General features: G+C 35.8%; 3 protein-coding genes and 1 long non-coding RNA gene across 5 annotated transcripts; 3 read left to right on the top strand and 1 right to left on the bottom strand.

The window, feature by feature from the left end:
- The first annotated feature begins 36,465 nt into the window (after positions 1 to 36,465).
- LOC128132727 (protein FAR1-RELATED SEQUENCE 5-like) lies at positions 36,466 to 37,786 on the top strand. The gene is made up of 3 exons (XM_052769646.1): positions 36,466 to 36,595; positions 36,650 to 36,775; positions 37,038 to 37,786. The coding sequence occupies exons 1-3, from the start codon at positions 36,466 to 36,468 to the stop codon at positions 37,784 to 37,786; spliced, it is 1,005 nt and encodes a 334-aa protein (XP_052625606.1).
- An 821-nt stretch (positions 37,787 to 38,607) lies between these two features.
- Positions 38,608 to 39,642, top strand: LOC128132728 (protein FAR1-RELATED SEQUENCE 4-like). Its single transcript, XM_052769647.1, has 3 exons — positions 38,608 to 38,931; positions 39,037 to 39,260; positions 39,306 to 39,642. The coding sequence occupies exons 1-3, from the start codon at positions 38,608 to 38,610 to the stop codon at positions 39,640 to 39,642; spliced, it is 885 nt and encodes a 294-aa protein (XP_052625607.1).
- A 1,778-nt stretch (positions 39,643 to 41,420) lies between these two features.
- LOC122196964 (uncharacterized) lies at positions 41,421 to 45,164 on the bottom strand. 2 transcript variants are annotated; one of them, XR_008231182.1, is made up of 9 exons: positions 45,098 to 45,164; positions 44,958 to 44,987; positions 44,534 to 44,597; positions 44,394 to 44,423; positions 43,850 to 43,981; positions 43,635 to 43,772; positions 42,296 to 43,093; positions 42,012 to 42,227; positions 41,421 to 41,777 (listed from the first exon to the last, which is right to left on the bottom strand). It is a non-coding gene; the product is annotated as an uncharacterized LOC122196964 (long non-coding RNA). The 2 variants fall into 2 exon arrangements; XR_008231181.1 differs by having other exon boundaries at positions 43,635 to 43,981.
- Positions 45,165 to 46,366: 1,202 nt separating this feature from the next.
- Positions 46,367 to 51,632, top strand: LOC111919094 (ubiquitin carboxyl-terminal hydrolase 9). The gene is made up of 14 exons (XM_023914710.3): positions 46,367 to 46,594; positions 46,705 to 46,870; positions 47,546 to 47,794; positions 47,940 to 48,081; positions 48,150 to 48,209; positions 48,310 to 48,405; positions 48,497 to 48,886; positions 48,991 to 49,131; positions 49,219 to 49,389; positions 49,460 to 49,717; positions 49,856 to 50,001; positions 50,095 to 50,622; positions 50,703 to 50,985; positions 51,066 to 51,632. Exons 2-14 carry the CDS (start codon positions 46,719 to 46,721, stop codon positions 51,285 to 51,287), a joined length of 2,838 nt encoding a protein of 945 aa, XP_023770478.1. The 5' UTR covers positions 46,367 to 46,594; positions 46,705 to 46,718; the 3' UTR covers positions 51,288 to 51,632.
- The last annotated feature ends 20,457 nt before the right edge of the window (positions 51,633 to 72,089 follow it).

A 72,089-nucleotide genomic window follows, 5' to 3' on the forward strand; every position in this document is an offset into this window, starting at 1 on the left:
AAGAAAGACAATGTTAAGGAAAAATGTGGGCATCCACAAAGATTTCACACACATGAAACATCTTACTACACTGAGGCTAGATTTCCTACAACCACATTACTATCTAACATCGGAGTCAATAGACACTAAGGTACATCAAAACGATCACATAAAGAGAACAATGACACATAAAGGTCTACCAAACATACATCCATTCCAACTATAAGTATTGATCACCAGGTCCTCGAATTTCTTTGTGGTTCCTCCAGCCCCAAATATATATCATGTGCTTATGATAGCACGGGCCCAATACTAACATTCACACACACACACACACACACACATATATATATATATATATATATATATATATATATATATATATATATATATATATATATATATATATATTTGCTTTTGGCATTACCACAAAGTTATCTGTGTCACTGGTTTAGGTTAAATATCGGTACACCTATTTTGCTTTATGGATTCCATAACCTATAAGAGTCCATAGACTACAATAAAACATCTCTTCCTATTCTTCCATCGACCAACAATAAACAAACAACTTGCAAGGCTTGTCGAATGCATGCAGTCCAATCATCGCTGCAAGAAGATCTTCCATTTCCTTGATACGCAATACACTATTCAAAATATGAACGCTCTGGGATAACTAATCTTGTGGGTATGAGTAATTCCCCCAATGTCAAGAGATATTAACGATTATAGGATCTGCAAGAAAGAAGAGAGGATGCTTCGTTATCGAAAAGAAATAAATGTCCTAAAGGCATATGGAAAATAACATATAACTCTCAACACCCCCCCCCCCTTTTAAGATTCTAAAGCAACATAATTGAGCCAATCTACACTGTGAGTCTGAACATCGGCCTCTATATTCAGTTCACTCACAACATGGCTCTTATACCAACTAGTAACGTCGTGATTTTTACCAAAAAAAATTCTTTCATTTAAAACACCTTTTACCGAAATACATTAACGGAAGACTTAGTTATTTAGTTTAAAACACTTTCAAATCACAACGTTACCTCCAAAATCATGATTCTAACTCATTTAAAAGTAAACAAAGTACTTTAAAGTAAAAAATCAAAACATGTCCAAGAGTGGTATCATTAATATAAATCTACTACCTATAAGTGACCCCTCTCACCAAGGCCAATCTTCTAAACCGCATGCACCAATCATAAGGCACAAAAGAGAAATGATACAAGTGTCAGCCCCTACTGAGTGAGTTCATAAAGGTTGCACATAAAACATACAAACCCTAAATGGGTCAGTCATTCATTTTATGATGAAGCATAAAAATGAGAAACACCAATTAGCAAACAACAGCATATCATAATCATTCAATAGCGTGTTCAAACGCATACATGCATAAATGTTTAACCAAAATTTTAACCAATAAAATATATGATCAACCATAATCCATATAAACAATTGCATGACATGTAAACAATCACATTTCATATAAACAGAATTTTATTATTTATTCAACCTTTATTTAAATAACTAGCATTTTGTTATATAATCAACCAAATAGCAAACCATGTTCAACCATTTACAATACAACGTTTCACCATACCATCTTAATTTTAATTCAACCAAATATAGTTATCAACTTAATTCAACCGAATATTACATATAGATCGATTCACCATTTTATTATAGGCAATGTAATACCGTGAATTTCAAAATAATTTTTCACAAATTATAAAAACATTTCTCATTTAATTTTCATAAAAACATAAAGTTTAAAAATCCCATTTCACATCATACAAAATCCCAAGATCATATATATATCAAAAATCCCATGCGTGTGTACAGATCAAGTCGGCGCCTTCCCACGGTCATCGCTAGTTCCTGAAACAACAACACTAACACTGTAAACACAAAGCTTAGTGAGTTCCCCAAACTACCACACACATAACACATATTAGCCACTCGAGGCTATAACTCTATGGGTCCGTGCACCCAAACTCTGTGAACCCTCAGGTTCTAACTCTGTGAACCTTCCGGTTCCAACTCTAAAACATGCACAGCATAAATCACATAGAAATCATGTAGTACAACACATCACATACATATAGCATACAAATACTCTGATCACATAACTCTAGTTACCTACTCAAGGCAAAGTATAGTGAGAAGACTCACCTCGTGTATCTCGATAACTCGCGAATCCTGGAAATCACTCGTGCTCGATCCTCCGAGCTATAATCCTCCTATAACATCAAATATCTCTAATTAACACTTTTACCACTAAGGTTGACTACCCCTATCAAGTCAACACTGGTCAACACTGGTCAACGGTCAACGGTCAACTTTGACCGGACTCGGCGAGTGCAGTAGGGCGACTCGGCGAGTCTAAGCGTTTTCACCAACTCTCTAGGATTCCCTTTTTGACACATCGAGTACTCCCCTGACTCGACGAGTTCCACTTGGTATGAATCGCGGGGCCACCCCGACTCAACTCGCCGAGTCTCAAGAACAACTCGGCGAGTTCTAGTTCGACTCAGTCCACCTGTCAACCCTCTCTAACTCTCCCTGACTCACTGAGTCAACTTATAACTCGGCTGGACCACTCACTAAGTGGTCAAGGACAATCTTCACGCTACTCGCCGAGTCTGTTCTTCAGACTCGGCGAGTCCATGCCATGCATCAACTCAAACTTGCTTCTGAGGTCAGATCCGCTCCAACAACTCATAGATCTAGCCCTCCTAAGCTTATTCATCACGTAAAGTCCATATCTTGGTGCTCATAACACACCCCATGACCCATAAATGGTGTTTTGACCTTAAGCACAAAGACCCCAATCCAAAATCCCCATGGATTCATAAAAAGCTTGGGCAAAGGGACACTCTGGACCTCCAAAGGTCCAGATCTATAACCTAACTCACTTAAGGGACCAAGGAAGCACTAGATCTAGCCACAAAAGGGCTCAATAAGCCCTAAACCAATATAAACATCAACATAACAGAGAATAGCTCGAAGGTAGTACCTCAAATGTGATGTTCTGGACCTCAAATCTTCAGGAAGTGGCTCCTCTTGATTCCCCTTAGCTATTGCTTCCTTTCCCTTGCAATATAACACCTCCAAGGTCAATAATGGCTCCTTGCTTTGCTCCAAACGCTCAAACTCGCTAGGGTTTCACTCAGGGGTCTGGTGAGCACAAATGACGACCTTAAGGCCCTTTAAATAGGTCCCAAACCCGAGAAATTAGGGTTTCATTAAACAGCGCGGACACGCCGAGTCCATACCTTGGACTCGCCGAGTCCAGGCGCGAACCCGCGTCCAGAACCGCGATCCTACCCGGCGAGTCTGAGCTCCAACTCGTCGAGTCCCCTCACAAAACATCAAAAACATAAGCATAAAAGATACCTGGAAATCCGGGCTGTTACAAGCAATTCCTTTCAATCGATCATCATATACAAATTCAACCGATTTTTGTATATAGTCACCTTTCAACCGATTATCTAGTTTGGGGTTTCTTAGTGACAGCCTACCTAACAATTTGACCCCGTTCACTACTCGTGTGCTCAGCCAGTTTAGTGCTCTAAGTGGCTCATGACTTCCACCCGAGTTCACCAACCTCAGGACTTCCACTTTCGCTACTCCAACCTGTAAAGTACGAGTACTTATGGTGTCATTCAGGATCGGTACAAACGGTGTTAATTCTACCGATACACCTCTCGATTCCCACGTGATGCTTGATTTGGCCACACCATAAAGCCAACACCACTCTAGTTCTCGTACACAGGGTGCACGCAAACCATGTGTCACACGACCATCTAGAAAGACCATGCAACTAACAACCGATATGGCTTAAGCTCTTTCAACCTATTAGACTTGCAAGGTTCTACCCATACCACCATTATACCCCGCAAAACAAACATACACCAGGATAGTCATCTTACTCATATAACTTTAACGAGCAATAAAACATGTAATAAATTCATCATATTATCACCATACTATAACCTATGACTACCAATTCATTAAGCATCATAACTGCATACAATTATAACTAACACATAACAAGCATATCACCATATCAATCGATTCCAAAGCATAACCATACACAAGATGCAAACATCATATTTTCAAACAATTATCGTAAGCATTTTTAATTCTATCATGATTCCCAATTTGCATCGACAATCCACTTATGAGTTGTAGTTTCCGGTTATGCCCTAAAGTCAAGAAAATTATCGACTCGCATCAAAAACTAATTTTTTTTCATGTGCATCAAATTCATCAAAGTTAAAGTGTCGTAGCAAATAACTCATAGAATGGTAATAGCACAAATCATACGGTAGTATCAAAAATATCATATCATCATCATGCACAAGTAATGACTAGGTCACCCTAATGTGAATCAAATCATCATTTAGCAGCTCTAGCTCCCGCAAGATGGGACAAAGTTGTTGTGCAAAATTCCAACATTCGCCAAAAAATCACCATATGCTTTAAGACTTTAGGTAAAGGATTAAAGTCACTCAATTTTACACATAAAAGGGCTGAATGATATTATTAAGACATCAATTGTGTACTTTATGATCATATCAAACATATGACACAAAAATGTTGAGAGTAGAATGCATAAACATATAGACGAACGTTTAGAACAAGGTTTCAAATTTTGACCCGCAACAGCCACCTGTTCAGAGTCATTTAAACACCAACAAGTCCTGGAAAATATACAATATTTTCGTATATTCGAATATTTTAGACCCTTAGATTTTCATAAAGTACTTTTAAATGTCCGAACTATTTTTCTACAATTTTATATGATTTTTACAAAACTGCCTATCAATGCAGCTAAATTCTGACCAGCTAGTGGAAAAGGAGATTTTCACCTAAGTCGGAGACAACAACAGGTCCTGGAAAAATTCATGGACAAACTAGACTCCAAATTCAAACTTTGAGAGTTTACAAATCACTGATACAACTTCTGATGATTTTTCTATATTTTTTTCAAAACAGGGGCATATTGGGGAATTTTTAGAATTTTCCAGCAATGCATTTTAAGGGTTATTTGACAACTTAACCCATTAAGACATGACCAAAATCAACTATAAAGATTGAAATTGAGTTATTAACAGTAGAAACATGCCAAGAAGTTAAAATAACAATTCCAACCTCAAGCCATGAATCGAAGTACATTGCTTATATGGTAAAAAACAAAGTACTTTGCTAAAAGTGATAACACCACTACGGCTTCAGTTTCCTTCAAAATTAAGCCTCAAATTAAGAGCTTTAGGGACTATTTTGAAGACCTTTTGGATAGCTCAAAACATGGTCTTTTTACATAAACTTATCCTCTTGAATCATGATAGCAATAACATGAGTTTTATCAATCACCAAGGAATACGATCTTCTCAAAAACTTGGAGTATTTTAAGGACATGAAACATAATATTCTTGGGAGAGTTCATACTTGAAATTGACAGAAACAAAACATCAAGTTGCCCCCAATGAAACTAGAATTCAACCATATGAACACTCAAAGATTGTAAGGAGAAGTTACATGAACAATAACACCAAAGCAAGCAATTTGACTCCACAATTGCAACCAACTCTTGAGCACCAACTACAACACATGAAAGAGTGTTTTTAGAATAAAATTGACATCAAGAACATGCAAAGAGTACATCTAATGTGGCTGGGATTCGGCCATACAAGAATCCACAATAAGTCATACCTGTTGAAGATGGAATAGAGATTACTTGAACAAGACACACACACAAAGCCTCATATTTTTGGCCTAACCACTAGCATTAGGAATTTAATCACAAAAGGAAGTAATCAATGAATAACTAGATTGTAGTGATTGAATTCGCAGCTTCCAATTATCTCCATAAATCATGTCGATCCCCCTCTATGGACTCGCTAACTCTCCCTTTGTTTTGATCGTTTTCATTTTCGCCCGCCTATTTCTTTCTTTTTCTGTCGTCGTCGCTCCTCTGGTAGTTCAATAGTGGATTGGAGTCGATTTGGTGTGCATGTAACAAGCCTAAGAGAAATAGAAACGAACGATTTGGCTCAAACCCGTCGATCATTTTTTCCTTTCTTCCTCCTAATCGATCGCTAATTTTTTTTTCTCCTTGTGACTTGCAATATGACTCAAGGAACCACCAGGATATCGGTTTTAATCAGCTCCTAAACCATACATGAAGACTAGAAAACGGACGTAAGGTGAACCGATCCAAAGTCTCATAGGTTATAATCTTAATTTCACTAATTGATCCCTTAAATTTTGGCTTTAAACCCCTTCCAACCTAACCCTAAACACCTTAAACACCTTGACAATTTAAGTTTCTTTTGATGCCAATTTATCCCCTCGACTCCATTTATACTCTTTTAATGTTTGTTTTTTGTTTATCACAAATTCCATTAATCAGTTTAATTGGTTTTAAACCCCTATTATTTATTGTTTAATTGTTTTAGATATTAAATAATATTATTTTTATTCAATTTATTTCATTTTAACCTCATGAAGCTAAAATCATTCATGTAAATATCTCTTCAGGTGACGGAAAGCTAATGTCATTTACGGTAGGATTTTTGGGTCGTTACAGTTGGTTTATGTGGACAAGTTTGACAAAGTTAGGTTCAATATGGAGCTTGAGAAAGGCATGATTGTGATCACTAGGGGCAGAAGATATGATGGGAGGTCAAACAATTGTACACGGATGTATCATTTGGGCCTTAATGATAAGGGTAGTGTAAGTGGGTCTAGTGTTGATAGTAATGGTGCAAGTGTTGTAAGTGTGTCTAGTGTTTCTAGTAATGATGTAATTGGTGGATTGGTTGTTAATGTGAATGAAGTGAACTTTTCTGGTTATTTTGTTTGTTCAATTTATTTATGGCATAAAACTTTTAGCACACACTAATGTTAAAAATATTGAAAAAATGCAAACTAAAGGAATGTTAAAATATGACTCAAAAGATTTTGAAAAATGTGAAACTTGTGTGAAATCAAAGTTTACAAAGAAACCATTTCCATCAGTTAAGAGAAATACATCATTACTTGAGTTGATTCATTTTGATATATGTGAATTAAACGGAATACTTGAGGAGGAAAAAGGCATTTCATCACACTTTGTGATGACTCCAGTCGATATCTACATGTTTATTTATTGAGATCAAAAGATGAAGATTTTGATGCATTTAAACGGTATAAGGTTGAGTCGAAAATCAACTTGAAAGACACATCAAAATTCTTCGCTCGGACAGAGGCGGAGAATATTTCAACCAAGAGTTTGACACATTATGTGAAGAGAATGGAATCATACATGAGAGAACTTCATTGTATACTCCCCAAAAGAATGGTTTGGCTGAAAGAAAGAATCGAACCCTCTGTGAGATGGTCAATTGTATATTGAACCAATCGGGTCAACTAAACAATCTGTGGGGGGAAGCACTATTGACTGCTTGTTATGTTCATAATAGGATCACTAGTCGTGTGATTCCTACAAGCCCTTATGAGTTGTGGAAAGGTAGAAAGCCTAAACTAGACTATTTGAAAGTGTGGGGGTATGTTGCTTATTATCGAACTCCCGATCCTAAGCGAACCAAATTGGGAGCACTTGCTAATAAGAGTATATTTATTAGATATGCTAACAATAGCATAGATTACCGATTATTAGATATTGAATTAGGTGTTTTATGGAATCCAGAGATGTGGATTTTTTTTAGGACAAGTTTTCTAGGGATGATGAAAACTCCAGTCATACAGCACCTACAAGTACTTCTCGAGAAATACACTCACCTCCTTTTATTGTGGAGGAACCAAGGAGAAGTACTAGGGATAGAATAGAGAAAAATTTTGGAGATGATTTTTATTCTTATTTGGTTAAAGGAAAACAAAAGAAAGTGATAAGATAGGACATCTTCGCCATTAACTTGGATGATGATCCTAAGACCTTTACTGAAGCCATGACGTCTAGAGATGCTCCTTTGTGGAAGGAAGCCATCAATGATGAAATGAACTCAATTATAGGTAATAGAACTAGGGAGTTAGCTGATCTATCCAAGGGGAGGAGACCCATTGGATCCAAATGGATATTCAAGAGAAAATATCATCCAGACGGATCTATATCTACCTATAAATCAAGATTAGTTGCTAAAGGCTACATGCAGCGAGAAAGGATCGATTATTTTGATACCTATGCCCAAATTTCTAGTATTAGTTCTATTAGAACTCTCAAAGCAATATCAACTTTGAAAGGATTGTACATTCATCAAATGGATGTGAAGACAGCCTTTATAAATGGGTATCTCATGGAGGAGATTTACTTGGAGCAACCTGAAGGTTTCGTGATACCTAGATAAGAAAATAAAGTGTGTAGACTTGTTAAATCCTTGTACGGGTTGAAGTAAGCTCCCAAACGGTGGCATGGTAGATTTGACACCACTACGACTGCTTTTGGTTTTCAGCACAACAGTGTTGACAGGTGTATTTATTCCAAATATACATCCGATTACGTAGTTGTTATATGTCTTTATGTTGATGATATGTTGATCATTAGCATTCACCTAGAAGGTATTCTTAAGACAAATAAATACCTATCCTAGAACTTTAAGATGAAAGATCTTGGTGAATTTGATACAATTCTTGGTATCAAGGTGAAGAGGACAGGCGGTCAGATTGCTCTGAGTCAATCTCATTACATAGAGAAAATTCTGACAAAGTTTCAACAGTTGAATATTAAGGAATTCAACACTCCTTTTGATTCAAGTGTGAAATGAAACGTGAATTCTAGAAAAGCAATGGCTCAACTAGAATATGCAAGTGCAATTGGAAGGATGATGTATGTGTTAGACCGATTGTCGCACCCGATTTAAACAAGTAAATTTATCACGGCCGGTTGCATTAAAAATATAGCATAGGGAAGCAGGGTCGAATCCTCAGGGACACAGCCTAATTGTCAATGCCTTTTTGCATCAGGCACATTCTAGTCAAAACATAAATTATAAAAAGGAGATTTTAAATTAAACTAAAAACTAAAATTGTAGTGATATTCAATTAAATGAAAATCAATAATAAAAACGATTTCAGTTCTGTTGCGACTTTCCTAATCATGCAATTAGTTCGGATCTAGTTATTCCGTATGCGTTCTATCTAAGCTGGTATTGAGAAAAACTAACAAACTCTAGTATAATCTCTTTTACCTAAATTAGTTAACCAAAACAAGCTCTTTGAATTAACCCTAACTTTTTACTGTTCAATTAAACAAGCTCTTAATTAAATCAGAAAAATTGCATTAATTTTTGTGTAAAATTCCCAACAATACCCAATACTTCTCATAAGTTTGGAAGCGTAAATATATGATTTTTCAGTTTATATCAGAGTTAAGTCCCTAACACGGAACCAATTTGATACTTGTTACTTATTACCAATTGACAAGAACAATTGCGGATTCTATTAACTGATTAACTTGAATGATGAAACCCTAGCTAGGTGATCAGACTAACAAGAATTTAAAATCAAACATTCATTATGCTCAAAACTGAAAAATCTAAATAGAAACACAAAAAGAAAATCATATTTGATAACTAATCACATGAAAAGTAATAGTCTAATGCATAACTGAAAACTAGGGTTTTAGCCAGACATGGCTAAAATCTGATCTAGAATAATAAAAAGAAACATTAAACTACTAAATCTTACTAAACTAAATGTGAGAGATGATCCACAGCCTTCAAATCTCCAAAAAGTGATGAAAAGTACAGAAAATCGCCTTCAGAAGGGTTTTTCGTTGTCTGGAATTGACTCTAGCATCGAATTTGAGGGTATCTGGTATTTTATAGCAGTTTGGGCATAAAGTAAGGGTTCTGGCAGTAAGCACGGCCCGTGCTTAGGGGGCACGCCCGTGCCAGCTCATCGTAACTTGACAATCCAAAATAATTAGAAAAACTCAAAATATGGGGAAGCACGGCCCGTGCTTGGGTAGCACAGCCCGTTGTCATGGACCAAGTTTCTAGAAAATTCCACGATCGTCTAGATAACTCTGGAACGATCAAGTATACTCGAGAAGTCTCCGAAGAGATCAAGAATGCTCTACAGGACCCTGGAAGATACTAGAATATTATAGATGTCCGTGGAACAAAGGAGAACGATCCAGAATAATCAAGAAGGCACTAGACAAAGCTAGAACAACCCGGAAGACTTTGGAACGATCTAGAACATGCTAGATCACACAAGAACGATTTGGATAATGTCAGGACGACCTAGAGATTTCTAGAGCATCGTAGAAAAGTGTACCATATTCTAGAGTCTTGTAAAATCCATGTATATAATAGGAAGAGTCTAGATTAGTAAAGAATAATCGGGACCAAGAAAATTCCATTTGAGGAGGTGTAAGGTTCCTATAAATAGGGAGGACTCATTTTCCCAAACCATCAAGAAGTTGCCTTGTAAAGAAGTTGAGTTACATAATAGAAGATTTCTTTTGTACTTCATAGCATTCCTTATCGCATCTCTTGCTTCTTAAGTTCGTTAGTACATCTAGATCGATGAAGTTAGCCTGACTTAGTCGGAGAAGCACTAAGTGGCACACGGTTTTGACTATCCTAAAAGAGTCATCTCGTGACACGTGGTATCATAGCCAGAGTTCATACGAGCAGGAGATCGTAGCAATGGAAGGAGGAAGTGATGCAGCTAACATTCCCCTTATCATCGAGGAGAAAGGAAGGAAGTCCAGGAGGAGGGACCAATTCATTGACCCTTTGGAAAGCTTAGAAAACAAGCTTACAAAGGTGGAGATTAGCGTCGTGAGATCCTTGAGTGGAAGTATTGAAGGTTTTTGAGCATCCTAACAACCTTAAGGTGCATATACAACCCTAAATGATTTAGATATATGTTTTCTCTAATTATACATGCAATTTGATTTTCCAAAGCATTTCCCTAACTAGCATACAAACATGGGTACTTGCATAACAAAAAACTAGTTAGATGACATACCTTTTCTTGTAGCTTAATTATTTGGACCTTTAAGAGCCTAGCACCCCAAATGTGATGCCTCAAATGTTTCATACAACACCACCAACAATGGAGGACTTGAGAGAGAATGTCATGCACTCAAAATCGGCTATAGCTCTTCCAAGACTACTTAGGTGCCGATTTTAGGAGCCAAGTGGTTTCTTATAGAGTGTGGCAAAACTAAGGTTACACCATGTAAACCCTAATGTGCATGACCTTCCATATTCCTTAGGCTCCATGGGTTTAAACCCCCATGGATCATCCATGGATTATCACATTGGTTTAGCCCAACCTAAACAATGATGGATCATTGGCCCACACCATAAGAATGAATGATTTACCAAATCAACCCCTTATATTTAATTAGTCTCTTTTGATCAAAAAATTAATTCCAAATTAACTCTTGATCAATAGTAATTAAATAATATGATTTCAGATTAATATTTTATAACTTATAATATATTAATAAATCATAAATATCCTCTTCTCAAAAGTTCATCCTTAAAAATTGTTCTGGTGCCATGCAACCCAAATGGATCATGCTACTCCCGGGAAAAGTACATACTAATTATAGTTATGGGCTTAGACACTAAATCCAACAAGGATATCGTCGATCAGTTCGTTGCAGAGATAAGTGACACGAGCAATGGATTAGAGGAGACCATTGGTGTCATCAAGGAAGAAGTCCGTGGACTTATCAACACCTTGCGGAATGAGTTCCGTGAGAAGGTAGCTACGCTGGAAGCCAAAGTAAACTTGTTCAAAGCAGCAATCGTCGGAGGAGCCGTTGCGAGTAAGTTGGCACACACAGAAGCCCCCAAACCATTGAAGTATGGAGGAAAACACGACCCTAAAGAACTTGACGAATTCTTTTGGTCGATGGAATGTTACTTTAATGTTAGTCAAGTAAAGGAAGAAAAGATGAAGGTCAATACGACAGTCCTTTACCTATGTGAAAGTGCAGCTCTATGGTGGAGAAGAAAGCACAGAGACATTGAAAAGGCCTTATACACCATAGACACCTAGGAAGAGTTCAAGAGGCAACTTAAGAGACAATTCTACCCACACAATGATGAAGACATAACGATGAAGAAACCGACGGGTTTTATGTATAAGAACATTCCTATGTGCTCATACAAACCCTAATGCTTGGATCTAGGTTTCTCTATTGAACATGCTTTGATTCCAAGACTTACAAACCCTAATCTAGCATAAAAATAACAAAACTAACATATAGAATCAGATCTAGATGTTTACCTCTTCAAATGTTGGCTTAGATCTTCTTCTCTTCTTCTCTTGAGCTTAGAGTCACAAATGCAACTCCTCTAATGGTTCACAAACCCCACAAGCAAGAAGGTAATATGAGAGAGGGTGAGAGAAGCTAGAAATCGGCCTAGGGTTCTCTTAGAATCAAGTGGTAGCCAATTTCAATGCCCTAGGGGTCTTATTTATAGTTACAGGCTACTAGGGTTTCAGTCTAAACCCTAATGGACAGCTTAGCCATCAAGCAACCCAAGGAACCTTCTGGAATAAGGCCTTGGACGAAAATATGATGGATACCCATCATAATTTCGGTCCCCCTTAAGTCCATTAGGTTTACTTAACCCAAAACTCAACTATCATACATTTGACAGTTTATACCCCTTTATTCAATTAATCTCTTTTGGTCACCAAATTAATTCCTAATTAATTTATGACCAATACTAATTAAATAAATATGATTTCTTCTTTAATATATTATTCTTATAATATATTAATAAACCATAATATTCTCTCTTTCTCCTTAAATTACCTTGTCAAGTTGCTTTGGAGAAGGCAACCCAAAAGGACCATGCACAACCGGGTCAAGTACATACCAAATACAGTTACGGGCTTAGACACTATTCCAACAGTCTCCCACTTGGATAAGTCTAGTAACTATATCTCACATACGACTTCAGAATCCGATTAGCAATCGTAGCTCTTATACTTCGCTGTCAACTCTGATCAACTTGTCCTTTAGATAAGGGATCGTACAATCCTCTGTTCTGGATATCATGCTGACAATGTTTGTTGTCCAACATTTGTTCCTTGATTTTCGATTTGTTCGACATAGAATTTAGTTGAACACATCAACTTTATTCTGACCGGGCCCGACACATAAGTCAAACCAAATCATAAAGTGGCCAAAGATATCACTCTTATTCTCATAGAATAAAAGGAACAGATCAACTTCGACTCATATGCATCTATTATTCACTAATTGAATCATGCACAACAATGTGTTTTATAACATCAAGTTACTGATGCGTTTACATATCATCAATGCATAACCAACCAGCAAACAACAATCATATCTCTAAGTTTTAAGACTATATGATATTATCGCTTTGCGATCACTTAAGGCAAAACACCACGAAGTGATACCAGCAAACTCGGGTTTATTCCAATGCTCAAATCATATTCATAAGCACTCATGAACTTTGCAGCAAACCTTTGCTATGTCCAAAACCTTTTAGACAATCTACAAACAATTCATGACAGTCTTCACTCATATCTACTTCCAAAATATGGCTGACTGTGGACTGTTTGAATAATCCTATCATTCAGGAAGTCAAAACATGCAAAAATGGAAACAATAGATAAATAACCAACACAAGATAGTAACTTTACTCATAAATAACACAATTTTATTTATTCATCAAATGTCAAGTACAAACTATCTATTACACGTTTCCTATCTAATCCAAACTTATATCATCCTTCAGCCCAATGCTCCTAGCGTGCTGCAAGTGTTTGACCCTACTCAGTCCCTTCGTAAGGGGGTCTGCTGGGTTTTCTTCTGATGATACCCTCTTCATAACAAGGATTCCCTCTTCTACCCGATGTCTGATAAAGTGATATTTTATGTCGATATGTCGAGACCTACCATGATCTCTCGGTTCCTTGGTTAAGGCAGCCGCTCCTTCATTATCACAGAAAATTTCCATCGGCTCCTTTATGGATGGCACAACTCCAAGGTCTCCAATGAAGTTCTTCATCCATATAGCCTCCTTCGACGCTTCGCTCGCCGCAATGTACTCTGATTCGCATGTTGAATCAGCTACGGTTTCCTGCTTGGAACTTTTCCAAGTCACTGCTCCTCCATTCAGGGTAAAAACCAAGCCTGACCGTGATCGGAAATTATCCCGATCCGTCTGAAAACTGGCGTCACTATACCCTCGTACCCTTAAGTCATCACTCCCACCGAGGACTAGAAACCATTCCTTGGTCCTCCGAAGGTATTTAAGAATATTCTTGACTGCAATCCAATGAGCTCTACCAGGGTTCCCTTGATATCTGCTGACCATGCTCAAAGCAAAGGCCACATCAGGGCGAGTACAAGTCATAGCATACATGATAGAGCCTACTGCGGAAGCGTAAGGTACTCGGCTCATATCAGCTATCTCTGACTTTGTACTTGGGCTCTGAGTCTTGCTCAGCTTGGTATTACTTTGGATTGGCAACTCCCCTTTCTTGGAATTCTCCATACTAAAACGCTTCAGTACCTTATCCAAGTATGTATCCTGGCTGAGTCCTATCAGTCTCTTTTCTCTGTTTCTTACTATCCTTATTCCCAGAATATAAGCAGCCTCTCCGAGGTCCTTCATAGCGAAACATTTCCCAAGCCAGGCCTTGACCTCCTGCAAGGTTGGGACATCGTTTCCTATGAGCAGTATGTCGTCGACATACAATACGAGGAAGCTTACTATACTCCCACTAGCTTTGACATAAACACAAGATTCATCTTCGTTTCGCAGAAAGCCAAACTCTTTAACCTTCTCGTCAAAACAAAGATTCCATCTGCGAGACGCTTGTTTCAATCCATAAATGGATTTCTCAAGCTTGCATACTCTATTTGGATGCTTTGCATCGACAAAAACCTCTGGCTGATTCATGTAAACATCCTCAGCCAACTTTCCATTAAGGAAAGCGGTTTTCACGTCCATCTGCCATATTTCATAATCATGAAACGCAGCTATCGCAAGCATCACCCTAATAGACTTTATCTTCGCAACTGGTGAGAAGGTCTCATCATAGTCAACTCCGGGAGTTTGATTAAAGCCCTTTGCAACCAATCGCGCTTTATAAGTATGCACTTTCCCATCCATGTCCGTCTTCTTCTTGAAGATCCACTTGCACCCGACTGTCTTGCGACCCGGTACATTATCAACCAAATTCCAAACTTGGTTGTCGTACATGGACTGAATCTCGCTGTCCATCGCCTCTTTCCATTTAGCAGACTCCGGGTCTGCCATGGCTTCCTTATAGTTGCTAGGTTCATCCAAATTTACTAGTGTACTATCACTAATAAATGTATCCCCTTCAGTAGTAATATGAAATCCATACAACTGGGGTGGAACACTAGCCCTAGTGGAACGTCGAAGAGGTAAGGACTCGTCAACAGGTTCAACAGGAGTTTTCTCCTCAAGTTGAGTGCCAGTGTTAGAGGCTCCTTCATCGCTTTGATCTTGAATCTCTTCAAGTTCAATTTGCCTCCCACTGTCTTCTTGGCTTATCAATTCCCTTTCTCGGAAAACTCCTCTTCTAGCAACGAAGACAACATTGTCACTCGGTCTATAGAAAATGTAGCCAAAAGACTTCTGTGGATAGCCGATGAAATAACACTTCTCACTATGAGGTTCTAGCTTGTCGTGAGTTACTCGTCTTACGAAAGCCTCGCAACCCCAAACCTTGATATGTGCCAACGAGGGATCCTTCCCTGTCCACATCTCGTGAGGAGTCTTGGAAACCTTCTTGCTGGGAACTAAGTTAAGTATATGGGCGGCAGTCTCTAAGGCATACCCCCAGAAAGCTATTGGTAACAAAGTCCGACTCATCATAGAATGAACCATGTCCAACAAGTTTCGATTACGTCTCTCAGCCACACCATTCAATTGTGGCGTCCTCGGGAGGCGTTAATTGCGAGACAATTCCGCATTCCTTTAGATAGTCGTGAAACTCAAGACTTAGGTACTCTCCTCCTTGGTCTGACCGAAGCATCTTGATTTTCCTGCCCAGTTGATTCTCCACTTCATTCCTAAACTCTTTGAACTTTTCAAAGGTTTCTGACTTTTGCTTGATTAAGTAGATATATCCATATCTGCTATAATCATCTGTAAAAGTCACGTAGAAGCGACAAGCATCCCTTGTGGTGGATCTAAAGGGCCCACACACATCAGTGTGTATGAGATCCAATAAACCCTCACCCCTTTCACAAGTGCCAGTAAAGGGTGACTTGGTCATCTTCCCAAGTAAACAAGATTCACACATGTCATCATCCCTAAGGTCGAATGACTCCAACACTCCATCCTTTTGGAGTTGGGCTATGCGTTTCCTATTGACATGGCCAAGGCGACAATGCCACAAGCATGCTTTGTCTAGACTAGTAGACGAATCAATATTCAGAACATTATTTCCTAAATTATCAACAATCATCACATATTCATAAATCCCATTACATGGTAATGCATTGAAATAAAAGACACCATTCAAATAAACGTTAATAGAACCATTACTATTATCAAATGAACATCTGAAACCTTGTCTAAACAACCCGTGAAATGAAATAATGTTTCTTGTCATATCTGGCGAATAACAGCAATTGTCTAAATCTATCCCTAACCCATTACTCAACACTAAAGAATAAACACTGACTTTGGTCACAGGCGACGATCTTCTGTTTCCCATAATCAGGTTCATCTTCCCATGTTCCACTTCCCTACTTCTTTTTAGGCCCTGCATATCAGAACAAATGTGGTAACCACACCCTGTATCAAGAACCCATGAAGTAGCAAACGATGAGTTATTAGATTTAATAGAATACATACCTGCAAATGTGGGCTTAATCTTCCCATCTCTTATATCTTGCAGATACTGAGGGCAGCTTCGCTTCCAGTGGCCCTTTTGGTGGCAATAGAAGCACTCTGCTTCTTTGGGATCGGAAGAGGGTTTAGCAGGGCCAGCTTTGGTCCCACTTGAGGACGAACCATCTCGGGGCTTTCCCTTATGGTGGATCTTACATGGAGCCTTCCTCTTTTTACCCTTTCCTTGACCTATTGCCATCACAGGAGCGGCCACAGCAGAGGACGGTGCAACGGATTTGTCCTTGAGGTTGCTCTCAGCAGTCCTCAAGAGTCCTTGGAGCTTGCTCAAGGATACCTACTCTTTGTTCATGTGGTAGGTCATCCTAAACTGGTTGTAGCAGGAGGGCAAGGAGTGGAGGATTATGTCGATAGCCAAATCCTCATCAAACTTAACATTAAGTTTGAGAAGACGATCAACATACCTCTGCATTTTCTGCAAATGAGAGGTTAGGGATTCTCCACTCCCCATCTTAGCAGTGATCATGTTAGTAATGATCTCATAGCGCTCTTGCCTCGCGCTCTGGTGATACATGTCCAGCAAATCCTAATGCATTTCATACGGATACATGTCCTCATAGGACTTTTGGAGTTCGAGGTTCATGGTGGCCAACATGATGCAATGAACTTTCGTAGCATCACGCTCGTGGGCCTCAAAGGCGGCCAACTCTTCAAGAGTACCAACATCTGGGATGATCTTCTCAAGCTTTTCATCGAGGACATATTCTTTGTCCTCGTAGCGTGTGATCATGCGAATATACCTCATCCACTCGTTGAAGTTTGAACCATCAAATGTCACTTTCTGACACAAGTTCATCAACGAGAATGACCCAGAAGCGTTGTTGTTGTTGTTGCAGACATCTGAAAAAGAAAAGGGACAAGGTTTGATTAGAAATGAATCCCTAAGTAAACACCCAAATGAGAAATTAGGGCTAGGATCCAACAACGTTATTTACAACTTAGAAAGGGATGTCGTACTCTAAAAGTAAATAACTTGAAGGGAAGTGAATGACGATTCACTAATTCTCACCATGAAAAATGAAAAGGCAATTTAGGTTTTAAACGCATTGAAAACTCCTAGATCTTTGAGATTCATTGAACTCTTCAATGGCATGTTTAAATCTCGATATGCATTTCAAATTTGCGACTAAGATACCGAGGATCGCAAACAAATTGTGAATAACCATGCGAATCAACATGGTGCACTCAATGTCTCTATCACCTAATCAATGTGCCGGTAAACCACACACGCTCCATTGATCTATGACAAACATCGAGTCACCCTTCGCTACCAATGTCATCCCCAAATTGACGTGTCGGTTAACCACACGCGCTCCATCAACGTTTGACAAGGGTACGAAGTGTAATTCCATGTATTAGCATCATTTTCACATTTTACCCTAAAGTAACTAAGATTGGGAATTTGAAAAACATGTAGTTACTTTGTATCTTACATTATACTTTTAATGAGGAGAGGGTTGCCCTATCCTACCCGTTTGGCTAACGACCCCCCACCAGTCAAGCAAGCGGTAGGTGTGAGTGTACACCCATTAAGCGCCATTTTATAGGCAGCAACCTTATACCCACCTTATAGACTGGCTTCGTGAATGAGGCCTACTAACGGTAAGACTAGCATTTTAAGTTATATATATATATATATATATATATATATATATATATATATATATATATATATATATATATATATATATATATATTAAGCTTGTAATTATATATAATAGTATAGGGTTGCATTTTAAACTTGTAAAATTCTAAGGGTTTGAAATTTAAATTATTCAAAATTAAACTTTTAATCACAAAATTCAAATTTCAAAACTTGAGGGCACGTTTTGAACTTTTCAAAACATAAGGGATCAAATAACAAATAATTCAATTAAACAATTAATTTCATAATGATCTATATTTGACCTAATCTTATTTTACTCATTAGATAATTACCAAATAATTTAAAATAATCCATATTTATCATGTAAATAACCAATATTCAAAAGATTTGAAATTATCTATTGTTTTGGCAAGGATAATCATTAATTTAAGATAAAAATCGGATTTTAACTTCAAAAAATGAATTAGGCATTAAATCCAAGTCAAAACAGTAGCTAAATCCCGAAATACCCTCTGTCTGACGCTCGAACTCGCCGAGTCAGCTCTGAACTCGCCGAGTAGGGGCCAACTCGCCGAGTCCAGATACTGACTCGCCGAGTTGAGTCGGGCAGAGGCCAAAACCTCGATTTTTAGCAAACAAAACAGTTAAGCATCACATACAACTGAAACCAATCAAGTCTCTGATACCACTGATGGGTTTTATGCATAAGAACATTCCCATGTGCTCCTACAAACCCTAATGCCTGGATCTAGGTTTCTCTATTGAACATGCTTTGATTCCAAGACTTACAAACCCTAATCTAGCATACAAATAACAAAACTAACATATAGAATCAGATCTAGATGTTTACCTCTTCAAATGTTGGCTTAGATCTTCTTCTCTTCTTCTCTTGAGCTTAGAGTCACAAATGCAACTCCTCTAATGGTTCACAAACCCCACAAGCAAGAAGGTAATATGAGAGAGGGTGAGAGAAGCTAGAAATCGGCCTAGGGTTCTCTTAGAATCAAGTGGTAGCCAATTTCAATTCCCTATGGGTCTTATTTATAGTTACAGGCTACTAGGGTTTCAGTCTAAACCCTAATGGACAGCTTAGCCACCAAGCAGCCCAAGGAACCTTCTGGAATAAGGCCTTGGACGAAAATATGATGGATACCCATCATAATTTCGGTCCCCCTTAACCCATTAGGTTTCCTTAACCCAAAACTCAACTATCATACATTTGACAGTTTATATCCCTTTATTCAATTAATCTCTTTTGGTCACCAAATTAATTCCTAATTAATTTATGACCAATACTAATTAAATAAATATGATGTCTCGTTTAATATATTATTCTTATAATATATTAATAAACCGTAATATTCTCTCTTTCTCCTTAAATTACCTTGTCAAGTTGCTTTGGAGAAGGCAACCCAAAAGGACCATGCACAACCGGGTCAAGTACATACCAAATACAGTTACGGGCTTAGATACTATTCCAACAGAAACTTCGTGGGCTAAAGCATAGTGGATCCATCCGAGACTTCATAATCGAGTTCACAAGCTTGATGCTAGAGTTACCTGACAACCTAACATGCAAGAGAAAGACAAAATATTTTATTTCATGGATGGACTACAATCCTGGGCTTATAATGATCTCAATAGGAGAAATGTTAGAGACATCGACGAAGCTATTGTCGTGGCTGAATATCTAATGGAATTTTGAAGAGAAAGCACGGTTAAGAAGAATGGTAGGGGAGAACAAACCATGTCAGAATCGGAACCAAAGCAAGACACACCCCGACCTTTGAATATGAAAGGAAAAGCAATCGAAGGAAGATATCAAAGAGAAGAACGGAAGGAAATCAAGTGCTACTTGTGTGATGGTCCTCACTTGATCCGAGATTGTCCGAAGAAAAAGACCTTTTATGCGATGGTGTTGCAAGAAGAAGAAGACGAAGCACAAATAAGCTCAATGCGTTTTTTGAACTCAATATCGAAAGATGAGATAAAATCAACCAAGGGGAAGGAAATAAAGGAGGGAGTCTCATGTTCGTCAAAGCCAAAGTGAATGCAAGGAACACTAAGGCGCTAGTAGATTCTGGAGCAACACATAGTTTCATCGCAGAGGAAGAAGCCAAGAAGTTGGGTCTTCACTATACAAAGGAGTTAGGTCGGTTGAAAGTTGTCAACTCTCCATCCAATCCGATCCTCGGAGTTTCTCGTGGAATACCCATGAAGATTGCAGAATGGGAAGGGACCATCGACTTGATAGTGGTTCCGATGGACGACTATCGCATGGTACTAGGAATGGACTTCCTAGATATGGTATGTCCTTGGTCGTTCGAAAGAGACAACACCATGCGTATAACCAAGGGATCAATTATCCATATAATTCCCTTGGAAAGATGCAAGACAAAAGCTCGAACCCTTTCAACTATGAAGTTTCATAAAGGCCCCGAGAGAAAAGGAAGTATGCACATGTGTTATTGCCTGAGTAATATGATCAAGAAGAATATGAAGCCAAAAAGGGAAATCCGAGTAAACAAGGCATACATGAAGGAACAGGGATCCATATCCCCCTTTGTCACACCCCCGAACCAGACGGCGGAAACGTCCGGGGGCTGTCGTGACTCAATTGCATACCATAACATTGAATATATATGAAACATAACAACATTCATCACCATTCATTATCGTAGTACAACCAGTAGTGTTTACATGTCATACATTGTTTAAAGCATTACATTCCCAAAAATTACTTTGTTCCATTCATACAAAAATAAACTGCAACCGTCACTGAATATAGTTTCCCTTGATTCACTGGTTCCCTGAGAATACAAGTATTTTGAAAAACGTCAACATATGAAATGTTGGTGAGTTCATAAGTAGTGTTTGAAATCGAATGTTTGTCTTGTTTGAAAAACCACCAGAAAATCCGATATTTTCTGAAAAGATAAACTTTTGAAAACGTTTGTGAAGATCCATAAGTATGCTTGTTTGTTTCTATACTTGTGAAAAAAAAATGTTCATTGAAGATGTATGCATTTCAAATCTGTATGTAATAAAAACCCTAGGAAAACCCGATGTTCCCCTAGTTCCTTTGGAATCCATTAAGTTGCGTTGAAACCATTACGAAGATAGAAGTGTCAGTCCCAGGCGACGTTGGAAGGTTCTCGAGCAGGATTATTTACTACAAACCCGCGTTACACAAACACCCAGTTTATAGTTATACCAACGATTCCCGAAGGCGTCGTCAGTACTAATCGCGTTATCCAATCGCCCTGACTAGGTATCGTCCCGCATCCGAAGAGTAAGAGGACACGAAGGCCTCGATAACTCCATTAATCGGTTGGGGATAATATGCGTGCGAGGGGTCCCCGACCCGCCTCGTAAAATATGCAGACTCTTCTAGCAATACCAAGGACCCTTGGGGACCAGTGGTATACAAGCCATTGAAAGTCACTCTACGTTGTGCCAAGTCGGTGAAACTCAACACCTCGTAGAAAAATATGCGTCTTCGGGCCTTAAGATCAGGTCATTGGGCTAGCTAGGCCCAACAAGCAAGATTTTACACTTTTGGGGCCCGAAGATGGTGCGTAGACGTCTGTGCACACTCGTATGTAAGCTAAGTTCCCAAACGTATGTATATGAACCGTAGTGTCGTAGAGTTAGTAGTTGTAGATTTCTATTGGCTCGAGACCGAGCCAATTCGTTTAACAACGACTTTTGGTATTGTAATGAGTTGTATTTCGTCGATAGTCGCGATGCTATTATTTAATCAAATTATGTATATTGAATTAGCCTTGAAATATTTCTGTTTTCAGCCCCTCATTATTTATAAAATTTACATTTTCAACCCTTTTTATTAAATACTTCCCGGTTTGGTCCTTAAATTATTTTTCTTGACATTTTAACACCAAAAATTATTGAAATTAATATTTTTCAGCATATTTCTCATAGAAAACTGTTTAAGTCCCTGAAAATGCAGTTTTCTCGGTTTTAATCCCTTCTTTTCGCAATTTTGACAATTTTGGCCCAAATTGGAAAATTTTTGCAACTTTGGTCCTTTTTAAATTTAAAAAGCATTTTAAACCTTTGAAAAGGATTTGGAACACTTATAGTCCACTGTTTTACAGAAAATTACAGTTTTGGTCCTCCAAAACAGAAAAATTCGCATAATGGGCCTCATTGGGCCGAAATTTTCATTTTTAGCCCATTAAGCTTGGAATTTATGTTTTTAATCCCCTAAATGAGTATATTTCCAGAAATTGATTTATGGAAACTGTTTTGGCACACTTCATCCATCAGAATCTGTGAAATGTCAATTTGGGCCCTTAATTTTGTATTTTTCACATTTTAGGCCCAAAATTTGTGTTTTTAACCCAAAGAAAATTATTACTAAACCACTTAGCCATTTTTCTTGAAACACTTTGTGTGTAGAAATATATTTGAAGCTAAGATCATAAAACATAAGTTATATCTCGGTTTTGAGGGGTTTTATGGCTAGATCCAACATTAAAACACATAAAAGCATACATATAAGCATGGAAATCATACAAAGCATACAAACACATATAGATCTACACTTTCACTTGTATTCCCCCCCCCTCCCACAAAACTCATAAAAACAGAAAATAGGGGGTATGAAGCTCACCTTGGGTGTAGTTTCGGTTTTTGGAAGAAAAGATGGAAGAAAAATGAAGTGTTTTTGGCCTTAGCTCCCTTTGATGAAGATCTCGAGTTTTGAGATGGTTCTAGGATGCAAGATCACGATTTTTGCATAGATTAGGAAAGGATTTTGATAACAAAAGAATTTAAACCATAGATCTATGCATAATCTTACCTTAGATGAAGAATTTTGTGGAGATTTCCTCTTGAATGCTTCCTAGAACTCGAGATTTTTGAGTGGAGAGGGAGAGTTGTTCTTGAGTGATCTAGAGAGGATTTGAGAGATTTTTGTGTGTGTGTGTGGGTGTATGGCCGAGAGTGAGAGAGAGGAAGGAGTGAGATGATTTTTGAAGTGATACTTGCATGGGAAAAGGAAATATCTTGCATGGAGATCCTATGGACAATAATGAGGTGGCACACTTAAGTCAACTCTTCCTTATCTTCTTGGATTTGGGCCTTTGGGCCGAGAATGGTGGGGAAAAAAAGATTTTTGGGCCTTTTGGCCCTTAAGCCCAATATTTGAGGTAGTTTGGGTGATCATTGGCCTTATAAAATAAAATTGTGATTTTTATGCTTTATTAGGCTAGGTTAGGTTAAATTATGGATCAAAGCTTGTGATTTATTTCATTCTAGGTCCAACATGGTCCAAAATGTTGAAATAAATAAGTGTGGGTCCAATTAGAGCCCAATTAGGGTTCTAAGCCCTTGATAGTCCAATTGGAAGCTTATTGGTCCACTTGGATCCAATAAGGAAGTTCTAGTCCAAAATAGACTTAACAAGAACTTCTAGGGTTTTCCAATTGTTTGATGACTACTTGTGGTACTTGCATAATGTATTTGATTGAAGTTTTTGATTCACATTAACTTGAATGTTTAGATTACACGACACAAAATTTCCAGTTGTGACACCCTTGAAGATTTACTAAAGAAGTTATGAGGCTGAGAGAAGAAGTATGATTCAAGGTACGTTGAGAAATAAAAGCACACCTTACTCGAAGCAATACTTTGGATAAAAAGAAAAGACACGAAGTACCTCCGTGACAAGATCGAGACATGTGTATAGAAGACTTGATGAGGACGTCAAGGGTTTAAGTGGGGGAGGGTGTCACGGACCAAGTTTCTGGAAAATTCCACGATCATCTAGAGAACTATGGAATGATAAAGTATACTCGAGAAGTCTCCGAAGAGATCAAGAATGCTCTACGGTACCCTGGAAGATACTAGAATATTATAAATGTTCGTGGAACAAAGGAGAACGATCCGGAATAATCAAGAAGGCACTAGACAAAGCTAGAACGGCCCGGAAGACTTTGGAACGATATAGAACACGCTAGATCATACAAGAACGATTTGGATAATATCAGGACGACCTAGAGATTTCTAGAGCATCGTAGACAAGTGTATCATATTCTAGAGTCTTGTAAAATCCATGTATGTAATAGGAAGGCTCTAGATTAGTCAAGAATAATCGGGACCTAGAAACTTCCATTTGAGGAGGTGTAAGGTTCCTATAAATAGGGAGAAGGGCTCATTTTCCCAAACAATCAAGAAGTTGCCTTGTAAAGAAGTTAAGTTACATAATAGAAGATTTCTTTCGTACTTCAGAGCATTCCTTATCGCATCTCTTACTTCCTAATTTCGTTAGTACATCCGGATCAACGAAGTTAGCCTGACTTAGTCGGAGAAGCACTAAGTGGCATACGATATTGACTAGCCTAAAAGAGTCATCTCGTGACATCGTGCTTGGGCTTCACATGTTAAAATACCCAAAATAAAGGCAGCATGAGGTAGGCACGGCCCGTGCTTCAGGGCCAAAATTTTAAAATCCCCTAAAAATCAAAAATCCTCCGTTTATGTTTCATAACGGACGAACGACTCGTTTTTGGTGAGATATAGCTTGTATTTGGTATTTTTTTTATTGTTTTGGATCCAGATAAGCTCCATATGTGCTCCAAATACTTTCAAACTCTCGCTCCACTTCAAATTACAATAAAATAAACACCAAAACATGAGCAGTACGAGAATTCTTACGAAATACATGAGTTAAACATTATTTAAAAAAAAAGATTCAAAATGATAAAAAAAAAAAAAAAAAAAAAAAAAACTAACCTAAAAGATGCATAAAATGACATCTATCAGTATGCTACTCATTGCACTCGACCTGACATCACATTCACTGTAAGTAAACTAAGTCAGTATAATGTCAATCCAGGGACCGAGCACTGGAAGCCAGTGGGTAGAGTATTGGGATACCTAAAAAGGGCAAGTACTTTTGAGTTGACGTATTTGTTATCTAACGGAATACTAGAAGGTTATTCTGATGCTAGCTGGATAGATCACACCATTGATTCAAAATCCACAAAGTGGTTGGATTTATACTCTATCTGGTGGTGTTATTACTTGGGCGAGCAAGAAACAGACATGCATAGCTCATTCAATGATGGAAGTAGAGCAAATTGCCTTAGCAGCAGCAGACAAAGAGGCAAAGTGGATTTGAGATCTACTTATGGATATTTGTTTGTGGGATATTCCTATGGCTTCAATACCCATGTATTTTGATAGTGAGGCCAAATTGTCTAAAGTATATAATGCGGTATGTAATGGGAAGTTGAGACATATAGGTCTGCAACACAATTTTGTGAGACAACTAATTGAAAGTGGTACCATTAAAGTTGTCTATGTCAAGACAAGTAGGAACTTGGCAGATCCGCTTACCCAACCTCTGACGAGAGATTTGGTTACATCTACCACAAGAGTCATGTGTCTAAAACCACAATAGAATCGCTTAGTGATGGAAACCCGACTTGGTAATAGTGCTCCTAATTCTCAAGTTTAAAAGGTAAAAACGAAGTCACTAACGATAGAAGGTATTATCTTTAATTATAGATCCATGTGAGGTAAGATAGTACGTCGTTGCCATGAACGAGGTTGAGTTACGACTCTTAACAAAGTTTTGGAGACATCTATGCAACAAATATGTTGTAAAACTTTGCCTATATGATCTAAAGGTAGTATCACCTCAAGTAGAGATTAGTGTTTTATCTTGTAAAGGTTCATGAAAAGGATTTATAGCACATGGCCATATAAGTGCTCATGGAGAACGCAAAGACGGTAGGTGATGTGTGGGGGTAAACCGTAGAGGTCACAAGGTTCATGGTTTAAACCTACAAGGATACCATTGAATTGGTATCTTCTTGTTTGTTCTCATTAAACTAGGGTTTAATCTTCATGACACCCAAGTGACATCATGTGTCTAAGTGAAAGGAAACTTTCCAACTTGGTGGGGGTTGTTGGAAATTATAGAAGTAATCTTGCAAGTTGGAAAGTTTCCTCTATCCCACATTGGTGGGGGAAGAAAACGTTAGTGGGTTTATATATCATTTCTATTTATAGGCCTTTAAAGGCTTTAGTGGATTAAAGGAATAGGCCAAGCCCACACACGCGCCTAGCTTAGCCTAGCACTAGCCGATGTCGCAAGTGCGCAAAATGACACGATTTAGGCGCACTTCGCACAACGCATCGGTCGCTGGGAGCTGAAGAGCTTTTATTTTGGCAAGTTTCGGTCAAGTCGGTTTGATCGATCTGGTCAAATGGTTGACTTCGTAGATATGACAACAGAATATTCTGGCACTTCGTAGATATGGCAACATAATATTCTACCACTTCGTAGATATGGCAACAAAATATTCTTTAAGGGTTACGTCGCCCTAGGGTTTCCAATGATCAGCCCATGTGGGTCCCTTTTCTGCCTTATAGGGTTTCGATGCCTATAAATACAGTTCCCAAGGAGCCGTATTTGATACTCACAGAAATTGAAAGTTCTCTCATTCTCTCTGCAATTTCTTCCCTGTTTCTTAGTATTCACTTTGCGTTTATCGTTTTCCATTGCCGTTGGAAACTCGGTAAATCTGCATTAAATCATGGGGTTTTACTTTGTTGCTTATAGTCGATAGAAGCGAAGTAAAAACTTTTAAAGACAGGAGTTCGATCCGTGAAGTTATTCCACAATCAAGATCCAAGATCAGCCGTCAATAGGTTGGTTTTACATTATTGTATTGTTTTTTTAATTTCGTCCAATAACATGACACTATCCTTCTATCTTTCTTATAATCAGATCTAATCGAGAATGATTAATCTGGTTTATGGACGAAACTTGATAATTATATTAATAATAATTGGATTTATTATTCGCAAATAATCAACATATAATTCTCAATATTATTTGTCGGTTTCATTATGTGTTCTGGTTTTCAACAACATTTAGAACCATTTTGGGTTTTTACAACCCAAAATGATTAAATAAAAAAAATCCAATAGAATGGGGAATCACGATGTTGATTTAACCCTCCAAATTGTAATTACATGGATAATTTTTCATGTAAAGTTGTCCTTAAATGTATCATATATTTACGTGTGAGTGTTAAACCCATTGAATTAATGCTTATTATACAAAGTTTTAAAGTATTTGAATGTAAAGTGTAAAGAAAATTAAAGGATTGTAACACCCCAAAATACTTACAAAATACATCCAATCGCCCTAATCGACCACTAAATTAGCCTTCAGTTTTGTGAGGGGGGAGTTACACATGAAAAATATGTCAGCCAAAATACATGGCTGCTAAAAGTTTTTGTTTTTATTTCAAATTATTATAATTTTTGAGTTATGATAAAACATATATATATATATATATATATATATATATATATATATATATATATATATATATATATATATTACTTTTTTAGCACGTAATCAGAGTAAGAATGATTTTAACGTTAAAATAAATCATAATTTAAATGTTTTTAATGTTTTATGGTTAGAGTTGACCTAAGTTTTAATAGACATCTGACATCTCCTCATCTTTTAATTGTTTGCTTGCGAAAAGGCAAGAGAGATTCTGGGAACTCAAATGAATAGACTTGTGATAGAAAATGAAATAGTTCAAGAACATCAAAGACTTGTATAACTCCTAATTATCTAAAAAGACCAATGATGATCATGAACAAAGAGGGTACCAAAAACGACAGAATGGTTTATCCTAGACCGGTTTATTGATGGTTAAATAATTTTCAATTTTACTTTTAATGTCTATTGGCCTAATGGCCTATATGATTTTGGAAATGTCAAATATGAGATCGACTTATGCTTGTGATAATGGAAAATGCGCTGGGAAGTGGGAAGTCACACCACTTGTCCAGGTGGATTGGGTTAGGGTGACCCAAAAGTAAAGAAAAGCCCATTGCCCACGTCAAGTGTTTCTTCAATTACCAACTAAATCTACTTCTAATTGCATTACGTCAAGAAGGGTAGTTACTTAACCAACATATTATATTCGAAATCAAATGTATTATATTCGAAATCAAATGTTATTATATTCGAAATCAAATGTTATTAACTTATTATAGAAACAGAGCGTTTAATTTACTAGTTAATAATATATAAAGATTCTCGACTATTTAGTTTAAATGTATATGATATATCATCTATTGAACAAGGACGAGGAAAGAGAATATGTGGATTAATATTTAAACATTATTGATATCAAATAAAAAACTATCAGTTTAGAAATGATTATATCGTCTTGTCGTATAACTTCTACATAATTATTAATAATATATATAATTTTTACTATTTGATTTAAATAATTCTAATTTCGATTATTTGATTTTTTGAGGTTAGATATCTTTTTGGTAATCAAATTTGAATCAACTGCAACGAAAAAAAAGCATTCTTCTCATTTTAATAATATCAGATATTTTTATAAAAATGATATATGATTTTTTTTGGGTGTTGAAATTATAAAGAATATTTTTTAAAGATTCATTGATCCAATATATGAATAACACTAATGGATAAAAAAGTAAATTTTCATTTGATAATCTAAAATTGATTATTTAATTATTATAAATTTAAAACATAAAAGACATCGAAAATAATATTACTATAGAGTTTCCATGTGAAATTAGAGATCAAGGATCCACAACTTGATTTATTATAACTTAATATGGCGTTGAGGCATGACTCTATCGTCCCGAAAATATCATTAGTGTCGTTGTTAGGTGTGATATCTGTTTTTGGCTATTCTAGGGGTGCAATATTGTCTTATGGTGCTATTTTTTCAATGCATTTTTCTAATTAAACATAAAACAATTGTATTTTTTACACATTTTTGTTATTAGGTATTGATAAAATATTGAAAACACTCTTTGACTCCTAGACAAACGACTAAAACATATCCATGGTCAGAGATGGATGAAAGGCGGCCGAATTTGTTCTTAAACTTTCAGAAAAATGAGTTTTTTAGACAACAATGAGTGAGTCAGATGCATATTTACAAATGTTGAAACAAAAGATGAACTTGTGGTAGTGCGAGTTGTAGAACAAACATTTTACATAGATTAAAGACTAAGTACGCAATAAAATAAAACTACAAATACCATTTTTGTCGATGTAAGAACTAAATTTATAGCTTTTTATAAAACTAAAGTGTGCTCATAGGGTGTTCAACATGTCTCAATGAACAGGTCCCATCAAATAAAAACACCCAAAATTTCATTAACATATATTTTAGAGTAGGTTCAATTTAAGCCCAAATCTATTACGTTAAACAAGTTGTAGCCTTGTAGAGGAAGTTGGACGTTGCCTACACACTCAACATTCTGAGTGGGAAATCAGAAAAATCTAAGGAAAAAAACACTTCAGTTTCTATATTCTCATATTTCGGTTCACGCATGGGGCAACAGTGAATGATATTGATGGATAGTAATGTTAATCGTCTACATTCAAGCAACAGTCTCATTCTCAACTTTTTGTTTAAAATCAAACGGACGATGAAGCAAATCAGAAGCTTGCCTTTGATTTCTTTTACGGTCTTACTTTTTCTTCTCCAAGAAAAATCACTTAATCATAACTTTAGAAACATATCTTCCTTACTTCCTGATTCTTGAAATCAAAAACACTCAATCGACAAGCATATTTTGAATTTCTGATATTTGAAAATCATAAGCAAAAAACTCAGATGCAGATTCTGATATCCTCGAAAATAATGAGGTATAAATAAACGTCTTGCAATTTCTGAATATATTTGTCTGCTGTGGTATAAGAAGATATTACAATTTTTGATGTTTTTTTTGTATTTTAAAAATAAGAAGGTCTTACTATTTCTATGTTCGGAAGGAATCAATCCAACAATCATATTCTCAGTCTCACTCGTGGTTTCAAAAATTAGAAGACAAAAGGTACATGAAAGTCTTATAATTTTTGTTTTTTTATATTCCTAATGTGATATCATTGTTTTGCAATATCTCATGTTTTGATTTTTGAAAAACATAAGGTTTTACAAATTAGAAATGTCATTTTTACAAGTTTTAGAATTTTTGAAGGTCTCTTTTCTGATTTGTGATTTTAAAGCCTATTTCTAAAAAAAATTTGATTTATTATAGATTTATAGAGGACAAAGGTGTGATAGGGTATAAATGTCTTTCCTTAGTTTCTATATAAGTTTTGGAGTTGAGAGCCAAAAAGGAAATTTGGTTATAATTGTTTTGCTTTTTAGATATTTCAAGTTTTAAAACCTAATTTTTGTTAAATTGTGCATGACCATCCAAATCTCTCCGCCGGCTCTGTGTAAAACACAAAAACCATTTATATAATTTTGTCATATAATTATTTTAGCAAGTGGTACAAGGTTATAACTTGTTTGACAAAATTCGTTTTTTTTTTTTTTTTTGTTTCCAATATGTCTATTGCCTATGTCCATCGAAATATGCGTTTGAGCTATGTTTCTTATAACGTAAAATATGGTTGGAAGTGGGAACTCTCACCACATGTCACCACATGTCTAAATGAATATAGGTTAGGGTGGCCCATAAGTAAAAACAAAACCATTGCCCAAGTCAAGAATTTCTTGCATTACTTACTAAAAATCTATTTCTAATTGCATTACGTTAAGAAGGAAGTTATTTAACTAATATCCTTTTTAATAAATTTTAGTATAAAAGTACAATGTTTGACTTGATTATGACATCATAAAATAGTTCGACTAGTTGTTCAAAGGTCACAATGTTTTTTACACAAGGATAATAGTTGACAAAAAAATTCTGAGTTATGGCTGTTTTTTTATGCATAATTTTTATTTGATTATTTATCTTTGGGAGAATTTTTATGTCCGTAGTATCATATTTGTCCAATTTCAAATCAAAATATCATTTATTTTTTTTTAACTTTAAAAATATTGTTTTTGTCCAAAAAAATTTAGAAAAATTTTAAACATTGCTGAATTAGTTTTAATATTTTATAATAATTTTAATTTATAAAAAAAAACAAATTGACCAAATTTCCTTTGAAGATTAAAAGTATTTTTGACATAAATTGGATTGACCATATTTACCTCAAGTGGACCGGACCTAGACCGGTCTCAACAGGTCTGGTCTAAGGTCCACCAATTTCTCTAAAACTGGTATGGTTCAAGAGCTGGTCCGATCTGTTCCAAATACTTACCCCTACAATCGTAATAGATAAGCTAACTTTCGGTAGGCTTCAACAAGCTGTACCATATGTACCTAAAGTTTTATCGGTCCAAAAGTACAAGAACGGAAAACACGGACGATGACCGACCTCAACCAGTCTGGTCCAAGGTCCACCAACTTTTATCAAATCAGCCCCATCCAAGAACCGATCTAGTCCAGTTCAGTCTAAATAATCACCCTTACTTCTGATCACCTAACATTCAACATTTGCTAGTAATTGTTTCTATAAAGACATGATTAAAAACCATCTAGTTCTTCCTTCCATCAGGTTTTTGAGCTACTACAAGCAATATCCTTTCAAAAAAATCTTAAACTCTAGAAGCAGTCCTTTGTACAGTACTTTGTGACATCCCCAAAATCATGGTCAGAAAAGACCGATTTCATTTATGCTTTTAAAATAATTTCAAAGTAAATCCTTTTGATTTAAAAGAGTTGCGGAATTTGTTCCCAAAAAACAAAATATGATAAAATAATATTTACCAAAGCATTTCGTAAAGAAATGTATTTTCATTATAAAATCAAAAATCGGGATGTCATGTTCCGATACAGACACAAAAGCATAAACAACAAAAGATAGACCATACAACAGTTATATATAACAATTGGTCTAATAAACAAAATAACTTGATGATTCATCCATCTTATGCCCTCGCGCCACTACCTGTAATACAAATAAACTTAGTATGTCAGACTTAGGAGCCTGGTGAGCATATAGGGTTTTCAACCCACAATAAATAATTATATTTAATTTCACCAACCAACAATAACCCGTTTACCCATTCCCGTTATCCTCACTTTACGTCCCTAAAACAACATCTATCTCAAGGGACCTAATCTAGGATTTTTCATCGGGACGGACATTGCTGCAAAGGAGTTTCCTCAACAGTAAATGTCATAAAGGCAACCATGAGGGGGATAGAGTACACCGGTGAACACATCGTTCACAACACCTACAGGGTATGAGCCTGCTAGCGTTCCACATGACTGTCTATAAAGAGTCTGTGGTCGTTATCCATACTCCGCTGAATAACTAGATCAACAACAACAACAACATCGAGGCCTCTCATCTGTTTATCACACATCAACTATCTACCCATGTTCTACCCAACATATTAGTAGATAAAAATATATATTTTTATACATAGTTTAAAATATGTATAGCATTCTCATTCAATACATATTCCGAAGAACATATGAGATACATACACAGAACACATATTTCATAGAGAATAAATCATATCTATGAGATAGAAGAAAGTGAATATACATTCACATATATAACAACAAAATATACACATAACACGTATTTCGTATAAAATACTTCATAATTATGCGTTAGAAGAAAGTGACTACACGCTTACTTGATCAGAAGATGATCGGACAACACTACGACTTGTAGAAGTAGTATTCTTCGGTAGATCTGGAAGATCTTCACAAAAACCGGGCTCCTCGCGAGCAGAGCTTCGGCTCGGGAATCTCACTTCTCGGGATCTTCAGGGCTTCGGGACTTACTTCGGGGCTCAGGAATGATACCGGGGCTTCGGGATATAAGTTGCACGCAAAACGATGCAAAACTAGAAAAAGAGAAGAGAATTTGGGCAAAAGAATCGGCTGCCCTCGACTTCCTTTTATAGGGGCTGGAAACCTCGATTACGCTGGGCGTAATCTTGGTTACACTGGGTGTACTTCGACGTCATGGCGTGCGTATGGCTCGAGTGACGTCACTGCATGCGTAGCTGAGGCGGTTCCGGCCTGCCGGATACGCTGGGCGTACTCCATTACGCTTAGCGTAACCCGATTAATCAAACTTCAAAATTGCGTAACTTTCGCATACGAGCTTCGTTTTGACGTTCTTTATATCCACGTGAAGGTGAGACTACGCTCTACAACTTTCGTTTAGACTCCGTCGGCTAATTTTGACTTTATTTTTATTATTTATTTTTTAGTAGGCCTTGACAGGAAAACTCCGTTATAAATTCATAACTTCTTCATCTGACGTCCGTTTTTGTCTGTCTTTTCACCATTGCACTACTATCAACGAGATCTTTGATTCTCGTTTAAATTGTTTCGACCAACAATCACTCGGTCTCGAATTCTAGTTTCGGGTTGCATATTGCTAAGTTGAAACTTAGAAAAATCATAACTTCCTCATACGAAGTCAGATTTGGGCATTCTTTTTGTGCACGCTCTCGGTTTAACAAACTCTACGACTTTTGTTTAGATCACTAAGGTTAAATATCGCTCTAACGTAAATTCACTTTTTACGTCATTCAACGTCGTGCCGGTTCTGTCGCGAAATTTCGACAGGTCATAACTTCTTCGTTATAACTTGGATTTCAGCATTCTTTATATATTCGGAAACCTCGTTTCAACTACTACAACATTATCCATAGATATCGGCTTTATCTAATATTTCATTTTGACGCTTATTTTTATTCTTAATTAAATTAAGACACACAATTAAGCACAAAACACATAATACTCAAATAATACACTTCTATTATTTCAAAACGGGTTACAAATGTTAACCTAGACTATTACATTAATATTAATGACAAGCCCAGAAACACAGACGTTACATACTTCCTTCCACAATTAATATGACAGAACAAATATAGGTTGTGAGAAGGAAAATATAAAATGTTGTTAATTATAAGAGAAAAGGAGTACTTCCCTCCACAATTGATATGACAAAACAAATATATGTTTTGAGAAGGAAAATAGAAAATGTCATTAATTATAAGAGAAAAGGAGTACATATATAAGATATACAGTAACGTTTTACAAGACATGGCTATATTGCCATAACAAAACAAACTCAATTGAAGATAAATTGAATTTCATAATGATACAAGAGAGGTTACATCATTTAATTTGATTCTAATTATAAATTTTTTACCTTTAAATCTAAACCATTAAATAATCGTGTTGTCAAGATTTGGTTCTCACGTTCTTAGAAAAAATATAGATTTTCTATCTCTCTCTCTCTCTCTCTCTCTCTCTCTCTCTCTCTATATATATATATATATATATATATATATATATATATATATATATAGAGAGAGAGAGAGAGAGAGAGGGGGGGGGGAGAAAAAGAGAGAAAAGAAGAGAATAATATGCATAGAAAAAAAGTATAAAAAAAATATAAGAATAAATCTTAGTTTCTAATTTTTGACATTTTATTTTCCAAAAAAAAGTCAAATATATTAAAATTCATAAATGTTTATTTACTATAAATGAGCATCTACACTCGTATAAATTTTTAATATAAAAAGGAATTTTTAATTTTATTTATCTTAGCTTTTGTAATATGTTTTATTCATTAGACCATATATAAACTATATATTAAAACTTATTATTTATTCATATGTAAATAAAACATAAATATACATAGTTTATTCATATGTGAATAAAAAAAGTTTTAACGTAAATATAATACATGATCTATTCACATGTGAATAAAACATATAATGACAGTCTGTATGATGAGAACTGATATGAAAAGAATTTAATATATATATATATATATATATATATATATATATATATATATATATATATATATATACTATCAAAAGCATATATCAATATGAATGTCAGTTAATATATAATAAATCATTATAAATTTTGAAATGTTCATATATTTTTTTTCAATAAACATAACATTTTACAACAAATGACCAACATTTATTTTCTCATTTGCAACTTTTTCTCATTATCGTTGAACTTATATATATATATATATATATATATATATATATATATATATATATATATATATATATATGCATTTGAGACCACCTATATTTTGTGAGACATCGGGACCAAATCTTAGCTTTTGATCAAATTTGAAATTGTGGCTCATAAAAAAGGGGGATTAACATTAATTAATTTAGCTGATTAGTTGATTAGGGGTAGATTAGTCACTAGGTTAAATTTAAGATGATCAGATTAGCTTAATTTTCACGTCATCCAAAAATCATCTCACATGTTCCTGTTTTCTACCAATTTATTCGATGAAACAACGTTCCTTGTTCTTCAATTCAATTTGATCGATATTCTATCTCCAATCTTATATTCTTTCAACCAATAATCGATTTGATTTGGACATTGATCGAACGATGCTAAATCATAGCTTTTAAATTCACGATTTTTGTGTTCTTCGAGTTCATGTTCTTGATTCTTCTTCATCTACAATTGATAAGCTGAGTGATTTTGATCAATTTTAACTTTGTGATCATCGATTTCGGTAGAGGTTCAAGTGTTCAACGATTTCTGCTAATCTTCATCTTCAACAATTGTTTACGATCTTTCAAGCCGTGAATTTTACTCAACATCATGAAATCGTCAATTGATCAAGGTTTGAGTTTTCATCGATTTCACTGTTAGTTGCATATAACGTATTCAATTTTTAACCTAGTTCATGAATTGAATCATCAAGCTATTATCGATTTCTCCAATTTTATATTTGTATGATTTGTGATTTCAGCAATCAAACATCATCTGTTGTTGAGACATCCAATTCAGCAATCAAAGATCATTTGTTGTTGAATTTGTTTGAGCTAGAAAACAATTTAATCTATAATATGTTATTTGACAATGCATCATCTATTTCATTGTTTGTTTTTTAACTTTCATTCAATCATTATGTTTTTCAGCAATATGTCATATGTTTTCTTTTGATTAACATCATCTATTTGCTTTTCATTAACATCATCTTAGTGATAAGTTCATGATAAGTTCATGAGACTCCATGTTATTCTTATAGAATATTGTACATACATTGATATATCAATAATGATAACAGTTATGGATGATTTGGATATGCATGACATCGGAAACAATCATCTCGATGAAGAAAATCATCAGTTCGACTCTACTGATTTAGAGATTCTTCATAACGAGGAAAATCAATCGGAAACCCAAGGTAATCATTGCTTTCATTGTTAGTTACATATAACATATTCAATTTTTAATGTAGTAACAGTTATGTATGATTTAGATATGAATGACATCGGAAATGATCATTACGATGAAGAAAATCATCAATTCAGCTCTGGTGATTCAGAGATTCTGCATAATGATGGAAATCAATCGGAAATCCAAGGTAATTCTGTTACTGATATCGGTTATTCTTTATAGAATGATGTTGGTGATAAGTTCATGTTACTACATATTATGCTTATAGAATAATGCACATATAACATTGTGGTTTTTTATGATTACAGTCATATGAATGCAAATTATTCTGATTATATGTTAACATGGTGGTATATTCTTTTTTGTAGTTCAAAGTGACAATGTTGCAGCATAATATGGCTCTTGCAAACAATTCATTGGAGCTGATGGTTCTTTATTTTGGATTCCAGAGGCTGAAGCTAGTTGGATACCTACTTTGGGTTCAATTTTTAAAGATATCAAAGATGCTATTAAGTGGTATAAAGGATATGCATTAAGATCTGGTTTTGATATTAGAAAATCAACAGAGAGGAAAAAGAGTGGAATCACAACTTCGAAATATTTTATATGCAATAGAGGGGGATTGCCAAACACTTCTACCTTAGACACAATTAGTGAAGATCATAACAAGCAATTGAGAAATAGTAATTGTAAACACACAAATTGCAAAGCTTTTGTTGCATTCAAAGTTATACCGCATTCTTCAGAAGTTTACCTGTGGCGCTTTGAACAACAACACAACCACAAATTGATCAATCAAGATTGTATGCATCTTTCAAGAGCTAAATGTCAGTTGGATGTTGTTGATCAAGCTTTTATACATAAGCTTTCGAGTGCAAAGGTGGGGGCAACTACAACATATAGGCTAATGTGCGTTATAAAAGGTGGATGTGAATTTGTTGATGGACTAGAGATAGATTGGAAAATTTTTACAAGGGATATAAATTGTCACATCGGGGGCACTGATGCAAATTTGTTGATTACAAAGCTTCAGAATCGTAAAGAGAATGTTACAAATTTTACATACGAATACAGATGTGACAAGAAGCAGTTAAATGCTCTCTTTTGGGCTGATGACACTTCAAAACAAAACTTTGAGTTATTTGGGGACGTTGTTTCATTTGACGCAACATATCGTACAAACAGGTATTTATTCTAGAATTATAAACATTTTTAGTTATATATTCTAATGGTATTTTTTTGTGTTTTTTTAGGTATTGTATGGTATTTGTACCTTTTACTGACATTGATAATCACAAAAGGTGCGTCACTTTTGGAGCTGGTTTGTTGTGTAGAGAAGATACAAATTCCTATATTTGGTTACTTCGGTCATTCTTGAAGTGTTTTGGAAAAGCACCAATCATGGTCGTGACCGATCAAGATCCAGCAATGAAAAAAGCTATTGAGATAGTATTGCCATACACAAAACATAGATTTTGTATGTGACATATCACAAGTAAACTTCCATTGAAGGTACTAACATTATTGTTATATTCTTATCAGTATAAATATGACATTATTTTCAATATAAATATGACATTATTGTTCTTTTCTTATCAGAATATTAAATGAAATATTTTTTGTAATTAGGATAATAGATTAAATGAAATACCTTTTTATACTATATTATATTCTAGCAGAATAATATATGAATTGTTTTTGAAGGTAAGCTGGGAAACAATGAATGAATCGGATTTTAAGGCGGACTTCAATAGTATAATATGAGACTCCAAAATTGCTGTCAATGATTTTGAAATGAGATGGGATGCATTAATGGTAAAATATAAGTTGCAAGACAATAAATGGATGAAAGATATGTTTGATTTGAGAAGCAGTTGGATTCCAGCCTATTTTAAAGATGTACCGATGCCAGGTCTAATGAGAACAACTTCTCGGTCGGAAAGTGAGAATTCAGCATTCAATAGGGTATCGCATCATGGTTATACGTTAAACAATTTCATGAATGCTTTTAAGTCTGTTATGGAAAGGCAAAGGAATAATCAGATCAAATTTGATTTTGATACATCTACTATAATTCCAATCATCAAAACACCTCTTGAAGATATGGAGAAACATGCATCTATGGTATACACCAGGACTATTTTTCTCATGGTGCAGAGGGAGATTCTTCATTCACTTGTTTCTTGTTCACAGAAGAGTGTTACATCAGGCGTTGTTTCTGACATATGCATTGTCAAACATAAAAGGACAAATATATCAAAGAAGAAGGTAGTAGTTGAGAAAAAAGAAAAACTTGACATCGATTCTGAATGGAATTTTAACACAAGTGAAGGTGATTTTGAGGTAATGTTGACATTTTAGAATATACTTAATATTCTAATAATTTTGAAAAAATATTCTAATTTTTCTTTTTTGAATATACTTATTATCCTAATACTTTTGAAACAGGTTGAATTCAACAGAGAAGATCTAACGGTGAATTGTTCATGCATGCTTTTTGAGCGGTTTGGAATTTTTTGTAGACACATCTTATGTATTCTAAAGATTTATGACATACAAGAGATTCCGTCAAGATACATTCTTAAGAGATGGAGAAGAGATATTATCCCCACCACAGTTTTGAAAAGGACGTTTAGATATGGTGATTCGTCTGGAAATGTTGAGAAGGTTGCGTATAAAGCTTTTTCCATGTTTGATCAATGATTGTCTTCATTAAGTAATGATGACAAGAAGTTAGAAGAGTTCATGAAGAAGCTTGAAGTTTTTATGACTGATATTGGTGAACAAGGTTCAGACAAATTACCGGTTACAAAAGAAGCTCATATTGATAAACTTTACGGAGCTACTATGAATCCTGAAGTTGTTGATGTTGAAAATCCACCTATGGTGAAGAATAAAGGTTTTGGTACAGGAAAACGTTTAAAAAGTGCTTTGGAGAAGGCTACTATTCAAGGTAACAAGCAATCAAGATCATGCAAAACATGTGGGGTTAAAGGGAATAATTCAAGGAAATGTTTGACATTGTTGAATAACTCCAAGGTACAAAGTGCATAGTTGTGTCTAGAAATATATTTCGATTTTTTTCGTATTTCAATAAAGTTCAATAATACCATATAGATAAAAGTTTGAATTTTTTAGTTTGGAGATTTTTCTATTGTTTTGGTTTGTGATGATGTATGAGACATTTGGGTTGTGATGATGTGTTATACATTTGAGAACATATTGATTCTTCTAATATTTTCAATCTTTAATTTTTTGAAGTATATACGAATGATTGCAGTATAATGCTTTGTTATCAAAATATTATAATACAAGATTATGCATGTAAGAATGTTATATAGGTATATGCAACATATAATATTATTCTAATAGAATACTGATGCCATTATACATTATTCTATTAGAATATTCTACCATGGTCATTAAGAAGTGATCATAATACCTACTATACATTAAGCATTAATCACCTAATAAACCATATCAAGTTTCTTACATAATACTAGGCATCATTTTTTTGTCTAATTTGTTCAAAATAATATAGATATTAGAAAATGAATTGTTGTTAAGTCACCATAACCACATTTATAAAATTCCAAACTTCTATCAAATTCTATTTACTACCCATTTCCAATTCATCCATTCTTTGTATACCTTCCTCTAACATCTTTTTTCTAGTCGCATGATCAAATTTTCCAAATTCGATTGCCTCTTTGATAACTCTCTCCTTGTGGTTGTTAATTTCATGTGTAGCAATCTTAACAGAATATAAGGCACGTAATTTTACAAATTGAACATCTTGCACATCACTGCCTTTTTCCATTTCCACATTCCACTTTCCTTGCTTTTCTCCACAATATTTTTCCATATGTCTCATTAAAAGTGCTCCATTCTCTGTTGTCAACTTCTTTGTGTTCCAGTCAATTTTCATCATCTTCATTGTTGTTGATCACAAACCTTCGATTTTATTGACGATAAATGTAGTTTTCTCTAGATATCGTATAAAGTACAATTCTTGCAATGTATATTAACAAAATTACATTATTCAATCTATTATATTGTAACTTTAATACATTTAATAAAAGTAAATGAAAACTTACTAATGATGTAGGTGTCAGTCCATAAGTTTCTTCTAACGATTTTGTTTGTATGTTGTCTATAATATGAACTTGTGGATATGTTAGGTTGAAAACAACAGGATACATCTGATCACCATTATGTATTGGGAAAACCACCTGCAATTCCAACAAATTCATCAAAAAGTTAACATAATTCCTATCCTTTAATAATGTAATATTTTAATTAATAAAATATTCTTACGAGTTTAAGATCATTGAAATCTACATTTGCCTTGAAATTAGATAGAAACTTATCAACACGAGTCTCAAAAGTTAAAAAACGCTCGTCAAAAGATTTAGTTTCATCTAACAACTCAGAACTCTGTAAACATAGAAAAACAGAAAAATTAGAATATCTTGTTAGAATTTACAACTAAAATATAGAAGTTCCCATTGTAAAAGAATTTACCATAATTTTGGTATTGAAGAACAGGCGGTATGGTTTACTTTTTGATTTTTGTTCCTCATAATTTAGAACAACAGCCCAAGAATCAATCACACGATGATGTATAACATGTTCAGGCCGCATGCTCTCAAAATCCTGTCTATGCATAATCTCTCCCGTATTTGTTTCAAAAAGTACCTCCCTTAATTTTAAACATGAACAAAAAATATGTCATCAACATTAATTTTAAACATGAACAAAAAATATGTCATCAACATTAGAATAAATATACACATGTATTATACCAAGAGTTAGTGAATTACATTCTATTTTTCTCATGTGCACATCTTATTAGAACCTGAATCAAAAGAACATTCTGCAAATCGATTCTATCAAATAAATTCACAGCTTTATCCATATATGGTGATTTGTAAGAACTTATATCATTCTCCCTTGTGTCACCATTTTGAGATTCAACCCTTTCATGTGATCCCTTTTTTTGTTTTCATTGTTTTGATTATCAGCACTTGAAAAATAGGATCTGAAAATAACTTAATGAACTTCTCTTTCAACTCATTTGTTATATTGACATCTGGGAACTTTGATATACAATCAGAAACAATTCCATACATGTCCTCCTTTCTTGATGAAACTTTATTGAACATCTTATCAAAGTTATCTTTATATTCCTGAAAAATAATAAAATAATAGAATTATGAGCATGTAATATTTTATCATCTCAGAATATCTAGAATATTTACTATGAACCATAAGCATGTAATATAAGAATATCCAGATTTTTATAAAATCATACTTTAACCTAATATAAAAAGACATTAAAATATTTTTCTTATATTAAGTTAGGATATAATTAAAATATATTCTAAAACATAATTTAATAATATATTCTACTTAGAATATACCTCAATACGTGTGTCCTGATTCTCATTCACCTGATTTTCATTCTTCTCACGTTCTAAATTTGAACTTTGTTCAATTAGATTCCCAACCCCAAATCCACCAGCTTCAATCTCAAAAGATTGTCTTTCCTTCAACTTATTTGTTGTCCACATCGTAACTAATGGTGTTTTACGTTCTATTTTTTGGAGCTTGCATTCAATTTCATCACAGTAAATTAGCTGCATTATTTCAACATCATATTAGATATCCATTTTTAAGAAAAAAATAAGTAAATGAAAAAACATACCAATAGCAACAACAATGGGCCTCTATAATAACACTTGGGGTTGTCTGGACGCCATCTCCCTTTTGAATTTTCCACACGTACAACAAATATGCACACCAATCGATTTTAGAAATGTCATCTACTTCAACAAGTGCTCTAACTGGAACTAAGTTGTTTGTCCCCATAGGAATGGATTCTGCAAACGTATTAACAAATAAAACCATGAAACCCAGCTTGAAATTCATATCCACTTGTTCGGATTTTTGAATAATATTCTTGTAGTTTGTTGCATTTGCCTTTCCGTCTTCAAGTTCCTTCATCCATCCATCAAACACTTGATGATCTTCACTAACCTTGTCCAAGTCAAATAAGTTTTTTCCAGTTTTGGGTAAACCAAACACTTTATGAATTTTTTTCCTTTGTGATCTTTATTCTTTTTCCTTTAATCAGAATATTGTTTGTGCCTTCATCATAATGCTTAAGCACAAAATGGCAAAGTTTTAAAGGAATACTCTTAATGTTGATCTTCAAAAATGCTTTAAATCCCATCCATTTCACCCAATCTTTTTGTTCTGATGTCAAAGAACTTACAACATCTGTCATCAATCCAGGTGTCGATCTAGTGTTTATTGAAGGCAACTCCTTCAATATATCTTTCACAGTCTTTTGCTCTTCCATGGTTTTTTTGTTTCTTTATTGCTGCACGATTGTCCCCACTATTCCTCTTCCTTTTTGCTTCTTTAATCTTTGTCACTCCTTCAACATATTTTCTATCACCGGTTCTTTTTTTTACATAGATTTCTTCATCAGATTCATCATCTAATTCATTACATCAGTCATAGATGTTAGTAACCCCACAAAAATCCAAAAATCATATATCATTTAATTACAAAGTAATATTCCAAACAGAATATTATACATATACACTTATTATATCACAATATTCTATGAAATTTAATCCAAAAATACTATATCATCTAAGTAAAATGTAGATATTTATTCAAATTATATTATTTATAAAAAATTAAACTCAAATGTTGCAAAATCCTATATCAGCTAAGTAAAACAACAAAAAATCAAGTATAACATGATTTATGATATAATAATATATAGAATGTGTAATATGAACCATAAATATTTCATATCATAGAAACATACTTTCACATCAATAAACAATAGAAAAATACTTTCATATCAAAATACCAAGAATTTCATTTATGATCCATAAACAATTCATGTCAAACATAGTCTATGAAAACTATTCTTCGAAACACTCTAATATTTATATTGTTCCATAATATTGGAATTGTATAGTATAAAATCATATTTCACGAAAAAAAAAAAGTTTAAATTATTTTACCCGTTGACTATGTATATGATTCTGTTGAAGAATCAGAAACATGTTTTTTCTTTTTGTGCTTCACATCATTATGGATTAATTTGTTGTGACGCTTGAAATGTTTTTTGACTTTTCTTTTTTTCTTTTTATTTACTTTATCTGCATCAATAATTATTCTATTAGAAAAATATAATATACTTTTATTGGATGTCAACATATATATTATAAAAGACAACATATTTTATCATATTCATCACTCTCTGTTGTGGATGTCTCTGACTCTGATGTCTCTGACTGTGAAGATGAAGAATCTGAAACATAATGTCGTTTTTTCTTTTCAAGTCTTTTCTTCTTTTTTGTATTTTTAGCTGTATGAAGAAATTTAAAAATTGAAATAAATTAGAATATTTATTTTAATCAACTTGAATGTTCATAATAATCAACCGAAAAAATAAATCCAAAAAATTTATTTTGTTAAGTGTTTTAAAAAATGATTGTTGATACATTTTTTAATTCTTTTTCTATGCTGTGAGGACGAATCAGAGTCGCTTTCAGAAGTAACAACGTTTTTTTTTTAAAATTTTTTTTTCTTTGATTTTCCTTCATCTGCCTTCTTTTTCTTTTGATTTACAATTTGCAAATCTTTTATCATGAAATTTAACAATTAAAATCAATTAGAATATATGATAAAACAAAATTAGAATATTCAGAATAACTAACTTAGAAAAATAAATCCAAACCTTTTTTTTATGAATTATTTGAAAGAAAGTGTGTTCATACCTTTTTTAACCCTATCTTGACTCGCTGAATCTGTATGAAGAAAATTATCAAATAAAAACAATTAGAATATTTATTAAAAACATTTAGAGGTTAATAAAAGAAATTATAATATTTAATCTAAAAGTAATCACAATTTATACCTATATCAATATAAATTTCTTTCCCTGTTTTTTCTTACAGTTGCATTTGTTTGCACTTTTTTAGCTGTATCAATAACAACAAATTACATTAGAACTTGCAAATCTTTTGTCATGAAATTTAACAATTAAAATCAATTAGAATATATGATAAAACAAAATTAGAATATTCAGAATAACTAACTTAGAAAAATAAATCAATTAGAATATATTAGTTTATGATATATAATCTGGTCACAGTTCTATAAATACATAACAACAAATTTCTATTTATCAATCAACATAAGATCTGTCTTCTTTTTCTTTTGATTTACAATTTGCAAATCTTTTGTCATGAAATTTAACAATTAAAATCAATTAGAAAAATAAATCCAAACATTTTTTTTTTTTTTTTTTATGAATTATTTGAAAGAAAGTGTGCTCATACCTTTTTTAACCCTATCTTGACTCGCTGAATCTGTATGAAGAAAATTATCAAATAAAAACAATTAGAATATTTATCAAAAGCATTTAGAGGTTAATAAAAACAATTATAATATTTAATCTAAAAGTAATCACATTTTATACCTATATCGATATAAATTTCTTTCCCTGTTTTTTCTTACAGTTGCATTTGTTTGCACTTTTTTAGCTGCATCAATAACAACAAATTTCATTAGAATTCATATTAGTTTATGATATATAATCTGGTCATAGTTCTATAAATACATAACAACAAATTTCTATTTATCAATCAACATAAAATTCACTAGAATACAAAGATTTTTTTGGCTAAACACTATACTACAATCATAATAAGAGATTTGTGTTACCAAAATCTATAGTATTAGACAGTTTATGGATCTAATTCTAATTAAATGATGAACAATTAGTTAGAATAACATAACATCTTTGTTGATTTTGATTAAGAATATTTAGATCAAATGAAATGGGGGAATAATTAGAACACTCTGTAGAGTTAACATTTAGATACATAGACTCTATATAAATCACACATTGAGATTTAGGTTTAGATTGTATGCTTTATAATGCTATATTCCATTACATCCTGACTTCGACATATAAATCGCTAGTGAACTATCTCGATTATTAGACATTTATTGAATACACACAACGATTTAAAGTGAAAAAACTTTCTATAATAAGAACAGATAGGTTTATTGAGTTAGAACAAGAGGTTTGTAGTATTATACTTACTTGGAACAACTGTTGATACAAAATCAGAATCAAAATTTGTAGAATGAGCCATTTGATTCGATATCAAATTCAAAATCAAAATGTTTTTAATGTTATAGTTGATTATCGAGTGGTTTTCGTGTAATAATCGGAAGATGAATTTCAGGTATAATCAGAACCAGAGTCTGAAACAATGATCGAGATTTGGAAGCAGAACGATGATCGAGATTTGGATCAAATGGGTTTTAGGGTTCGTACCGGGTGTTTTTGTGTGTTGAAAGAAAAAGAATGCAAAATTCCATTCATGCCCCTCCGTGTCTTGATCTAATCCCAAAGTTCCATTAATTTACAAAATTGCCACCGCCTATTTTATGGTTTAATCTGAATTAATATGAGCCTTTGATTATTTAGGATGAGTGGTCAAGATTTGGTCTCCCCGTCTCACAAAATCAAGTGGTCTCACATGAACCTAACCTTTTATATATATATATATATATATAACTTATAAAATTGAACTTCCAAAATTAAATCCATATAAAATTGAATCCTTAAATAAATAAAAGAACGTTAACTAAAAACCGATTATATGGAATCGAAAAAGATCGGGTTGGGTTGGGTTGAGTTGGAGAGAGGGTATAAAAGAAAAGGTTTGGTGGCTCAAAAAGTTAAAAACAACATCGAAGAGGACACCTTCAAAGGACGGTAATACCATTTTTTTTTTCTTTCTTCTCTCTTCCACAACTGCCTCTTCCAGATCGAATCGCCCCCCCTGCAATCTAGGGTTCCGCAAATCTCCTTAAACTCTTCCGATTACATTTGCTGAACCTCTCTTCTTCACGATCTGCCCACGTCTCTTCAAGTCCTGCCACTATTATTTAACATTTCAAAGTATATAAACCCTTTTCCCCTTTTCAATATTTGCAAAGATTTGATTCAATCTTACCCCTGTTTTAGCAATAGTTGGTGTCCGATTTGATTTTCTCTTCTATCGTTTTTAGGTTTTGTACCGATCATGACGATTGCTGATTCGGGTGCCCTAATGGATAACGAATCACTATGCTTGCCGTGCACTCCAGAGGAAGAGCGAAGGATTGTTAAGGAGTTAACAGATAAGGCCGAGTTATGTTTGAAAGAGGGCAACTTATATTATGTCGTCTCCAACAGGTAATCTAATGTATATCTAAGTTAACTTGTAATCTGTAGTTTTTGCTTAAGATTCGGGGATGGCAATTCTTGTTGAATGAGCGCTGATTTGAAGCCGATTCTATGATTTTTGGATCTTCCTTTTGGTGTCTAGTCTACTTGTCATCTGTTTCATCCGTTGTTTACAGATCAATTTTTTCCATGAATAATCCTCTTATGAGGATCTTAAAACACGTCCTGGCCTCATTATTTTATTTTGCATGGATGTTTGGTGCATCACTGCAAGTTGCTCTTAAACATGATCAACATGCTAGTTTTGGTCAAAAATCAAAAGATACTGCTAAACTTTTTGGCTGCTAGACTGAAAATAGAGCACACACCAGTTGACCAACATCAAAATCATGCGATAACATATAAAAGCTCATGTCCAAAACTCTTAAAAGGAACATGCAGAATCTTAGCAAGCAATTAACAACCTATAAATTTTGTAAGCATCAGATTCAATCAATCTCAGTCATTGTTATCAATTAGAATGCAAAAATAGCCGATAAGATTATGAGTTACATGTTAATGAATATGGATTTCTAAATTACTACCAGAACACCAATTTGATTGTTTACAGGTGGTTTACAAAATGGCTAATGTTCTTATCATGGATTTTCCTGTTTGTCATGTATTCGATTTGTATGTTTACAGGTGGTTTACAAAATGGCAGAAATATGTTGGTGAGGAAACTGGTGCATATCAGTTGGAAGAGCTTTCTAATGATAAACAGGCTTCAGCATCTTCAAAAGTAGGCGAGAGACCAGGACCAATTGATAACACAGATATAATTGCAAATGAAGGTGGTCATGATGGCAATGATCTACAGCTTCCTAGAACACTTGTTGAAAGAGAAGATTATGTTTTAGTTCCTCAAGGGGTTTGGGATAAGCTTCATGGATGGTATATGCTAGATTTTGTTCTCAAAAACTTATGTATATTCAATCTTATCCTTGTATTCATATTTTAAGATATAAGTTCCAAACATCACATTTAGAAGACAAGAAAATGAAAGATACTCTTGTTTAATGCTAAACTTATCCCTTAGGTACAAAGGAGGACCAGCTTTACCAAGAAAGATGATATCAGTAGGAACACGGGAGACGTATGCAGTTGAGGTGTTCCCTCTGGCATTGACATTGATTGATTCAAGAGACAAGAGTGAAATAATCATACACATAACCAAAAAGGTAATCCATCTGTTAACTTTCATCAAGATTTCTTTATTGTAACTGACCTTTAAAATAATATTATATAGGCCTCATTACGTGAACTTCATAAACAAGTATCGGCTCTTAAAGGGGTAGAATCAGAAAAGGTTAAGCTTCATAATCTGATACGATTTTAGGTTTTCTGGAATGAAAATTTCTCTACCCTTTTCCACTCATCATTTTCTTGTGTCATTTCAATTCATGCAGATACACATGTGGGACTATTTTAATAATGTCAAGCAAGCAGCTTTGGTGTATTCGAATCAAACCCTGGAGGAGGCTAACCTGCAAATGGATCAATCTGTGAGTATTATTTGACAAAAGTCCCAACTACCCTTTCTCCTAAATGGATTAGAATTAGGCCTCTATTATTAATCCTTGTTTGTTTTTGCAGATACTTTTAGATGTGCAAGTTGATGGATTTATACCATCAGGTTGTGGCATGGATTCAACAGGAAATGAGTTAGCTTTGGTTCCCATGGAGCCACAAAGGTCAACCCGCACAATAGCAGGTGGCCCAAGTTTGTCAAATGGTTATGCAACAGATTATGGTTCTAGTTTATATCAAGGAGTCACTTTAAGCTCAATAGATATGGAAGATGTACATGATTCTGTTAAAACTGGCCCAAAAAGAGATAGAGGTTTAGCAGGATTACAGAATTTGGGAAACACTTGTTTCATGAACAGTGCTCTTCAATGTTTAGTCCATACTCCACCTCTTGTAGACTACTTTTTGCAAGATTACACCGAGGAGATCAACAAGCAAAACCCTCTAGGAATGCATGTATGTAAATTGTAAATTATGACTACTAACTAGTTTGAATGTTTTGTGAAAATGATAACTTTTTAAATACAAGAATTAAAGTTTCAGATTATTTTGTCATCCAGGGTGAACTTGCAGTTGCATTTGGTGAATTGTTGAGGAAACTTTGGTCATCTGGTCGTACTGCAGTTCCTCCTCGTGCTTTTAAAGGAAAACTTGCACGTTTTGCTCCCCAGTTTAGTGGATATAATCAGCATGATTCACAAGTAATTCCTTTTTTTTTTTTTTTTTTATTAATCTCAATGGTTATATACTCTGTGATAATATTAATAACAGTTTTTTTTTCTCTGTAGGAACTTCTTGCATTCTTGTTGGATGGATTACATGAAGATCTGAATCGTGTGAAACAGAAGCCTTATTTTGAGACAAAAGACTCTGATGGACGTGCTGATGAGGAAGTTGCAAATGAGTTTTGGAGTTATCATAAAGCAAGAAATGATTCGATTGTAGTGGATGTCTGCCAGGTAATTAATATCTGAGTCAAGTTCTTAATGCATTTCTTGATGCTAAATTCTGAATGAAAAAAATCTGCAGGGACAATACAAATCGACTCTGGTTTGTCCAGTTTGTGACAAAATCTCAATCACATTTGACCCTTTCATGTACTTATCTTTACCTCTACCTTCAACTGCCACCCGTTCAATGACTGTAACTGTATTTTATGGAGATGGAAGCAGCTTACCAATGCCATTCACTGTAACTGTCTCAAAACATGGCTGCTGCAAAGATCTGTTCCAGGCTTTGTGTACTGCATGCTGTTTAGAGAGTGATGAAACCCTAATTCTTGCAGAGGTAATAATAATCTCTTTATTATTGATATATATATATATATATATATATATATATATATATATATATATATATATATATATATATATATATATATATATATAAATTCATAGTTCTTATCTTATGTTTCTTGATGTTTAGGTTTATGATCATGGTATATACAAATTATTGGAGAATGGTGATTCATTGCATACAGTCAAAGATGAAGAATTCATTGTTGCCTATCGACTCTCTAAAAAACAATCTGAATTTCCCAAGTTGGAGATTTGCCATAGATATCTTGAGAAGTAAGTTATCATTGTAGAATCTACATTCATGGGTATTATAATAGTACACGATTATAATAAAGATACTTTTTATTTATTTATTTATTTACACAGCTCAAAGGCAGGTGAGAGGAAGAAGTTCTTGACACCATTGATTACCTACTTAGAAGGTGCAAAAACGGGTGCTGACATCGAGGTAGCAGTGAACAGAGTTCTTGCTCCATTAAAAAGGAAAGCTTTTTCATCCACATCATCATCATCATCAAATGGTCAAAAAGTCAACGGGTCGGCTTCAGAACCCATGGAAGAATCCACTAGTGACTCTCTCATGGAGGACAACAAAGACTTTGATGAAAAGTGTAATGGGGAATTATCCTATCTTTTATGCATATCAGATGAAAGGGGTATGAGTGGCAGACCCCTCTTAAAGGATACAGTCATAAAACCTAACAAAATGGTTAAAGTTTTGCTGGATTGGACTGAAAAAGAACATGATTTATACGATGCAAATTACCTCAAGGATCTTCCCACGGTGAATAAGCCAGGTGTCAGTGTTAAAAAAACTAAACAAGAGTCCATCTCGTTGTTTTCTTGTCTGGATGCTTTCTTGAAGGAGGAGCCTCTAGGGCCTGATGATATGTGGTATGAATTATGGATTATAGTTATTTATTTTTAATTGTTTATGGTTGTTGAATTTTGTTTTTATTGATTCTCTCTCTCAGGTATTGCCCTGGTTGCAAGGAGCATAGACAAGCGACAAAGAAATTGGATTTATGGAGGCTGCCTGATATCATAGTGTTCCATTTGAAAAGATTTTCATACAGCAGATTCTTGAAGAACAAACTGGACACGTTTGTGAATTTTCCAATTCACAATCTTGATTTAAGCAAATATGTGAAAAGTGAAGAAACGTCTGCATCTGGTGGGTCTAATATTTATGAACTGTATGCTATCAGCAATCATTATGGGGGGCTTGGTGGTGGCCATTACTCTGCATATGCAAAGGTAAAATGTAAAACATATTTTTTTGATGAAAGTAAGTAAAAGAAAAAAAAAAAGTAAAATATTGTTTTGTTTTGTTGTAGTTGGTTGAGGAAGATAGATGGTATCACTTTGATGATGCACATGTGACAGCTGTAAGCGAAGGTGACATCAGGACATCAGCAGCTTATTTGTTGTTTTACCAAAGAGTCAAAACAACAGCTAAAACTAAAACTAAACCTAACAATGGTAATGGTAATGGATCAGTATCTGTATCTGTGGGAGAGTCATCATCCCATTCCCATTCCCTTGAGGAGGATTTTTGAAGATTAGACAACAACTAGTCAAGTAATAACAAGAAAAGACCAAACTTAAACTCCCTACTCCTATCTCAGATTTGGCTGATGAAAAAAAAAATATATTTTGATTTGATGAGAAGTGGGATATGCATATGCATATATGCATTTCAGGGATTTTGGGATTTTATATATATATAATATTTTTATATATGTTGGAAGGAAGGAAAGAAGGAAGCAGCGGGTGGTGTAGTTATATATATTTGTTTTGACTGCTATTGGAATTGGAAACATTGTTGGTCGGTATTTAAAGGTTTTTTATTATCCATTTTGCATATACTACTTGATACTTTATTCCAACATCATTTTAACTGATTCGACCCTTTTTCGTATTATTGGGTTAACATCATTGTAGCCAAGCTGACTGTGTTTTGTTTGTTTTTGCATCCTAAGGGCATTAACTTAAGTTTTTTGGTTTTAAAGTATCCTTTCCTAGAAAATAATTTGATATCTAAAAAGTTTAAACATTGAAAAACATATATAATTTGATATTTAAAAAGTTTAAACATTGAAAAACATATCAAAACATGGTATAGATCAATCTAAACACAATAAACAACCACATAGAGTACAAAACACAAAACAAACTATAGTTTTGGCGTTCGCTATTTGTGTCCAAACCCTATTAAAATGGGTCAATCCAGTTTTAACCGGTTCGACATAATGGTTCATTTGCGGTTTAGGGGAAACCCGGCCAGTTCGATCCGGTCTGGATTTTTACAAAAAACTGTTTTCAATTGACCCGCCTTCTATCCTGGGTCACGGTCTAACAGGTCGGGTCGACTCGGGTTTTAAAACATTGCTCCCAAATCTCCATATCTCCCTATCTAATAAATAAATAGAGTTCATCTTATTTTGCCATGTGTCAAGCTATTAAATCAATATAATGCCACATGTCATTGTTTTGGTTCTCCAATTTGAATTTCATTTTACAACTCACACTCATAAACTATATGTCAAAATATGTCAATATTACCTACCGCACCTATCCCCCGATCAAGGGATATTTAGCAAATTTTGTTACACTTACTATGTTTACATTTTCAAGAAATTCAAGGAATATTAATGTAGTAGATTTTGAGATTTTTCAACGTCATGAAAAAATAAATTATAATATATGTTTATTTTAACAACTCAATTTTTAAATTTTTTTGATTTATATACCAATTTTAATTTTATAACCATGGTTTCCACGAGTTATAAACTAGTGTTAGTTATATATAAATCAAAAAGTAACTATTAAATATTAGGGTTGTAAACGAATACGAACATGAGCTTATTTGTCTTCATTGTTTAAGTCAACAAAACAACCGAATGAATTTTCTTGTTTATGTTCATTCGTTGAATGTTGTTTATGTACTTATAATATTAGAATATTATAAAGAAAAGAGAGTGCAAATAGAGCTTCTAGGAGTGGTTTTAAGTTTATAGCTTTTGGATTTAGTAAAAAGTATCAAAGGACACAGGGGTTTTGAGTGGGGTGTATGCGCCCCACTTAACATGCAATCTTACTTCAATTTTATAGAGAAAATTTATAATTATAATTGGTTTTTAGTTAAGGGACCCCATGATAATAGTAATTTTATACTATGCACCCCGGTTACAATCATGTCTGGATCCGCCACTGACAGTTAAGTATGATCTATCAGTAAATAAATGTAAACGAAAAAACATAAATGAAAGAACGAGACCATTGTTCATAGCTTCCAAACGATTCGTTTAACGTTCGGTTTGTCTACAACCCTATTAATAATATGATCCTCTATATTTAGAGGGGGAACGTGAAAACAATTCTATCAAGTCTAAAACTTTTTATGTTAAAAAATTTTATATGCAAACAAATCCTTAGCTTTTACATAAATAAGTTGATACCAACTAGCTGTGTAGTCTAAACAATTTTTTTAATGAAATGCTAATTCCTATCTAAGACATAATCTATAATAAAGATCAATATGAATGTAAGATAAGTTCGTCGACTCTATCATATGACTATGTTGTTAGCTCGATGCTAAGCAAACATGATTTGCAAATGAATACAACCCAACCTTAATTTTTTAAGCATTTGGGTAATGCTATGCAACAACATATGTAGGAAAAATAATACTAGACTGCTTTCCCTACAACTTTAGTGCCTTTTGTGCTCCCCAATGAAATTATTAGGTATTACCGTATTAGTGATCATGGAAGGATCATTTCAATAAACATGTTGTCCTTTGCCTGATAGATGTTGGGACCACTTACCAATGAGCAAGATTTGTCCAAGTGTTCATTATTAGTTGCAATGATTAGACGTTCCACCAAATTATTATATGTTTATAGCAATATGTGTGTGTTTTGACATTATTGCTAGATACATCTTTTCGACGCATCAATAACTAGTAATCTAACTTAGACACGTGATACATTATTTTTTATTCTTCACACCTTTGACAGGTGTTTGAACACCTCCAAACAATGTTTTAAAAACCGATTTTTTAGTTAAACCGGTATGATGATCGGTTTTTGGTTCAACCAGTTCAACCGCAAGGTCAACCGATTTGTATATTTTTAATGTTTTTTCTCCCTATTTTCTTATATATACATACATATATAAATCATGAATTTGATGCTTACAAGTTCAAACATTAAAAACACACATAAAAATAAGTTGTAAATGAACTCAAATACATTAAAATAGCACATAACCATAAGTTTTAATGTTTTTCATCAATCCGTATATGTCAAAAAGAAAATAAAGTATAATACCGAAACAAAATATAGTTTTAGATGAATACAAACACATCAAAAACTTTATAACATTTACCACATGTTTTTATTTAGAGAAAACTAAATAGATTTAAAGAAAAATCATCAAAGTTTATTATGTAAATGGTTCTTTTTCATGTGTTTCTATTTGGTTTAACCGATTTATTTTAACCGGTTTTTTCTAAAAACGGTCGGTTTAATCCGATTCAAAAATCAATGTAAAACCGGTGATAGTTAAACCGCTCCCTTCCCCGGTTCCCGGTCCAACCGGTTCAAACCGGTTTTTAAAACATTGCCTCCAAATCCCTTATGTTTGGTTGTGCATTTAGGATTCATATGACTATCTTCTGGTCGCTTAAGTATCTTCATGAAGTTTGACCTTCAAATCTTTCATAGTAGCCGATCATGTCCGTAAGGGTACATGTGTTTTATCCTTGCAATTATTGAAATCAGTCGATGATAATCAATAGACTTGGTAAATTAATGAAGAATGCTACATGCATTTATTAATCAGCAAATTGTTGGTGATTTTAGTGTTTACCAATGGATCTAAAAAATTGATTTTAGACAAGTTAAGTGGTGCAGAGTGCACACTTAAATAAAACGGGTTTGATATCGGTTCGACCAAATGGCGGGGCTCAAGGGACTGCGCCCCTTGCAGAGTCCTAGGAGCATCGCCCCTGGCGTGGGTCCTGCTCTCATTGATTTATTTCTGAAGGAAAATGTAACATGCCAATCTTCAGGTATGAATTTAAAGCTTAGTATTTATAGTTTCAGGGTAACTCAACGAGTTGGAAGGCTCCAACTCGTCGTGTAGAGTATTTAATGCCCGCATATATTTCAATGTCTACTCGACGAGTTGAAGGATGAACATGAAAACCCTAATTTTTAGGGTTTGCACCCTATTTAAAGGCCTTAACTCTCATTGATGGTCTCCCTCATCTTCCCCTCAATCCAGAGAAAACCCTAATTGTGCCTCTTTCCCCATTTTGTGTGTGTGAACTTAAAGAGTATTCTTTGGTGATTTTCCTAAAGGAGCTTGAAGTTGGTGGTGCAAAGTTGAAGGGAGAAGCTTTAGATCTGGGATTTTCAGAGTTGTTGAAGCCACTTGGAGGTATAAAGTCGTTATCTTGATCACCCCTTTTTCTAGATTTATTCTTTTGAAAGTTATGGCCATTATTAGCTTATTTTGGGACCATTCTTGGATTTGAGCATGTTATGAAGCCATGGTTTCAGCTCTGGACATCTCATGGCCTCCATGGACTTAAAGTTGCTAACTTTATCAATTTTTGGCCCTCCTTCATGCCCTAGGTCCCTTGATAAGCCTTATTTGAGTGTTTTAGCCCTCTTGATGCCATGCATGGACGTAAAGCTAGCAACTTTACGTGGTATTTCAGTCTTAAGGGACCAAATATATAATTTGGGGCTTTGGTTTCGTTTGAAAGTGTCTGAATATATTAAGGCTATGAAAACGCGACGAGTTGGTTCGGGTTTTCCCGCTTTCTGGATGCTGAAGAACTCGACGAGTTACTCTGGTAACTCGGCGAGTTGCCTCGAGCTTTTCACAATATTCTGAGACATGAAGGAACTCTACGAGTCAGAAGATGCACTCGACGAGTTGGGTCAATATGGACTGTTGACCTTAACTGTTGACTTTGACTTTGACCATGGTTGACCAAGTTTGACTTTTGAGGGTATTTTGGGATTTTATTGAAGTAGTCATTGGTGATTGTAGGCAGTGGAGTTGGAGCTATGAGTTGGGATTGATATTACTGATGGGTTTTGAGCATTCTAACACTCCTATGGTGTACATGCAACCCTAGAAACCTTGGATCTATGTTTTCTCTAATACACAAGCAAATTTGATTTTTCCAAGGTTTACTTCCTAAATAGCATGGCATGGGGAACATGTAATATAAAACTAGTATAAGTACATACCTTTGTTGTTGCTTGGATTCCTTGAAGACTTTGTGAGCCTAACACCCCAAATGTTGTGCCTCAAATGCTTCACACAACACTACAAGACTTGGAATAACTTGAGAGAATACACTTGCACTCAAAATCGGTTATGTCCTCTTAGAACTCACTAGTCGTTCGATTTTGCTAGCTATAAGGCTCCTTTTATAGTGTTGTCATAATTAGGGTTTACACATGAATGCCCTTAATTGTCATGACTCTTCATTTCTAATGATCCATGGGTTTGTAACTCCCATGAACTATCCATGGAGCTCCAAATGGTTATAACCCAACTCCATAAACCATGGATCATAAATCCACCATAAAAGATTAGATGATTGTCATAATCAACCCTATATATTTAATTAGTCTCATTTTGATCACCAAATTAATTCTAAATTAATACTTGATCAACACAAATTGAATAATACTATTATTAATATATTAAAATTATAATATATTAATAATCACAAGTGTCATTTCTCTCATTTAGTTTATCCAAGTATTGCAATGCCATGCAACCCAAATGGACCATGTCGGGTCGGGTCAAGTACATACCAAATAAAGTTATGGACTTAGACACTATATCCAACAGTCTCCCACTTGGATAAGTCTAATAACTATATTTGCAGATATGACTTCAGGATCCGACTAGCAATCGTAGCTCTTTCAAAGTCTCTCAGAACTGAGATGATAATGATACGCCATTTAAGATAAGTGATCATATAATCCTCTGCTCTCAAGATATCAGCCGGACAAACACATGAAACATGGTCTTACTTATTGTCCAACATTTTTTTCTCGATCTCTGATTTGTTTCAACACAGAACTAAATTGAACACATCAATTAGGTTCTGACCGGGCCCAATACATAAGTCAAAACCAAATCATCGAGGGGCCCAGATATCGCTTCTATTTCTAGAAGGAACAGATAAACTTCGACTCATATGCTTGAACTGACTACTTGTTGAATTATGCACAAAAGCACGTTTTATAACATCGAGTTACCGATGCATTTTCGTACAATCAATGGATAACCAACTCATATTCAACAACTCATATCTCTAGGTTTGAAGATTTATATGATATTACCGTCTCACGGTCACTCGAGATAAATTCCATGAAGTGATGCAAGTGAGCGTGGGTTGAATCCAATACTCAGGACTTATGAGCACTCATGAATGTTGTAGCAACCATTGCTATGACTAATGCACCTTAGACAGATCTTACAAGCCAAATTCATGACAGTCTTGATTCATATCTACTTTTGACATATGACCGACTGTGGAGAGTTTGAATAAAATAATTATTCTAGAAGTCAAAACATGCAAAATTGAAACCATAGTAAACGATTAACATAAGATAGTAACACTTTACTCATAAATAAATAACAAATTTTATATAATCATCAAAATATCAATTACATTTTACAAGTTTCATAGAACTATCTAATTATTAAAACTAATATCATCCTTCAGCCCTATGCGCCTCGTATGCTGTAGATGGTTAACCCTACTCAGTCCCTTCGTGAGGGGATCTGCTGGGTTCTCATCCGATGATACCCTCTTTGCCACGAGGAGTCCTTCTTCTATTCGATGTATGATGAAATGGTATTTTCTGTCAATGTGCCTAGATCTCCCGTGATCTCTTGGTTCCTTAGCCAAAGCAACAACACATTCACTATCACAGAAAATTTCCATTGGCTCCTTTATAGCTGGTACAACTCCAAGGTCTCCGATGAAGTTCTTTAGTCATATCGCCTCCTTTGCTGCTTCACTCGTTGCTATGTACTCTGATTCACAAATAGAATCAACTACCGTCTCCTGCTTGGAACTTTTCCAAGTAATTGCTCCTCCATTTAGGATAAAGACCCAGCCTGACTGAGAGCGGAAATTATCCCTATCAGTCTAAAAGCTAGCATCACTATATCCTTCCACTCTCAAGTCATCACTGCCACCGAGGGTAAGGACCCAGTCCTTAGTCCTTCGCAGATACTTGAGAATGTTCTTTACCGCAGTCCAGTGAGCCTTGCTTGGGTTCCCTTGATATCTACTGACCATGCTAAAAGCGAAGGCCACATCAGGCGAGTACAAGTCGTAGCATACATGATAGAGCCCACAACGGAAGCATATGGTATATGACTCATCTCTGCTATCTCAACCTCTGTACTCGGACTCTGTGTCTTACTCAACTTGGCATTACTCTGGATAGGTAATTCCCTTTTCTTGGATTCTTGCATGAAGAACCTCTTCAACACCTTATCCAAGTAGGTACTTTGACTAAGTCTAATTAGTCTTTTACTCATGTCTCTCATTATCCTTATCCCTAGGATATATGCAGCTTCTCCAAGATCCTTAATAGCAAAACACTTCCAAAGCCAGGACTTAACCTCCTACAAGGTTGGGATGTCATTTCATATGAGTAGTATGTCATCCACATACAACACCAGAAAGCTGACTATGCTCCCACTAGCCCTAACATATACACAAGACTCATCTTCGCTCCTCAAAAAGCCAAACTCTTTGACTTTCTCATCGAAGCAAAGATTCCATCTACGAGATGCTTGTTTCAATCCATAAATGGATTTCTCAAGCTTACACACCCTATTAGGGTACTTTGTATCGACAAAACCCTCGGGATGTCATTTCATATGAGTAGTATGTCATCCACATACAACACCAGAAAGCTGACTATGCTCCCACTAGCCCTAACATATACACAAGACTCATCTTCGCTCCTCAAAAAGCCAAACTCTTTGACTTTCTCATCGAAGCAAAGATTCCATCTACGAGATGCTTGTTTCAATCCATAAATGGATTTCTCAAGCTTACACACCCTATTAGGGTACTTTGTATCGACAAAACCCTCTGGATGAGCCATGTAAACATCCCCAACCAACTTTCCATTAGGGAAAGCGGTTTTGACATCCATTTGCCATATTTCATAATCATGAAATGCAGCTATGGCCAGCAAAACTCTAATAGACTTAATCTTTGCTACTGGTGAAAAGGTCTCATCATAATCAACTCCTGGAGTTTGAGTAAAGCCCTTCACCACCAGTCTTGCTTTGTAGGTGTGTACCTTCCCATCCATGTCGGTCTTCTTTTTGAAGATCCACTTGCACCCAACTATCTTACGACCTGGTACACTGTCAACCAAGTTCCACACTTGATTGTCATACATGGACTGAATCTCGTTGTCTATAGCCTCCTTCCATTTAGCAGACTCAGGCCTGCCATGGCTTCCCTGTAATTATTAGGTTCATCCAAATCTATTAGTGTACTATCACTAATAAATGTATCACCTTCAGTGGTGATGTGATAACCATAATAAAACTCAGGTGTGTTCCTAACTCTAGTGGAATGCCTCAGAGGTACGGACTCATCTATCGGCTCAACAGGAGTTTCCTCCTCAAGTTGGTCGGTAGTATTTGTGGTTCCTTCACCACTTGACTCTTGAAGCTCTTCAACGTCAATTTGCCTCCCACTGTCCCCTTGGCTTATAAATTCTCTCTCATGAAAGACTCCTCTTCTTGCTACAAAGACCAAATTATCACTGGGTCTGTAGAAGAGGTAACCAAAGGATCTCTGTGGGTAGCCGATGAAAATACACCTCTCACTTCGAGGTTCAAGCTTATCATCAGTCTCACGCCTCACGAAAGCTTCACAACCCCAAATCTTGATGTGGTCTAAATTGGGAACTTTCCCAATCCACATCTCGTGAGGTGTTTTGGCAACCTTTTTAGTAGGGACTAGATTTAGGATATGGGCGGCAGTCTCTAAGGTATACCCCCAGAATGAGATTGGTAACGAAGCTCGACTCATCATGGAACGAACCATATCTAACAAGGTTCGATTACGTCTCTCAGCCACACCATTCAACTATGGTGTCTTGGGAGGCATCAATTGTGAGATGATCCCACATTCCTTGAGATAGTCGAGGAACTCTGTACTAAGATACTCGCCACCACGATCGGATCGAAACATATTAATGTTCCTGCCCAATTGATTCTCGACTTCCTGTTTAAACTCTTTAAACTTTTCAAGGGTTTCTGACTTATGCTTGATTAAGTAGATATATCCATATCTGCTGTAATCATCAGTGAAAGTCACATAGTATCGATTAGCATCCCTTGTGGCTGATTTGAAGGGTCCACAAACATTTGTGTGTATGAGGTCTAACAAACCCTCACCCCTCTCACAAGTACCAGTGAATGGTGACTTTGTCATTTTTCCAAGTAAACAAGATTCGCAACTATCATCCGACCTTAGGTCAAATGATTCCAAAACTCCAGCCTTCTGAAGTTGGCCTATGCGCTTGTTGTTAACATGTCCAAGACGACAATGCCACAAGGATGCTTTATCTAAGATTATCGAAGAATCAATATGATATACATTATTTCCTAAGTTGTCTACAATCGACACAGTTCCATATACACCATCATAAGGTAATGCTTTAAAATAAAACACATTTTATAAAAAGCATCAATAGCACTAATTTTATTATCAAACGAAAAGGTGAAACCTTGTTTGTACAAACTATGAATGGAAATAATATTTCTCGCCATTTCAGGCGAGTAACAACATTTATTCAAATCTAACATTAACCCATTATTAAGAAATAAAGAATAAACTCCTATCTTGGTGACAGGTGATGGTTTCCTGTTGCCCATGATTAGGTTTATCTTCCCGTGCTCCACTTGCTCACTTCTTCTTAGGCCCTGCAAATAAGTACAAATGTGAATACCACAACCTGTATCAAGCACCCAAGAATTAGCACTAGATGAGTTATTAGACAATATTGTATAAATACCTACATGGGTGGGTTTAACTTTCCCATCCTTCACATCTTGCAGGTACTTGGGGCAGCTTCGCTTCCAGTGCCCCTTTTCATGGCAGTAGAATCATTGTGCTTCCTTTGGGTTTGAAGAAGGAGGAATGAGACCTTTCTTGGTCCCAATTGAAGAGGAGCCATCAAGGGACTTTCCATTGGTACCCTTCGAAGGGGTTTTCCTCTACTTCCCCTTTCCCTGCCCCAATTTCCAGAACAGGGGCTGCTGTAGGAGTAGGAGTAGAAGTAACAACTGACTTACCTTTAAGGCCACTTTCAACGGTCCTTAAAAGTCCTTGAAGTTTGATAAGTGTGAATTCCTCCTTGTTCATATGATAAGTTATACGAAATTGATCATAACTTGGAGGTAAGGAATGATGAAGGATATCAATCGCCAAGTCCTTAGGGAAGTCCACATTCAGCTTCAGCAACCGGTCCACGAACCTTTGCATTTTCTACAAGTGACCGGTGATGGGTTCACCATCCTTCATCCTGGCCGTTATCATGGAGGAGATGATTTCATACCTCTCTTGACGCGCGCTCTGATGGTATTTATCCATCAGATCCAAGTGCATCTCAAAGGGGGTAGAAATCTTCATAGGATTTTTGGAGTTCGGGAGTCATGGTAGCGAACATGATGCAAGACACTATGGTAGCATCCCTCTCATGTGCAGTGTACTCCGCAACCTCCTCAGGAGTAGCAGTGGACTCATTGATGACCCTAAGCTCCTTATCAAGGACATATTCCTTGTTCTTATAGCGGGTAATCATCCTGATGTTTCTAATACATTCATTGAAGTTAGACCCATCAAAAGTGACTTTCCCACACAAGTTCATGGGGGGAAAGGGAGCCTGTAGGGTTTAAGCTAGTATTAGTGTTGGAAGACATCTGAAAGAAAGAAGGACATGTTTAATTAGATGAAGAGTCCTTAATAAGTCACCTAAATGAAATATTAAGGCTAGGATCCCACAAACTATTTCATAACTTGGAATAGGGATGCCGTAATCCAAGCTATGAAATATTTGAAGGTAGGTAAATTACGATTTACCAATTTCCACCATTATAAATGAAATAAATTATTAAGTTTTAATTGGATTTGAAACTCCTATATCTTTTGAGATACATTGAACTTTCAATGGCATGTTTGAATCTCGATTGTGCCCTCTCAAGTTTGTGACTGGGATGCCGCGGATCACAAACAAGGTGTGAATAACCATGCAAATTGACTTGGTACCCTTAATTTTAACACCTAATCGATGTGCCGGTTAACCACACACGCTCCACTGATCTATGATAAAACTTAAGTCACCCTTTGCCACTCTTACTAGTCCTTGTTAGTGTGCCAGTTAACCACACACGCTCCACTAACGACTTGGTAAGGTACAAAGTGTAATTTCATAGGTTAGCACCTATTTCACATTTTCCTAAAGTAACTAAGATTGGGAATTAATAAAGGTTTAGTTACTTTATAATTTCATTATACTTTTAATGAGGATTAAGGTCCTATCCTACCCGTTCGGCTAACGACCCTCCACCAGTCAAGGAAGCGGTGGGTGAGAGTGGACACCCATTAAGCTATCATTTTATAGGCAGCAACCTTATACCCCCCTTATATACCGGCTTCGTGAATGAGGCCTACTTGCGGTAAGACTGACTTATTCTTATACATATACATAATGATTAAACTTTTAATATTATAGAAGTTTAAGGGTTGATTTATAAACTTTTAAAATTCCAAGGATCTATTCGGAATAAAAGTATTAATGTGTGAGACTTTACAAATTCCAAGACTTGAGGGAAAGTTTTGAAACTATTCAAGACTCTTCAAATTCATAACTTATGAGTTAATGGCCAATAAAATGAAGACTCTTCATTTTATGTAACCTATGAGTTCTTTAAATGTTTTAAATGAAAAAGACTTTTGGTAATCCATAACTTGAGGACAAATTATGAACTCCATCAAAACATATAATCATGGATTTAACTAATCATAATAATCAGACAAACATACATAGATGATCATATTCAAACTCATAGTTCAAGACAATTCATATCATCAAGTTTCAAGACAATTAGCATAATCATATTAACACTAATCTTGAAAGTATGACAACTACCTTGTAATTGGATTAGGATAATCATTACCATATAATAAAAAACAGTTTAAATGATTCAAAATAGTTATAGGTAATGATCCTAACCCAATTTTGGCCAAAAAACTCGAACAACATGCATTCTGCTCAACAAACTCGTCGAGTTCATGCCCAAAGTCATGAAATCGTCGAGTTTTCTATATAAACTCTTCGATTTTTGCTGTCTAGACAGATTTCAGCTTTGCAAAATTACATAAACATCAATATAATAGAAAACAAGCCTAGGCTCTGATACCACTGATGGGTTTTGAGCATTCTAACACTCCTATGGTGTACATGCAACCCTGGAAACCTTGGATCTATGTTTTCTCTAAGACACATGCAAATTTGATTTTTCCACGGTTTACGTCCTAACTAGCATGGCATGGGAACATGTAATATAAAACTAGTAGAAGTACATACCTTTGTTGTTGCTTGGATTCCTTGAAGACTATGTGAGCCTAGCACCCCAAATGTTGTGCCTCAAATGCTTCACACAACACTACAAGACTTGGAATAACTTGAGAGAATACACTTGCACTCAAAATCGGTTTTGCCCTCTTAGAACTCACTAGTCGTCCGATTTTGCTAGCTATAGGGCTCCTTTTATAGTGTTGTCACAATTAGGGTTTACACATGAATGCCCTTAATTGTCATGACTCTTCATTTCTAATGATCCATGGGTTTGTAAATCCCATGAACTATCCATGGAGCTCCAAATGGTTATAACCTAACTCCATAAACCATGGATCATAAATCCACCATAAAAGATTAGATGATTGTCATAATCAACCCTATATATTTAATCAGTCTCATTTTGATCACCAAATTAATTCTAAATTAATACTTGATCAACACAAATTAAATAATACTATTATTAATATATTAAACTTATAATGTATTAATAATCACAAGTGTCCTTTCTCTCATTTAGTTTATCCAAGTATTGCAATGCCATGCAACCCAAATGGACCATGCCGGGTCGGGTCAAATACATACCAAATAAATTTATGGACTTAGACACTATATCCAACAATTACCGGTTCAACACTGCTTGTGAGGTAAGTTTTCCTTACTATACTTAGGGGTTGAAGGCACCAAGGCCGGCCCATTGGATTGATATCCTAGTAGTGATTGATATGCTGAGTATGAGTTAGATATGCATGCTAGTTTGGTAGATCTGTAGGAATACCTGTGATACTGTCAGATTATCTGTACGTGTATTTATCTGTTACATGTCGACATGTTGTGTGGGTTGGGTTGAGGTTTTACTGCTCCGTGTTGTAGCCAACAAACCCTGGAGTATGCCAAATATGAGCTGAGGGCCAGGGAGGGCATGCCAGACTCATACTAAGGACTCATGAGCATTCCAAATACGACCTGAGAGCCGAGCGGGGCATGCCAGACTCGTACTGTGGACCAATCTTTTGTATTCTAGTCCAAGGCTTGATGGAGCAAGCCAAACATAATTTGTGGGCCCAAGGTGCAAGCCAGACTTATGATGTGGGCTCAGGAGCAATCCAGACATGAGTTGTGGGTCCGATAGACAAGCCAGACTCATGCTGTGGACTCGGGGGTAATCTAGTCTGTTAAGTTATGGGCCCATTACATGCTGTTATTATGTGTACTGTTTGTTATGTAACGGTATTTTGGGGGAACTCACTAAGGTTCGGGCTTACAGTTGTGGATTTTGTTTCAGGTATTTCGGATGATTGCGGGAAGGCGAAGGCTTGATCGCGCACCTCCTTGTTTTTCATGTTGTGATTTTTAGGAAAACTCTGATATTGGATTATTTTGAAAACAATTTGTAAAAAATGGATGGTTTTGGAATGTTTGAAAAGTTTAATTTTTTCATGAATTTTATGGATGTCGATCTAGTAGTGGGTGCCACAAATGTGGAAAGGAGGGGCATCATGCGAGGGACTACCGCCAGTCTGCTCGGGTTCCAAGTATGAGGATCTGTTACCATTGTGATCGGGTGGGACACGTAAAGGCCAATTGTCCGTTGATCGCCTCTAAGTCGGCGCAGGCTCCCGCGCCAACCATATTGAGGATCACTGACGAGAGTTAGGGCAGGGCGGAGCCCCCGAGGGCTCTAGGTTGCGCTTTCTAGCTCACTGCCGAGGAGACCATGCCAACGCCAAATGTGGTGGATGGTATGTTTTCTATCCCTTATCTCATTGATTATGTTTATTGTATGCTCATGTGCTTGTATCTATGGTAAGTACGTTCCTAGTGAACTCTTTGCCTGCTCTGGTACTGTTTGACTCGGGAGCGAGTCGGTCTTTTGTCTCTCGATATTTTAGTAGGAAGTTTGGTTTGCCCTTAGGAGAGCTAGAGTGTTTGTTGCGAGTTTCCATCGCTAACGAACACAGTGTTTCTACATCATCAGTTTATTGGGGTTGCGTTATAGAGATATTCAAAGTGTCTTTTCCGATTAACTTGATTCCGATTCCCATGGGGGATGTGTTGGGTTTTGAGCATATTAACACTCCTATGGTGTACATGCAACCTTAAAAACCTTGGATTTATGTTTTCAATAAAATACATGCAAATTTGATTTCCAAGGTTTACAACCTAACTAGCATGTTATGGGGTACTTGTAATACAAAACTTTAAGTAGAATAACATACCTTTCTTTTGTGGTTGAATGCTTGGAGTTTTAGAGCCTAGCACCAATGGTCTGGATACCTCAAGTGGTGTCACATATCACCCAAAACAACTTGTAAATACTTGAGAGAATCTAATGCTTGCTAGAATCGGCCTAACCTTGTTTCTCACACACACTAGTGCCAATTCTAGAACCAAGGACCTCTTTATATATTATGGAGGATTAGGGTTACACCCTAATACCCATGACTCTTCATTTACCTAGGATCCATGAGTTAAAAGCTCCATGGACTTCCATATACTCTTAGTCCATCCTAAATAAATCTTAGCCCAATCCATATATATATTTAAGAGTCCATATTTAATTAGCCTCTTTTGATCACTAAATTAATTCCAAAATCAATTATTGATCAACACTAATTAAATCGTATGATTTCATATTAATATATTATAACTTATAATATATTAATAGATCATAAACATCTTATTCTCAAAAGTATATCCATACAAATTTTTAGGTGAAGTGCAACCCAAATGGACCATGCCGGGTCGGGTCAAGTTCATACCAAATATAGTTACGGACTTAGACACCTTATCCAACAGTCTCCCACTTGGATAAGTCTGATAACTATAGTTGCAAGTACAACTTCAGGAACCAACCAGCAATCGTAGCTCTTTAAAACTCTGTTGAACTATGAAGCGCCATTTTATATAAGTGATCATATAATCCTCTATTCTCAAGATATCAGCCGGACAAATACATGGAACAATGTCGTACTTATTGTCCATCAGTTGTTTCTCAATCTCTGATTTGTTTGACATAGAACTAAATTGAACACATCAATTAGGTTCTGACCGGGCCCGACACATAAGTCAAAACCAAATCATCGAGGGATCCAAATATCGCTTCTATTGCTAGAAGGAACATATAAACTTCGACTCATATGCTTGTACTAACTACCAGTTGAATTATGCACAAAAGCACGTTTTATGACATCAAGTTACTGATGCGTTTTTGTACAATCAATGGATAACCAACTCATAGTCAACGAATCATATCTCTAGGTTTGAAGATGTATATGATATTACCGTCTCATGATAACTCAAGATAAATTCCATGAAGTGATACAAGTGAGTGTGGGTTTAATCCAATACTCAGAACTTATTAGCACTCATGAATGTTGCAACAACCATTGCTATGTCTAATGCACCTTAGACAAATCTTACGAGCCAGATTCATGACAGTCTTAATTCAATACCTACTTCCAACGTATGACCGACTGTGGAGAGTTTGAATAATTATTCTGGAGGTGAAAACATGAAAAATTGAAACAATAGTAAACGATCAACATATGATAGTAACACTTTACAGGAAGGGCTATGGGGTTTGGAGTTTAAGCAGGAACTGGCCCAACCAAGCTTTGCACCTTTTTTTGGGGACAAGTAATCCCTTTGCTTTGTAGTTCTAGTTGCGGATTCCTGGATAGGTATAGTTTCACTAGCAAGTTTCGTAAGCCAGAAGAAGGCCAGTGAGCAGGAGGAAGGTCGGTCTGTCTGACCTATTGATGCATCACTCTTTATACTATGATATTATTGTATTAAACCTACTTTCTCGGAATATCTTTTTTCACCCAGCCCAACGTGTTGACGTCATCAGATGCCAACAAAAAAGTGTAACTATCAAGCGCTAAACCAGATCTAGACTATCATGGAAACAAGGAGAGGGCACATTCTTATCTAGCCTGGCTGGGATCGTTCACCATAAAGGTAAGGGTCCTCGGGCATGGCAGCTCACTCATCAACAACAAGGTTTCTATTATAGGAAGCCAAAAAACTTGAGCCTTTTTACAAACTTCTTAAAGGGGGAGAGCGACAGGACGGCTTCAAGGAGAACGTCGAGGCACCATCAGTTTGGAGCACGAGGCCAACAAAGCTTGCTGCAGAGGAGATCCAGTAACTGTTATGAATGTGGAGGAGTGGGGCATTTTTCTCGTTACCGCCCCAATGTTCAGACGGACGAATGCTGCTGGGGGAGTGCAGAATAGACTCATAAATGAATAACAACTTTTATTTAATCATCAAATGTTAATTACATTTTACAAGTTTCATAAAACTATCTAATTATTAAAACTAATATCGGCTCTCAGCCCGATGCTTCTCGCATGCTGCAAATGCCTAACCCTAGTCAGTCCCTTCGTGAGGGGATCTGCATGATTCTCTTCCGACAATACCCTCTTTGCCACGAAGAGTCCTTCTTCTATTTTGTGTCTTATGAAGTGATATTTTCTGTCAATGTGTCTGGATCTAACATGATCTCTTGGCTCATTGGCTAAGGCAACCGCACTATTGTTGTCACAGAAAATCTCCATAGGCTCCTGTATAGCTGGTACAACTCCAAGGTCTCCAATGAAATTCTTCAGCCATATCGCATCCTTTGCCGCTTCACTCTGCTGTGTACTCTGATTCACAAGTAGAATCAACTACTGTCTCCTGCTTGGAACTTTTCCAAGTAATTGCTCCTCCATTTAGTGTAACACCGAAATTTTCAAAACAATTTTTTTTTCTTTTAAAATCGCTTATCTCTTTAACACTTTTCATAAAAATCCAATTTTTGTTTAAATTACAATACATGACTATTTTGTTCATTCAATTAATAAACCAGGATCCTCAAAACAAACGCTTCCTCTGGTGTGTACAATCGAGCCGATGCCATCCCGTGATCCTGAGAAAACCTAAAACACTTAACACAAACACTGTAAGCACGGAGCTTAGTGAGTTCCCCAAAATACCACTCTAATACATATTAGCCACTCGGGGCTATAATCTCTGTTGACCCTTTGGTCAGTGTGTCTCAGTGGGACCCTCTAGTCCCAACTCTCTGTGGGTCCTCTGACCCTGACTCTATGGACCCAAAGGCCCTAACTCTGATAAATCTGAATCATGCATATCACATATCACAATAAATCTCAACACATAAATAGCATACAAATTCACTGGCACGTAATCCTAAAGATACCACATATAGCACATATTGGCCACTCAAGGCTATAACTCTGTGGGCCCTTGGGCCCTAACTCTGCGGAGCCTCTGGTCCTAACTCTGATATACACACATCATAAATCACATAGAAATAATGCAGTGCCACACTTCACATAGATAGCATATAATATCTCTAACACATAACTCTGTTACCACTCTAGGTAAAGTATAGTGAGAAGACTCACCTCTGGTAACTCGGTAAATCTCTGACTCGGTAAACTCTGGTCTAGCCTCCGCCTAATCACATGAAATAAGTACCTTATTTAATATAAATTTCAAAGGCTAGACTATGTCCTCTTATGACACTCTCAGAAGGTTAAAAGACCATTTTACCCCTATCATAAGTCAAAAGGCCCCACTATAGACCATACCCTAAAAGTCAACCAAAAGTCAACTTTCCGGGTTATGCTGCGCGTACCAGATGTGTACGTTGAGCGTACCCGGCTGCCTCTCAGAATCGGGGAATACCACCCAGTACGCGGCGCGTATTGGGATTACGCCCGGCGTACTCTCCTGCTTTAGCCCTTTAGCTCTTGAGGTCTTAAACAGTTAAGACCCACGTCCAACTTCTAGATTTGACCACTTCTAAGCCTTTTAATCCATAAAGTTGATGACTTTAAGCCTTTGCATGCTGAACAAGTCACCAACTCCCATAATATCCCATTCTCTAACTCTAGAAGGCTTATTACTCAAGCATAACCTCATATCAACAACCAAGATGGAAACTTTATGGATCTAAACCACTAATACCACTGAAAAGGGACATATCTCGGACCATGGAGTACCTTACACTCATAAAGTCTCCACCTTTGGGGTTTTTAGCCCTAGAAATGACACATGCAATAACAAAACAAAAAGGAGAGGAAAGTTTTGAACTTTATACCTCTAAGTGTAGCCCCTTTCTCTATAGATCTCAGATCCAAACTTTCACTTCAAGCTTTAGCCTCCAAAAGCACCTTTCCTTCTTCTTCACTAAGCCACCAATGCACAATTAGCTCCAACAACACTCACACACACTAAGAATGATGTGAGGCTCTCTCTTAGGGTTTCACTTACTGATACAGAGGCTGAGAAATGAGCCTTAGCACCCTTTAAATAGTGCACAAGCCAGATTAGGGTTTTGCACCTGGGCCGAGTACGCCCGGCGTAACTCTGGGTACGCCCAGCGTACCTTGGTGACTCTGCATCCAAATTAAGCGCATGAGCACACCCAGAGTACTCCCGAGTACGCCCAGGGTACTCGTTTGGCACATTTTCCTCTAAAGGGCTAAGCCTGACAACAAGAGAAAAGAAGGGGGGTTGAATGGCTGCACCTGAACCTTGGGATGTTACATTTAGGGTAAAGACCCAACTTGAATGAGAGCGGAAATTATCCCTATTAGTATGAAAGCTAGCATCACTATACCCTGCTACTCTCAAGTCATCACTCCCACCGAGGGTAAGAACCCAGTCCTTAGTCCTCCATTGGTACTTGAGAATGTTCTTTACCACAGTCCAGTGAGCCTTGCCAGGGTTTCCTTGATATCTGCTGACCATGCTCAAAGCAAAGGCCACATCAGGGCGAGTACAAGTCATAACATACATGATCGAGGCAACATCGGAAGCATATAGTAATCGACTCATCTCTGCTATCTCAGCCTCTGTACTCGGACTCTAAGTTTTACTCAGGCTGGCATTGTGCTGGATCGGTAAGTCTCCTTTCTTGGAATTCTCCATGTTGAACCTTTTCAACACCTTATCCAAGTAGGTACTCTGACTTAGTCTAATTAGTCTTTTACTCCTGTCTCTCAGTATCCTTATCCCTAGGATATAGGTAGCTTCTCCAAGGTCCTTCATAGCGAAACACTTCCCAAGCTAGGACTTAACCTCCTGCAAAGTTGGGATGTCATTTCCTATGAGTAGTATGTCATCCACATACAGTACCAAAAAACTAACTATACTCCCACTAGACCTAACATATACACAAGACTCATCCTCACACTTCGAAAAGCCAAAGTCTTTGACTTTCTCATCGAAGCAAAGATTCCATCTGCGAGATGCTTGTTTCAATCCATAAATGGATTTCTCAAGCTTACACACCCTATTAGGGTACTCTGCATCGACAAAACCCTCCGACTGAGCCATATAAACATCCTCAGCCAACTTTCCATTAAGGAAGGAGGTTTTGACATCCATTTTCCATATTTCATAATCATGAAATGCAGCTATGGCTAACAGAACCCTAATAGATTTAATCTTCGTTACTGGTGAGAAGGTCTCATCATAGTCAACTCTTGGAGTTTGAGTAAAGCCCTTCGCCACCAGTCGCGCTTTGTAAGTGTGCACCTTCCCATCCATGTTGGTCTTCTTCTTGAATATCTATTTGCACGCAACTATCTTACGACCTGGTACATTGTCAACCAAGTTCTAAACTTGATTGTCATACATTGACTGAATCTCGCTGTCCATAGCCTCCTTCCATTTAGCAGACTCGGGGGCCTACCATGGCTTCCTTGTAATTATTAGGTTCATCCAAATCTATCAGTGTACTATCACTGATAAATGTATCACCTTCAGTAGTGATGTGATAACCATAATAAAAGTTAGGTGTGCTCCTAACTCTAGTGGAACGCCTTAGAGGTACGGACTCATCTATCAGCTTAATAGGAGTTTCCTCCTCATGTTGGTCGCTAATGTTTGAGGTTCCTTCACCACTTGACTCTTGAAGCTCTTCAAGGTCAATTTGCCTCCCACTGTCTCCTTGGCTTATAAATTTTATCTCACGAAAGACTCCTCTCCTTGCCACAAAGACCACATTCTTACTGGGTCTGTAGAAGAGGTAACCAAAGGATTTATGTGGGTAGCCGATGAAAATACACCTCTCGCTTCGAGGTTCGAGCTTATCGTGAAACTCGCGCCTCACGAAAGCCTCGCAACCCCAAATCTTGATGTGGTCCAGATTGGGAACTTTTCCGGTCTACATCTCATGAGGTGTTTTGGCAACCTTCTTTATAGGGACTAGATTAAGGATATGGGCGGAAGTCTCTACGGCATACCCCCAGAATGAGATTGGTAACATAGCTCGACTCATCATGGAACGAACCATACCCAACAATGTTCAATTGTGCCTCTCAGCTACACCATTCAGCTGTGGTGTCCTAGGAGGTGTCAATTGTGAGACAATCCAACATTCCTTAAGATAGTCAAATTAATTTACTCCCATCGAATTGATAACTTTGATTAGTTGGGGTTTAACTATAAGTATTTGCTCAATTGTCAATCTACTTTGTTAAGACAATCAATAGGAACTTCTTTAAAATAAGTGTCAATCGATATTCTAAATGAACTATCGTGAGGTGACAAGATTTTCATTTGTTTTCTTGTATTATTAGGAAAGAACATATATTATACTAACACAACCTTTGATGTTTGATCCTATAACTTCTATTATTATTATTATTATTATTATTATTATTATTA

This window comes from Lactuca sativa, chromosome 3 (assembly GCF_002870075.4).
Source record: "Lactuca sativa cultivar Salinas chromosome 3, Lsat_Salinas_v11, whole genome shotgun sequence".
In the NCBI taxonomy this organism is placed as follows: Eukaryota; Viridiplantae; Streptophyta; class Magnoliopsida; order Asterales; family Asteraceae; genus Lactuca; species Lactuca sativa.

Coding starts and splice junctions, on each gene's coding strand:
- LOC128132727 (XM_052769646.1), top strand. CDS start 36,466: ATGATAACAGTTATGGATGATTTGGATATGCATGACATCGGAAACAAT. Junction 36,596..36,649: donor AAATCAATCGGAAACCCAAG/GTAATCATTGCT, acceptor TTTTTAATGTAG/TAACAGTTATGTATGATTTA. Junction 36,776..37,037: donor AAATCAATCGGAAATCCAAG/GTAATTCTGTTA, acceptor TTTGGATTCCAG/AGGCTGAAGCTAGTTGGATA.
- LOC128132728 (XM_052769647.1), top strand. CDS start 38,608: ATGGAAAGGCAAAGGAATAATCAGATCAAATTTGATTTTGATACATCT. Junction 38,932..39,036: donor CAAGTGAAGGTGATTTTGAG/GTAATGTTGACA, acceptor CTTTTGAAACAG/GTTGAATTCAACAGAGAAGA. Junction 39,261..39,305: donor GGAAATGTTGAGAAGGTTGC/GTATAAAGCTTT, acceptor GTCTTCATTAAG/TAATGATGACAAGAAGTTAG.
- LOC111919094 (XM_023914710.3), top strand. CDS start 46,719: ATGACGATTGCTGATTCGGGTGCCCTAATGGATAACGAATCACTATGC. Junction 49,132..49,218: donor ATAATCAGCATGATTCACAA/GTAATTCCTTTT, acceptor TTTTCTCTGTAG/GAACTTCTTGCATTCTTGTT. Junction 50,623..50,702: donor CTAGGGCCTGATGATATGTG/GTATGAATTATG, acceptor TCTCTCTCTCAG/GTATTGCCCTGGTTGCAAGG.